Genomic DNA, 72,089 nt, shown 5'->3' on the forward strand with positions numbered 1-72,089 from the left:
AGTAGGACTTTACATTTATGAACATTCTATTCCAAATGCCAGACCATTGCCCACTCACTCAATGTATTAATGTTCCTCTGCAAAGTTTCACAGTCCTCCGCACACTTTGTTCTGCTACTCATCTTAGAGTCATATGCAAACTTTGACACCCTACATGTGGTCGCCAACTCCAAATCATCTGTATCAATTCTAAATAATCGTAGTCCCAACACTGATCCCTGAGGCACACTATTAGTCACTGATTGCCAGCCGGAATAGTACTCATTTATCCCCACACTTTGCTTCCTGTTAGTCAACCAATCTTCTATCTATGCTAATACTCTACTCCTAACACCATGCACCTTTATATTATGCAACAGCCTCTTGCACAGCACCTTGTTGAAGGCCTTTTGGAAATCCGGGTACACCGCATCTAATGGGTCCTTGTTGTCCACCTTGCTCGAAATGTCTTCATAGAATTACAAAAGATTTGTGAAGCATGACCTGCCCTACATGAACCCACGCTCTGTTGTCCAATGGCACAATTTCTATTAAGATTCCCTGCTATTTCTTCCTTGACAATAGACCCAAGCATCTTTCCCACTACAGAGAATAAGCTAACTTGTGTATAATTCCCCACCTTTTGTCCACCTCCTTTTTAAAAACATGGCATCACTTTTGCTGCTTTCCAATCTGCTGGGACTGCCACAGAGTCCAGTGAATTTTGGAAAATTACTGCCAGTGCATTTGCTATTTCTCCTGGCATATCCTTTAGTACCCTGGGATGCATTCCATCAGGGTCAGAAGACTTTTCTGTCATTAGCTCAATTAACTCCAACAGTCCAACACGAGCTGTTCTGTAATAATGACAGTTTCCAAATCCTCACCTATCTTTGTTTATTTGCTAATTATTGGCAAGATATTAGTGTCCTCCACTGTGATATCCCATAATTAAATGTTCCTTCTCATTTTCCAAAGGACCAACATTTACTTTAGCCACTCTTTTCTCATTCAATATAAAATTTTGTTTTCTGTATTTATAGTCTGTGCTAGTTTATTTTTCTCATGTTCCATCTTACTTTTCTTTATAGCTCTTCTGTGGCTTTCTGTTGACCTTTATAGTTTTCCCAGTTCTAGTTTCAGGCTGTTTTTGGCCACTTTGCATGCCTTCTCTTTCAATTTGATTGCTTTCCGTAGATACCCATCGCAGAGTATGCCTTTTCTTACAGTCCTTCCTTTTCACTGAAATATATCATTGCTGAGCACTTTGTAAAGCGCCTCTGAAAATCTTCCACTGCTCATCAACTGTCCCACCATAAAATCTTTGTTTCCAGTCTACTTTATCCAGATTCTCCCTTATTCTATTGTAGTTCCCTGTTTTGAAGCACAGGACCCAGGTATTAGATTTTATCTTCACCCTCTCCATATGAATTCTAAATTCAACCGTACAGTGATCACTTCTTTCAAGAGGATCCCTAACTCTGAGGTCATTAATTATTCCTGTCTCATTGCACAGGGCCAGATGCTGGATAGATTGCTCCCTTGTCAGTTCCATTTCATACTGTTCAAGAAAACTATCATGGATACACTTAATAAACTCAAGGCTACCCTGACTGAGCTGGTTCGACCAAACTACATGTAGATTACAATCACCCATGATAATAACCATACCATTTTTACAGGCATTAGTTATTTCTTTGTTTATTGCCCATCCCAATGTGATGTTATTATTTGGTGGCCTGCACACTACACCTGTCAGTGACTTTCTTGTCGGAATTTGGAATGCATCATTCCTGTTTCTCCTACTGTACAGCAATAACAACAACTACTTGCATTGTATGGAATCTTTTACAATGGCAAATCTCCTAAGGTGCTTCATGGATGATCAAAACGTTGATTAAAGAGAATGATTTTAAAATACATCTTAAAGGAGGATAGAGAAGTTTAGAGAGGGTATTCCACAGACTTCTGCCCTTGACAGCACCATTCGTGGAGTGATGCAGGTGGGGTGGGTTGGAAAGGGAACGTGCAAAGGGGAAATGGAGGAGCACAGGCAGTGCATAAAGTCTTAAGGACAGAGGAGGTTCCAGATTGAGTCTGTCTGTCACAGAGTATGGCTGCCTCATGGAGTTTGAAGCTCTGCAATGGGTCCATGCATGTCACATTAGTCGAGGAGAGTATAACGGTGGCTGAGAGAACTTTTGATGAGGACGAGTCTCCTGAGGTAGTGTGGGCTGAGGTTAGAAACAGAAGAGGAGAGGTCACACTCCTTGGAGTTTTTTTTATAGGCCTCCACAGAGTTCCAGGGAGGTGGAAGGGAGGATTAGCAAAATTATTCTGGATAGGAGTGAAAGTAACAGGGTGGTCATTATGGGGGACTTTAACTTCCCCAAAATTGACTGGAAATGCTATAACTAATACGTTGGATGGATCAGTTTTATCCAATGTGTACAGGATGGTTTCCTGACACAGTATGTTGAAGGGCCGACAAGAGGGGAGGCCACATTGGATCTGGTCCTTGGTAATGAACCAGACTAGGTGTTTGATTTAGTTGTAGGTGAGCACTTTGGAGTGTGACCATAATTCAGTTAAGTTTAGTTTAGCAAGGGAAAGGAATAAGTACATGCCACAGGTCAAGAGTTATTGATGGGCAAGGGCAATTATAATGCTATTAGGCAAGAATTAGATGCACAGAATGGGGAAGCAAAATGCAGGGTATGCAGACAATGGAAATGTGGAGCTGGTTTAAGGAACAGATATTACGTGTCCTTGATATGTATGTCCCTGTCAGGCAGGGAGGAAGTGATAAGGTAAAGGAACCTTGGTTTACTGCGGAAACTGCATCTCTTGTTACGAAGAAGAAGGAGGCTTTGGTGTTGATGAGGCAAGATGGTCCAGATGAGGAGATGGAGAATTAAGATCAGCTGAGAAGGATTTAAAGAGAGAGTTAAAAAGAGCAAAGAGAGGACACGAGCAGTCTTTAACACATAGAATAAAGGAGAACCCTAAAGCTTTCTATAGGTATGTGAGGAATAAAAAGATGATTAGGGTAGGAATAGGGCCAATCACAGACAGAATGGGAAGATGAGTGTTGACCCTGTGGAGATTGGAGAGATGCTAAATGAACATTTCTCATCAGTTTTCACTCAGGAAAAGGAGAATATTGTGTAGGAGGAGAATGAAGTATGAGATATTAGACTAGAAATTATCAAGGTTAGTTACGAACACGTGTTATTAATGCTGGAAGGAGTGAAAATACACAAGTCCCCTGGGCTGGATGGGATTCATCCGAGGATTCTCTGGGAAGCTAGGGAGAAGGTAGCATAGACTTTGGCTTGGATATTTGAGATGCCATTGTCTGCAGATTTGGTACCAGAGCACTGGAAGATTGCAAATGTTGTGCCCTTGTTCAAGAAGGGCAGTAGAGAGCCTTACTTCTGTTGTAGGAAATGTTTAGGAAAGGATTATAAGAGATAAGATTTATAATCATCTGGCAAACATCAATTTGATTTCAGATAGTCAACTTGGCTTTGTCAAGGGCAGGTCATGTCTCACAAACCTCATTGAGTTTTTTGAGAAGGTCACCAAGCATGTAGATGAGGGTAGGCCATTTGACATGGTATACATGGACAAAAATAAAGCCTTTGACAAGGTTCCACATGGTAGGCTGTTGGAAAAAATGCAGAGGCATAGAATTGAGGGTGATTTAGCAGTTTCGATTAGAAACTTGCTTTCTGAAAGAAGGCAGCGAGTGGTGGTTGATGTAAAATATTCAGCCTGGATTCCAGTTACTAGTCACGTGCCACCAGGATCTGTTTTGGAACCACTGCAGGTATAGGTGAATGGATTAGGAAATTTTCAGACGACACTAAAGTCAGTGTAGTAGTGGACAGTGTGGAAGAATGTTACAGGTTGCAAGGGGACTTGGATAAACTGCAGAATTGGGCTGAGAGGTGGCAAATAGAGTTCAATGCAACTAAATGTGAGGTGATGCACTTTGAGAAGAATAACAGGAAGGCTGAATACTGGGTCAATGGAAAAATTCTTGGTAGTGTGGTGGGCAGAGGGATCTTTGAGTCCATGTACATAGATCCCTGAAAGTTGCCACCCAGGTTGATAGTGCTGTTAAGAAGGCAAATGGTGTGTTAGGTTTCATTCGTGGAGGGATTGAGTTCCGAAGTTGAAATACCATACTGCAACTCTACAAAACACTGGTGCAGTCACATTTGGAATATTGTGTTCAATATTCCTCTAGCTTACCTCTCTATGCTTCAGGCTCTCTCCCTTTATACGTGATGAAGGGCTTTTGCCCGAAACGTCGATTTTACTGCTCCTCGGATGCTGCCTGAACTGCGGTGCTCTTCCAGCACCTCTAAACCAGAATCTGTACCCCACCACATCACTTTGCCCCACAATCGTGGTATCTGGTTGTACAGAAGGAGGAGTGGCACAGTCTGTACTGAGATGCACTGGGGCCCTGAAACACATGGTAAAGACTAAAATCACCAGAGCATTGAGAGCCCAACCACATCGTTTGCATGTTCGATTGTTTTTACTCTGTTCCTGCCTTCCCTTGTTTTTTCTTAATCAAGTTGTTGTTACACACACCTGCACAAGCTGTGAAATGAACTCAGCCCTCTCGATCCAAGATTCAGGATATTTTCACCACATCACAAGGCATCGACTCTAACCTCCCCTGTCCCTTAGCCTACTGAGTCGCGCCTGAATCAACTCCGCAATTGGGAGGAAGGGGCGGAACAGGAGGACCGAGCAGCTACCGGTCGTCTAACCAGAGTGAGTGAGGAGCGGGGCCAAAGCATTCTCGGGAGTGAACGCTTCAGGATTGGTCAGAAAGCAAATTATTTTGCAGGATTGATCATTCTCACTACATAGTGGAGCATTAAACCTCTCTCATGAATCAATGTGAGATTTTTACAAAATAGTTGAGATGTAAATCTGATAACGTACATTAGGGAGACTTAAACAATCCTTGGATAAACACATGGGTGATTTTGCAAAAGTTTAGGGGTCGAGCTGAGAATAATTCACAGGTCCGCGTGAATAATTCACAGGTCGGTTTACACAATGCGAGTAAGAAACTTATTTTCAAACTCCCAGAACGATTGGTAATTTACATACCTGGCTAGTATGGTTAAGTTGGACCGAACAATCTATTTGCATACTAATGATCTCGATGACTATAACTCGACAGAGCAATTGTTAATGACTCATATTTTACCCATGATCCTGTGTAGATATGAATATTCTCTATAAACTCACCGATAATCTCAGACGCACGCGCGGTTTGGTTTCTATGTGGAGCATGCGCAGTGTCACATTGATCAGGACACAGAGAGACATGGAGCTGCTTTCTCCGGCAGCGGCTGCGATCGGCTTCAGAGAGCGGCGCTCGGAGTCGGTGTGAGGGAGCCTCGCTGGGAGAAAGGAGCGGAGAGAATTCACAATTCCCGAATGAAGGTTAAAAAAAACTCGAAAAAGACCCTCCAGGCCCGGGTAAGGTTGTGGCGGTCTCAGATCAGGGAAACGGCCCAGGGTTACAGCCGCCATTTGTTTGAGGGAAGAGGGAGCGCGGGCCTGAGGCCGCCATCTTGAGAAGGTCAAGGAGCAGGTGGGCGGGGTTACCGGGGTCTGTGGAACAATCAGAGGAAAGGGAAGCCCCATTGTTATTGATTAATTCCACGAACACAGCTTCACTGGGCGATCCTGCAGGAATATCCTCTCTCAGTCCTGCTGGGATGTTTCACCCAATCAGAACCAGCAGCTCTCCTCCTCTCTCAGCTCCCCTTCTGTCCTTCCTGCAGCATCTGTCCCCTGGAACATTGAGCTGCCTGTCCTGTCCCTCCCTCAGCTGTTGTTTCTGTAATACCTGTGATATCCCAGTCCCACCTTAGATTACTTCACTAAAGACAGGAATGCACCCGATGGATTTTTCTTGACATCAGCAATTGTTTAATACTCATTTACAGGTTTTTAATTACATTGTTTTTGAAGCATTTACTTCACATTCAATCATTTGCAATGGTGGGATTTGAACCTGTGTCCAGAGAACACTTGCTGAGTTTCTGGATAAATTGTCACACAATAATGCCTCTAGGTCATCACTTCGCCTGCTTACAGTTTGTATATCCCAGTGCAACATGAATCAAAACTCTTTCTTCCAGCACAATTGTTCGACCCGGCTCTCTGGTGATGTGACTCGGTACCTCTCCATGTGGTATCCCTCACTGTGTGGGTCTAATTGCTGCCTCTGTCAGTGTCTCTCACTCTTGAAGCTACTCCAGACCATGAGCCAACAGAATTCTCCACTCCAGAGAGATGAGGCAGCACAGGTCAGGAATGGAGACTGGGAATTTTCAGATCTCTGTGGGCTCAGTGCCATTCTACATGTGTAACCCTCAAAGCATTCGTCTAATTGCCCATTCTGCCTATTTCTGTGTCTTCTACAGGTACTCATGGAGTTCCAGACTCAATAGACTTGTCAACTGCTGGTTGGGATAATCGTTGGACAGCCAGAAAGACAAAGTCAGGGAGGTTGGGAGTCTTCAATAAATCCTGCTGCCAGGTAAGATCATTCCAGTGCACAGAGCAGAAAGTAATAAGGGGAATCCAAACATCAGCTAACAAGACATGACATAGAGAAAGTGCTGGAGGGGGAGCACAGTACAGACACACCCCAGGCTCAATCACCACGCCTGCTGCAAGTTTTGTTGTAATGAGACAGCATCGGGAGTTCCCAGTTATCAGTCCAGGCCTGTGCTTTCTTAGGGAGCATCAGAACAACTGAGGGGAAAGCAGGCCTCCCACGAGAGGATGGTAATGCTGCCTGGGATCTTTCTGTTCCCTATTCCCTCTCCAACACTGTATCTATGGCTTGTATTGAGGACCAGTGTCTTCAGTCATTCTAACTCCTATAACAGTTCTTATCTCTGTCATCTCCTCCCCCTCACCAATTATTTCACATATTTGTAACCTCCAGTCCCGATGACCATCCGTATCGCTGTAACTTGCTTCAGTCTCTACAACATGCCTTGTCTCGATAGTCTCCTCCTCCAATAACTGGAGACATCGGGTCCGTTTCTGTGCGGCATGACTCTTCGGCCGAGGTTTCCTGAATGGAATGAGGCAGAATTGCCTCTGTTTGACTCATATCCCTTCAAACCTTCTCCTCTCCATGTACCTGCCCGAGTGTCTTTTCCATGTTGTAATTGTACTTTTTTTTACCATTTCCTCTGGCAGTCCATTCCGTCTATGCACCATCCTCTGTAGATAATGTTGCCCCACAGCTCCCTCTTTAAATCCTTGTTCTCTTACCTCACATTTATGCCTCTAGCTTTGAACTCACCTACCCTTGGCAATTCACCTTACTTAGACCATACATGGTTTCATAAACCTTTATAAGGTCACCTCCTATGCCCAGGAAAAATATTGACGACAGTGTTACCAATATCTCCAACTCATGTACTCAATGCTCTCACCAATGAAAACAAGTGTGCCAATTGCCGCTTTCAACACCCTGTCACCATGTGATGCCAGGGTGTGTAACTGCACTCCTTGGTATCTCTCTTTTCTACAACACTGTTCAGGGCCCAACCATTACCCGTGTTAGTCCTCCTTGGTTTGTCTGAACTAAATCCAACAACTGAATTAAACTCCATCTTTCATTCCTTGGCCCCTTCGTCTATCATTTTGGTCACATCTTGAGCAAACTCCAGTCAAGTTTGTGGGACATGTTTTCCCATGCACAAAGCCATGCTGGCTCTCCGTAATCAGGCCTTATCTTTCCAAATGCATGTAAGTCCTACCTCTCAGATAGACCTCCAACACTGACCCACCCTGATGTCTCGCTCATCAGTCTGTAGTTCCCTGGCTTTCTCTTGCAGCCTTTCTTAATTAATGACACAACATTATAATCATAGTCAGAGAGTCATACTGCACTGTTCGGTTAACGCTAACCATACTCTAAAACAGATCTCATCCCACCTGCCTGTTCCTGGATCATATCCCATCAAACCTTTCCTATTCCTGTACTAATCCAAATGTCTATTAAACATTGTAATTGTCCCCATGTTCTTGGGAAGTTTCACACACAACCCACCCTCTGTGTAACAATGTGCCTCTCAAGTCTTTTTCTCTAAATGTCTCTCCTCTAAACTTAAAAATGTAGTGCCTTGTCTTTAAACTCCCCTGTCCATGGGAAAAGACAATTCCCATTAACTCTATCTATCCCCCTCATGATTTTGTAAACTGCTATGAGGTCATCTGTCAACATTCAGGTTTCAGTGAAAAATACCAACCTATTCAGCCTTTCTTTATACTGAAGCCTTTCGTACCCAGCCACATCCCAGTAAATCTCCTCCCAACCCTTTCCAGCTTAATAATATCCTTCCTATAACTGGGCGACCAGAACTGGACACAGTATTCCAGAAGAGGACTCACCAATGGCCGGTATAATCTCAATGTGACTTCCCAACTCCGATATCCAAAGGACTGAGCAATGAAAGCAAGTGAGGCAAGAACCTTTTTTTAAACTATCCTGTCTCTCCATGTTGCAAACTTCAAAGAATTATATAGCTGAACCCTGAGGTCCCTCTGTTCTACAACACTACCGAAGGTCTTGCTATGAATTGAATAAGCCCTGCCTGTGTTTGTTGTACCAAATGCATTTCCTCGCATTTATTCAGATTGAACTCCATCGGCAGTTTTTCAGCCATTCACACATTTCATCAGGATCCCTTTGTAATCTCAGAAAACCTTCCTCACTGTCCACAATGCCACCCTCCAGTCTACCAGCCTATCACACATAGCACTCAATGGTACAAATATCTCTGCTAGGGGCCCTACAATTTCTTCACCAGCTTCCCACAATGTCCTGAGATCCCTTTGATCAGGTCCTGGGGATTTATCTACCTTTGTGTTTTAAAACCTCCAGCACCTCCTTTTCTATAATGTGGACTCATTTCAAGACGTTGAGTCATAGAGATGTACAGCACGGAAACAGGCCCTTCGGACCAACTCCTGCATGACATTTCTAGTCGCATTTACCACAATTTTCCCAATATCCCTCTAAACCCATCCTATTCAGACACCCATCCACATGCCTTTAAAATGTATTTCTATCAGCCTCCACTATTTGCTCTGGCAGGTTATTCCATCCACTCTGCGGGGGCCAGTTATTCTTGAGGTTCCTTTGAAAAGTTTCCCTCGCCTGGGGAAATGACCTTGTCTATTGACCCTGTCGATGCCCATCATGATTTTAAACACCTTTTATCAGGTAACTCCTCAGCTTCCCATGTTCAAGTGAAAACAGCCCCAGCCTATTCAGGCCTTTCCCTGAAGCACAAACCCTCCAACCCTGGCAACATCTTTAGTCATTTCTTCTGAACCCTTTCATGTTCCACGACATCCTTCCGATGACATTGAGACCAGAATTGCACACAGTATTCCAATAGTGGTCAGGCCAAACACTGTTTAGATTCCTGAGCGCCCCAGTCTTTATCCACAGTAAGTTCCAAAGTGAAATATTTGTTTTGGATCTTGTAGTTTCACACATCGTTGCCTTCATTGATCATTAAGGAGACCGGGTTTGTCCCGAGCTCTTCTTTTGCTCTTAATACACTTGTAGAGTCTCTTTGGATTCTCCTTAACTTTCTCTGCCAAAACTATCTCGTGTCCCCTTTTTACATTCCTGATTTCCACCCTAAGTGTATTTCTACAGTCCCGATGCTCCTGAAGGGATTCCCTTGAGTCAGCCAGTTATATCTGACATGTGACCCCTTTTTTTCTTGACCACAGCCAGTGTTTCCTAATTCAGTCAGCATTGAGCTGCACACTAACAGGAACACGCTGGCGCTGAACGCTCCTTTTATCTCAGTTTTAAAATATTCCTACTTGCCAGACTTCCTTTTATCTGCAAATAGCCTCCCCAGATCTACTTTAAAAATTCATGTCTAATACTATCTTGCTCCATTGAATAACTTTAAATTGTGGACCAGGCCTGTCCTTTTCCATCGCTATTTTCAAACTAATACAATTGTGGTAACTTTCCAAAGTGCTCCTCTATTAATACCTCAGTCCCGTTCCCGACCTTGTTTCCCAAGTGGAGGTCAGGTTTAGCCCCATTCTCCAGTTAGGCCCCTTACATAATGACTGGGAGTTTTCTGAACACACTTAACAAATTCCTTCCATCCAAATGTTTAACTTAGTAGCAATCCCAGTCCAGGTTTGGAATGGTTAAGATCCCCTATCATTACAACCCTATTATTCTAAGAGTTATCTGAAATCTCCTGACATATTTACTCCTTCATCTCCCATTGCCTATCGCTGTAGTACGACCATAGAAAACTAATGGTCAATTTTTATTTCTCGGTTCCACTAATATCGCTTAACTGGGCGATCCTACATGAATCCTCCCTCTAGGTACTGCTGGGATGTTTCCCGCAATCAAACCCACCAGCTCTCCCCCTGATTTCCCTCCTGTTCTATCCTTCCTGTAGTATCTGTCTCCGGATCATTGAGCTGCTCCTGTTGCTCCCTCAGCTGTGCTTCTGTAATATCTATGGGATCCCAATCCCATGTTCCCATCCATGCTCTGGGTTCATCTGCCTTATCTGTCTGGCCTTTTGCATTGAAATAACTGCAGTTTAATCCACCAGTTTTCCCTAATTGTCTGCTATGTTCTTGCCTGCCTTGTCCACTTATATTGCTCTCTTGAACATTTGTACGATCCTCAACTTTCTTTCTGGCCTTACGAATCTTTGGGGTCACACAGCCCTGCCAGACGAGTTTAAATTCTCTCGAGCAGCTCCAGCAACGTTCCCCACCAGGATGTGGGTCCCCCTCGTTCTCCCAGTTCAGGTGTATTCCCCACCCTGTCTACCTGTGCTGACACCTTCAGACATCCAGGGACTTGCCCACCAAGGTCCCTGTATTCCTCAGTACTCCAGGAGTACCGACCATTCATGATGTGTATCATTCATTTATTAGACTTCCCACAGTGCATGACCTCACAGTGATCAGAAGTAAACTCTGTCTGCCATTACTCTGCTCAGTCTATCATCTGATCGATATCAGACTGCAGCCTGAGTCCACCCCCCTCACTGTGGACAACGCCCTCACCTTTCATGTTATCTGCAAACCTACTAATGTTACCTTCTGATTTCACATCCGAGTGATTAATATCCATAATGAACAGCAATGGCTCCTGCACAGATCCCTGTGGTACACCCGCTGGGCAAAGGCTTTCAATCACAAAACCAACCCTCCACCAATTGTGGACCCAATTCACCAACTTACCTTGGATCCCATGGGATCTTCCCTTTTGGAGCAGCCTTCCGTGTGGGACCTTGTCAAAGACCTTAATGAACTCCACATAAACCACATCATCTGCACTGCCCTCATCAATATCAGAGGACAGTCATCTAGCAAATCCATACAGACGATCCCTAATGAAATTGTGGGGGTATCCGTTTTTGGCGAATACATTGTATAGGTGTTCTTCCTCTTTTTGCAGTTCTGGTGTACTGCAGTGTGTTGTGGCCCTTTTGAGCAGTGTGTTGATGCAACTTCTTTTGTGTGTGTTGGGGTGGTTGCTTTCATTTTTCAGGACTTGGTCTGTGTGTGTGGATTTCCTGTAAACCTTTGTGGTGAATTCTCCGTTCGGTGTTCTCTGTACCGTCCCGTCTAGGAATGGGAGTTGGTTGTCCTTTTCTTCCTCTCTAGTGAATCGGATTCCTGTGAGTGTGGCATTGATGATCCGGTGTGTGGTCTCTATTTCTGTGTTTTTAATGATTACAAAGGTGTCATCCACATATCTGACCCCCAGTTTGGGTTGAATTTGCGGTAAGACTGTTTGTTCTAATCTTTGCATTAGCACTTCTGCTATGAGTCCAGAGATGGGTGAGCCCATGGGTGTGCCGTTGATTTGTTCATATATTTGGTTGTTGAATGTGAAGTGTGTTGTGAGGCACAGGTCCAGTAGTTTGTGTATGCCGTCTTTGTTGATAGGTTCCCCGTCTTGTTGTCTGTTCTGTATGTCCAGCAGGTTGGCTATTGTTTCTCTGGCTAGGGTTTTGTCGATAGAGGTGAACAGTGCCGTTACATCGAGTGAGACCATAGTTTCTTCCTTGTCTATGTGTATATTTCTGATGTTGTCCAAGAATTCCTGTGTTGACTGTACAGAGTGTCTGGATCCGCTGATCAGGTGTTTCAGTTTCTGCTGTAGTTCTTTAGCCAGTTTGTGTGATGGTGTCCCTGGTAGTGATACGATGGGTCTGAGTGGGATGTCTGGTTTGTGCACTTTAGGTAGTCCATAGAATTTGGGGATGTTGTTGCTTTCAGTTTTCATTCTCTGGAGGTCTAACCTGGTTATTTGTCCGTTTTTTTTTTGTAGATTTCTCAGTGTGTTGTTTTTCCTGTTGGTGAGCTGCGGGGTGGGGTCAAACTCCACGCAATGTCATCCACAGATGCCTCAGGGAAAGACAACAGAATGAAGACATGCCACAACCCAAAGGACTAGCCACACTACCATGCATCAAGAACATTTCGGAACTGACAGCCAGACTACTGCGATCACTAGGACTCATAACAGCACACAAACCAACAGTCACTCTCCAACAACAACTCATCAGAACGAAGGACCGATATCCAGCATGAGCAAAACCAATGTAGTGTACAAAATCCCATGCAAGGACCGCACAAAACACTACATAGGACAAACAGGAAGACAGCTAACGATCCACATCCATGAACACCACATAGCCATGAAACGACACGACCAGCTATCCTTAGTAGCCACACACGCAGATGACAAGCAACGTGAGTTTGACTGGGACAAATCTACTATTATAGGACAAGCCAAACAGAGAACAGCCAGGGAATTCCTAGAGGCATGGCACTCATCCACAGTTTCAATCAATAAGCACATCGACCTGGACCCAATATACCGACCACTGCAGCGGACAGTTGGAACTGACAACCGGAAGCGGGAGATACAAACCTCTATAAATGCCAGAGGAAACATCACAGAAGCGCTTTACAGGAGGCTTCCAAGCACTGAGGATATCACCTAGACAGGGGACGAAACGTCTGCAACACAAATTCCCAGCTCTGCAAACAGAACCACAATAATGCGCACCCGTGCAACAAATCTTCTCACAAACTTTGAAGCCCTTTAGACTCTACAAAGCTCTGTCATGAACAAGCCACCATCTCTCTATTTCCTTTGCCCTCTTCAGTGTCTGCAACACTCTCTGTATCTTCCAGTAACGTTCTTTAGTTACTGCAGGTCTGCCTCGCTCCCCAGATAACCTGTTTCATCCCCTACAGCTCCCTCAATCACTCTAACACCCTCTGTTCTGTCTAATCCTCCTCTTTCCCACTGTCTTCCAGGCTCAACGGCGATCCTGTAAGAGAGCAGTGCGGAATGAGATGTTATAAATCTCAGCTGAGGCTTGAGTCCTACCATTACCTGGGAGTCACAAGGGGGAGAGAACCTGAGCGAGTGCAGCACAAAGCGGGAGAATATAAATCAGCAGCGAGGGTCAAGGCCGAATGGGACTTGGATTTGGATAAAAAGCAGAGCAGGAGGCTCGAAATCAGCACCGAGTCACAGAGGGAGGGACCATGTGAGTGAGCAACTTGGAGCAGGAGCTTGAGGCTGACTCACACCTGGGAGAATATAAATCCGCACTGAGGATCGAGGCCTAGTTGTACGTGGGAGTCACAGAGACGGTGACCCTGTGAGGGAGCAGACTGGAGTGAGAGCTGGACGATTACACGTTAGAGGAGACACATCACTGTGTGTGCACATGTCCCTCCCTTGTTCTGTGTTTGTGTGTGTGTTTGTGTGTGTGTTTGTATGCGTGTATTTCCCCTTCCCTCACTGTGTGTGTTTAACTCTCCTCACTGTGTGTGTTTGTCCCTCCCTCGCTGTGTGTGAGCATGTCCCTCCCTCACTATGTGTGTGTGCGTGTCCCTCCCTCACTGTGTGTGTTTGTTTGTGAGTGCGTATGTCTGTGTGTCACCATCCCTCACTTTGTGTGTCCCCTCTCGCTTTCTGAGCATATGTCCCACCCTCGCTGTGTCTGCGTGTCCCACCCTCGCTGTGTGTGTGTGTGTGTGTGTGCGCGCGCGCGCATGTCCCTCTCTCATTGTGTGCGCTTTGCTCTTGCTGTGTGTGTGTGTGTGTGTGTGTGTCCCTCCCTCGCTGTGTGTGTGTGTGTCCCTCCCTCGCTGTGTGTGTGTCCCTCCCTCGCTGTGTGTGTGTGTGTGTGTGTGTGTGTGTGTGTGTGTGTGTGTGTGTCCCTCCCTTGCTATGTGTGAGCCTGTACCTCCGTCGCTGTGTGTGTGTGTGTGTGTGTGTGTGTGTGTGTGTGTGTGTGTGTGTCCCTCCCTCGATGTGTGTGTGTGTGTGTCCCTCCCTTGCTGCATGTCCCAGCAAGCCTCTCGCTCGCTCTGTGTGTGTGTGTGTGTGTGTGTGTGTATGCGAGTCACACCATCACAGTATGTGTTTGTGTGTCCCCTTCACTGCATGTCCCTCCCTGTGTGTGTGTGTGTGTGTGTGTGTACCTCCCTCGCTGTGTGTGTGTGTCCCTCCCTCGCTGTGAGTGCGCATGTCCCTCCCTCGCTGTGTGTGCATGTCTCTCACTCTTGCAGTGTGTGCGTGTCCCCCTCATTGTGTGTGCATGTCCCTCCCTCGCTGTGTGTGCGTTACCCTCCCTTGCTGCATGTCCCAGCAAGCCTCTCGCTCGCTCTGTGTGTGTGTGTGTGTGTGTATATATGTACGAGTCACACCGTCACAGTATGTGTTTGTGTGTCCCCCTTCACTGCGTGTCCCTCCCTCGCTGTGTGTGTGTGTGTGTGTCCCTCCCTCGCTGTGTGTGTGTGTGTCCCTCCCTCGCTGTGTGTGTGTGTGTCCCTCCCTCGCTGTGTGTGTGTGTGTCCCTCCCTCGCTGTGTGTGTGTGTGTCCCTCCCTCGCTGTGTGTGTGTGTGTCCCTCCCTCGCTGTGTGTGTGTGCGTGTCCCTCCCTCGCTGTGTGTGTGCGTGTCCCTCCCTCGCTGTGTGTGTGTGTGTCCCTCCCTCGCTGTGTGTGTGCGTGTCCCTCCCTCGCTGTGTGTGTGCGTGTCCCTCCCTCGCTGTGTGTGTGCGTGTCCCTCCCTCGCTGTGTGTGTGCGTGTCCCTCCCTCGCTGTGTGTGTGCGTGTCCCTCCCTCGCTGTGTGTGTGCGTGTCCCTCCCTCGCTGTGTGTGTGCGTGTCCCTCCCTCGCTGTGTGTGTGCGTGTCCCTCCCTCGCTGTGTGTGTGCTTGTCCCTCCCTCGCTGTGTGTGTGCATGTCCCTCCCTCGCTGTGTGTGCGTGTCCCTCCCACGCTGTGTGTGCGCGTGTCCCTCCCACGCTGTGTGTGCGCGTGTCCCTCCCTCGCTGTGTGTGCGCGTGTCCCTCCCTCGCTGTGTGTGCGCGTGTCCCTCCCTCGCTATGCGTGCGCGTGTCCCTCCCTCGCTGTGTGTGTGTGTGTCCCTCCCTCGCTCTGTATTTGTGTCCCTCCCTCGCTCTGTATTTGTGTCCCTCCCTCGCTGAGTGTGCGCGTGTTCCTCCCTCGCTGTGTGTGCGTGTATCCCTCCCTCGCTGTGAGTGTGTGTGTGTGTCCCTCCCTCGCTGTGAGTGTGTGTGTGTCCCTCCCTCGCTGTGAGTGCGCATGTCCCTCCCTCGCTGTGTTTGTAGGTCTCTCACTCTTGCAGTGTATGTGTCCCCCCCTCACTGTGTGTGCGTGTCCCTCCCTTGCTGCACGGAAACAGGCCCTTCGGACCAACTCCTGCATGACATTTCTCGTCGCATTTACCACAATTTTCCCAGTATCCCTCTAAACCCATCCTATTCAGACACCCATCCACATGCCTTTAAAATGTATTTCTATCAGCCTCCACTATTTGCTCTGGCAGGTTATTCCATCCACTCTGCGGGGGCCAGTTATTCTTGAGGTTCCTTTGAAAAGTTTCCCTCGCCTGGGGAAATGACCTTGTCTATTGACCCTGTCGATGCCCATCATGATTTTAAACACCTTTTATCGGTTAACTCCTCAGCTTCCCATGTTCAACTGAAAACAGCCCCAGCCTATTCAGGATTTTCCCTGAAGCACAAACCCTCCAACCCTGGCAACATCTTTAGTCATTTCTTCTGAACCCTTTCATGTTCCACGACATCCTTCCGATGACATTGAGACCAGAATTGTCCCAGCAAGCCTCTGGCTCGCTCTGTGTGTGTGTGTGTGTGTGTGTGTGTGTGTATATGTACGAGTCACACCGTCACAGTATGTGTTTGTGTGTCACCCTTCACTGCGTGTCCCTCCCTCGCTGTGTGTGTGTGCGTGTCCCTCCCTCGCTGTGTGTGTGTGCGTGTCCCTCCCTCGCTGTGTGTGTGCGTGTCCCTCCCTCGCTGTGTGTGTGCGTGTCCCTCCCTCGCTATGCGTGCGTGTGTCCCTCCCTCGCTGTGTGTCCCTCCCTCGCTCTGTATTTGTGTCCCTCCCTCGCTGAGTGTGCGCGTGTTCCTCCCTCGCTGTGTGTGTGCGTGTCCCTCCCTCGCTGTGTGTGCGTGTCCCTCCCTCGCTGTGTGTGCGTGTCCCTCCCTCGCTGTGTGTGCGTGTCCCTCCCTCGCTGTGTGTGCGTGTCCCTCCCTCGCTGTGTGTGCGTGTGTCCCCTCGCTGTGTGTGTGCGTTTCCCTCCCTCGCTCTGTGTGTGCGTGTCCCTACCTCGCTGCTTGTCTCAGCAAGCCTCTCGCTCGCTGTGTGTGTCCCTCGCTCGCTGTGTGTGTGCGCATGTCCCTTCCTCGTTGTGTGTGTACGTGTCACACCATCACAGTATGTATTTGTGTGTCCCCCCTTCACTGCCTGACCCTCACTCGCTGTTTGTGTGTGTGTGTGTGTCACTCCATCGCATTGTGTGTATGTGTCTCTCTCTCTTGCTGTGTGTGTGCATGTCTCACCCTCGCTGTGTGTGTGTGCGTGCATGTCCTTCGCTGTGTATGTGTCAGTTCCCCCACACCCCGTGTGTGTGTGTGTGTGTGTTTGTGTGTGTGTGTGTGTGTCCCTCTTGCTGTGCGTGTGTGAGTGCATGTCTCACCTTGCTGTGTGTGCGTGTCCCTCCCACACTGTGTGTTCATGTCCTTGTCTCCCTTGCTCTGTGTGTGTGCGCGTGTCCCCCTCTTGTTGTGAGTAAGTGTCCCTCTTGATGTGTATGTGAGTGTCCCTCCCTCGCTGTGTGTCTGCGTGTATCCCCTTAACTGTGTGTATGTGTGCGTGTCCCTCTTGCTGCGTGTGTGTGTGCGTGGCCCTCCCTCGCTGTGTGTGCATGTGTCACCCCCTCGCTCTGTGTATGTGTGTGTGTCTCTCCCTCGCTCTCTATATGTGTGTGGTCCCACCCTCGCTGTCTATGTGTGCGCATGTCCCTCCCTTGCCGTGTTTCTGTGTGTCCCTCTCTCGCTGTGTGCCTGTGTTTGTGTGCTCGCGCATGCACATGTCCCTCCCTCGCTGTGTGTGCATGTCCCCCTCTTGCTCTGAGTATGTGTGTCCCTCTGGCAGTGTATGTGAGTGTCCCTCCCTCACTGTGGGTCTGTGTGTTTGTGTGTGTGTGTGTATGTCCCTGCCTCGCTGCGTGTCTGCGTGTATCCCCTTAACTGTGATATGTGTGCATGTCCCTCCCTTGCTTTGTGTGTGTGTGTGTGAGACACATTTGCTGTGTGTCCGCGTCACTCCCTCGCTGTGTGTGTGTGTCCGTCCCTTGGGTGTGTGTGTCCCTCTCTCGCCGTGTCTGTGCATGTCCCCTTTCGCTGTGCGTGTGTGCCCCCTCTCAATTTCTGTGCACATGCCCTCCCCCTCGCCATGTGTGTGCTTGTCCCTCCTTCCCTGTGTGTGTGTGTGCGCCCCACTCCCTCGCCGTGTGTGTTTGTGTATGACCCTCCCTCGCTGTGTGTGTTTGTGTATGACCCTCCCTCGCTGTGTGTGCGTGTGTCCCTCCCTCGCTGTGTGTGCGTGTGTCCCTCCCTCGCTGTGTGTGCGTGTGTCCCTCCCTCGCTGTGTGTGCGCGTGTCCCTCCCTCGCTGTGTGTGCGTGTGTCCCTCCCTCGCTGTGCGTGTGCATGTTCCTCCCTCTCTGTGTGTCTCAGCAATTCCCTCGCTCGCTGTGTGTCCCTCGCTCGCTGTGTGTGTCTCGCTTGCTGTGTGTGTGTGTGTGTGTGTGTGTCACACCCTGACAGTGTGTGTTTGTGTGTGTCCCTTCGCTGCGTGTCCCTCACTCGCTGGTTGCGTGTGTGTCACTCCCTCGCGTTGTGTGTATGTGTCTCTCTCGCTTTGTGTGTGCGTCTCCCTCCCTTGCTGTGAGTGTGCGTGTCCCCCCTTGCTGTGTGTGTGCGTGTGTATTTGTGTGTGTGGATGTGCGCGTGTTCTTCCCTTGCTGTGTATGTGTGTGTCCCTCCCTCGCTGTGTGTGTGTGCATGTCCCTACCTCGCTGTGTATGTGCATGTCCTTCCCTCGCTGTGTGTGCAAGTCCCTCTCTCATTGTGTGTGCACGTGTCACTCCCTTGCTCTGTGTGTGTGTCCCTCCCTTGCTCTTTGTGTATATCCCCCTCAATATATGTGCGCATCTCCCCTTGGTGTGTGAGTGCATGCCCCCCTTGCTGTGTGTGCGTGTGTCCCTCCCTCGCTGTGCCTGTGCATGTCCTCTCTCGCTGTGTGTGCGTGTGTCCCTCTCAATTTCTGTGCACATGCCCTCCCCCTCACCGTGTGTCTGCTTGTCCCTCCCTTGCTGTGTGTGTGCGTGTCCTTTCCTCGCTGTGTGTGTGCGTGTCCCTCCTTCGCTGTGTGTGCGCACGTCCCTCCCTCGCTGCGTGTGTCAGCAAGTCCCTCGCTCTGTGTGTGTGTGTGTGTCTCTTCCTCGCTGTTCGTGTATTTGTGTCACATCCTCACAGTATGTGTTTGTGTGTCTCCCCCTTCACTGCGTGTCCCTCACTCGGTGTTTGTGTGTATGTGTCTCTCTCTCGCTGTGTGTGTGAGTGTCCCTCCCTCTGTATGTGTGTGTGTGTAAGTGTGTCTCCCTCCCACGCTGTGTGTGCAGGTCCCCCTCGCTGTGTGTGTGTGCGTGACCCCCTCACTGTATGTGTGTGTCCGTCCCTCCCTCGCTGTGCGTGTGTGTGTGTGTCCCTCTTGCTGTGCGTATGTGTGTGTGACCCTCCCTCGCTGTGTGTGCATGTGTCTCCCCCTCGCTGTGTGTGCGTGTGTCCCTCTCTTGCTCTGTCTGTGTTTGTGTGTGTGTCCCTCCCTCGCTCTGTGTGTTTGTGTATGTTCCTCCCTTGCTGTGTGTGCATGTCATTCCCTCACTGTGTTTGCGTATCCCTCCCTCGCTCTGAGTGTTTGTATGTGTGTGTGTGTGTGTGTGTGTGTGTGTGTGTGTGTGTCCGTGCGCAAGCACATCCCTCCCTCGGTGTGTGAGTGCGCGTGTCCCTCCCTTGCTGTGTGTGTCTCTCGCTCGCTGCATGTGTGTGTACCCCTTCCTCGCTGTGTGTGCGTGTTCTTCCCTGTGTGTGTGTGTGTGTGTGTGTGCGCCCGCGCGCGCGCGTCCCCTCCTTCGCTGCGTGTATGTCCCTCCTCGCTGTGTGTCTGTGGGTAACCCCCCTCACTGTGTGTGTTTGCGTGTCGTTCCCTCGCTGTGTGTATCCCACACTCGCTGTGTGTGCACATGTCCCCCCTCGATTTGCGTGTGTGTTTCCATCCCGAGTGTGTGTGCGCGTGTGTGTGTGCGTGTCGCTCCCTCGCTTTGTGTGTCCGTCCCTTGTGTGTCTGTGTGTCCCCCCCGCCGTGTCTGTGCGTGTCCCCTCTCGCTGTGTGTGTGTGTGCCCCCTCTCAATTTCTGTGCACATGCCCTCCCCCTTGACGTGCGTGTCCCTTCATTCACTGTATGTGTGTGTGTGTCCCTCCCTTGCTCTGTGTGTGTGTTTGTGTGTGTATCCCTCCCTCGCTGTGTGTTCGCGGGTAAACCCCTCACCGTGTGTGTTTTTTTGTCGGTCCCTCACTGTGTGTGCACGCGTCCATCCCTTGCTTTGTGTGTGTGTGTGTGTGTGTGTGTGTGTGTGTGTGTGTGTGTGTGTGCATGTCACTCCCTCGCTTTGCGTGTATGTGTCCGTCCCTTGTGTGCATGTGTGCGTGTGTGCATGTCCCTCCTTTGCTCTGTGTTTGTGTGTGTGTGTATATGTGTGTGTGTCATTCCCTCGCTTTGCGTGTTTGTCACTGTCCCTTGTGTGTATGTGTGTGTGTGTGACCAGCTTGCTGTGTGCGCGTGTCCCACCCTTGCCATGTCTATGTGTGTCCTCTCTCGCTGTGTCTGTGTGTGCCCCCTCTCAATTTCTGTGCACATGCCCTCCCCCTCGACATGTGTGTGTTTGTCCATCCCTCACGGTGTGTGCGTGTCCCTCCTTCGCTTTGTGTGTGTGTGTGTCCCCGTCCCTTGCAGTGTGTGTGTGTCCCTCCCTCGCCGTGTGTCTGCGTGTATCCCTCTCACTGTGTGTATTTGTGCGTGTCACTCCCTCGCTTTGCGTGTGTGTACACCTTCTCAATTTGTGTGCACATGCACGACCCCTCGCGGTGTGTGTGCTTGTCCCTCCTTCACTGTGTGTCCCTCTCTCGCTGTGTGTTTGCATGTCGCTTCCTCGCTGTGTGTGTCCATGCTCCCTCCCTCGCTGCATGTCTCAGCGTGTCCCTCCCTTGCTCTGTGTGTGTGTGTCCCTCCCTCACTGTGTGTGTGTCCCTCGCTGTCTGTGTATGTGCGCGTGCATGTCCTTTCCTCACTGTGTGTGCATGTCCTTCCCTCGCTGTGTCTGTGTGCGTGTCCCTCCCTCGCTGTGTGCGTGTCCCTCCCTCGCTGTGTCTGTGTTCCTCCCTCGCTGTGTGTGTGCGAGTCCCTCTTGCTGTGCGTGTGTGTGCTTGGCCCTCCCTTGTTGTGTGAGCATGTGTCTCCCCCCTTGCTGTGTGTGCGCGTGTCCCTCTCTTGCTCTGTGTGTGTGTGTGTGTGTGTCCCCTCCCTCGCTGTGTATGCATGTCCCTCTGTGGCTGTGTGTGTGTGCCCCTCTTGCTGTGTGTGGCTCTCCCTCGCTGTGTGTGCATGTGTCCCTCTCTTGCTCTGTGTGTGTATGTGTCTGTCCCTCGGGGTGTGTGTGTGTGTGTGTGTGTGTGTGTTCTCATCCTTGTTGTCTGTGTGTGTGCGTGTTCTTCCCTCGCTGTGTATGTGTGAGTTACCCCCTTGCTCTGTGTGTGTGCATGTGTGTGTGTGTGTGTCCCTCTCTTGCTGTGTGTGTGTGTGTGTGTCGATGTCCCTCTCTCGCTGTGTGTTTGTGTTTGTGTGCTTGGGCATGTGCGTGTTCTTCCCTCGCTGTGTGTACGTGTTCCCCTCTTGCTGTGCGTCTGTGTGTCCCTCTTGCAGTGTTTGTGAGTGTCCTTCCCTCGCTCTGTCTGTGTGTGTGTGTGTGTGTGTGTACACGCGCGCATGTGTGTCCCTCCCTCACTGTTTGCGTGTCAGTTTCCTGCCGTGTGTGTGTGTGTGTCCATGTCCCTCCCTGGCTATGTGTGCGCGTGTCCCTCCTTCACTGTGTGTCCCTCTCTTGCTATGTGTTTGCGTGTCGCTTCCTCGCTGTGTGTGTGTCCCTCCCACGCTGTGTGTGTCCATGCTCCCTCCCTCGCTGCGTGTCTCAGCGTGTCCCTCCCTTGCTCTGTGTGTGTGTGTCCCTCCCTCACTGTGTGTGTGTCCCTTCCTCACACTGTGTGTATGTGTGTGTTCCTCCCTCGCTGTGTGTGTGCGTGTCCCTCCCTTGCTCTGTGTGTGTGTGTGTGTGTGTGTGTGTGTGTGTCCCACTTGCTGTGCGTGTGTGTGCTTGGCCCTCCCTCGTTGTGTGAGCATGTGTCTCCCCCCTCGCTGTGTGTGTGTGTGTGTGTGTGTCCCTCCCTCGCTGTGTATGCATGTCCCTCCCTGGCTCTGTGTGTGTGCGTGTGTATGTGTGTGTGTGTGTCCCTCCCTCGCTCTGTGTGTGTGTGTGCCCCTCTTGCTGTGCATGGCCCTCCCTCACTGTGTATGTGTGAGTTTCCCCCCTTTGCTCTGTGTGTGTGTGTGTGTGTGTGTCCCTCTTGCTGTGCGTGGCTCTCCCTCGCTGTGGGTGCGCGTGTCCCTCTCTTGCTCTGTGTGTGTGTGTGTGTGTGTGTGTGTGTCTCCCTCGCTGTGTGTGTGTGTGTGTGTTCTCATCCTCGCTGTCTGTGTGTGTGCGTGTCCCTCCCTTGCTGTATGTATGTGCGTGTTCTTCCCTCGTTGTGTATGTGTGAGTTACCCCCTTGCTCTGTGTGTGTGTGTGTGTGTCCCTCTTGCTGAGGATGTGTGTGTGTGTCCCTCCCTCGCTGTGTGTGCGTGTGTGTGTGTGTGTGTCTGTCTGTCCATGTCCCTTACTGGCTGTGTGTGTGCATGCCCCTCGCTCGCTGTGTATCTGTGTTTGTGTGCTTGGGCATGTGCGTGTTCTTCCCTTGCTGTGTGTACGTGTTCCCCTCTTGCTGTGAGTATGTGTGTCCCTCTTGCAGTGTATGTGAGTGTCCTTCCCTCACTGTGTGTGTGTGTGTGTGTGTGTGTGTGTGTGTGTGTGTCCATGTCCCTCCCTAGCTATGTGTGTGCGTGCCCCTCTCTCGCTGTGTGTACGTGTCCCCTCTTGCTGTGAGTATGTGTGACCCTTTTACAGTGTATGTGAGTGTCCTTCCCTCGCTGCGCGTGTGTGTATGCGTGTCACTCCCACACTGTGTGTGTGTCCCTCCCTTGCTGTGTGTATGTGCGCATCCCTCCCTCACTGTGTTTGTGTGTTCCCGTCCCTCACAGTATGTGTGTCTGTATTCCCCTCACTGTGTGTCTGTTTGCGTGTCCCTCCCTCGCTTTGCGTGTGTGTGCCCCCTCTCAATTTGTGTGCACATGCCTTCCCCCTCACGGTGTGTGTGTGCGTGTCCCTCCCTTGCTGTGTATTTGCGTCTCGCTCCCTCACTGTATGTGTGCGTGTCCCTCCCACGGTGTGTATGTGCATGTCCCCTCCCTCAGTGCGTGTCTCAGCGTGTCCCTCCCTCACTGTGTATGTGAGTGCGTGTGTGTGTGTGTGTCCCTTAGCTGCATGTCTGTGCGTGTCCCTCCCTCAGTGTGTGCACGTGTCCCTCCCTCGCTGTGTGTGTGTGTGTGTGTGTGTGTGTGTACCTTCCTTGCTGTGTGTGTGTGAGTATGTGTCCTTCACTCGATTTGCATGTGTGTCCCTTCCTCGCTGTGTATCTGCGTGTATCCCCTCACTGTGTGTGTTTGCATGTCCTTCCCTCGCTATGTGTTTCCGTGTATCCCCCTCACTGTGTGTGTGTGCGTGTGCGTGTGTGTGTGTGTCCTTCCCTTACTGTGTGTCTGCGGGTATCTCCCTCACTCTGTGTGTTTGCGTGTCGCTCCCTTGCTCTGTGTGTGTGTGTGTGTGTGTGTGTCCAAAATTTGCACCATCAGTGAATCGGCCATCATAAATTGACTGTGGTATTCAGGAATGTGTGGTTTAAGTAAGTTCACCACGAGAAATGCAGGGTTTAATGTATAGGTAGAGGGGTGGGTCTGGGTAGGATGCTCTTCAGAGTTTTGGAATGGACTGGTTGGGCCGAATGGCGTGGTTGCACACGATGGCGATTCTATTCAGGTTATTGTCCAGCCCTGTCAACCATCCCCATCTCTTACACCTTGCCTTATCCCCAATATTCTCCTTAACACTGTAATCTCCTCCAGACTCTAAAACACTCCTTGCCTATGTAACCTTCTCCAGTCCTTACAAAGATCGATATGTCTGACATCTCTTCCTGCTTTTAGAACCCTCCCTATAACTATTACCATTTGGTACAGCACTCCCAAACATTGTTCCCCTTGAAACTCCCAGAAACATTTGTATCTCTGAAAACTCATCTGGACTGTCTCAACTTCCCTTTGACAGTTACATGCTGAGACCTGCTCTATATCAGTGAAGTAATTAAGTCTTGGCAACACTCACTGTTATAATCTCCCTCCAGCCTTACAGCACTGAGGATCTGTAGAAGGTCTTTTCAAACTGACAGCCATCTCTGTGTCTGTAATCTCCTCCACTCCCCATAATACATTCTCTCTGAGCTCCTCTGTAGTCGACTAAACACTCCCTAACACTGTCTGTATCATTATAACCTTCTCCAGAAACACAACCTTCCCTATCTTTGTAAATCCCTACACCAGTCCCTATCCCTCTCAGCTCCGTCTAATAATGCAACCCTCCATGTCTGAGTATTCACCTTCAGTCCCTACTCACCTCCCTATCTGTGTAACCTTCTCCATTCATTTTTGCTTCAGTCTCTTCAACTGTCCCTGTCAGTGTAACCCCTTCCAGAAGTGAAAACTCTCCTCTTTTTGACTTACTCAGACCACACAACCCTCCATATCTATAACCTACTCCGATCAGAGAAACATACCTCTGCAAACTGCTCCAACTCTTCCACTCTCCATAAGCTCCTGCAGCTCTTACATCCCTCCCTATCGACCAAATCTCTTCCAGTCCCTAAACACCAACAGTCTGTGGAGACCCGACCACCATCCCTATCAGTGTAATACTCTCAGGTCTCTGCAGGAATCATGATCTGTTGAACTCACTCTATGCCTGTGCCTCTCCCAATCCAGTCCCTATAAAACCTACTATCTATTTAACACCCTCCTGTCACTCTCACCCCCATGTCAATGTAAGCTCCTCCTGTGTCTCCACCATCTACCCATCTCCATAATCTTGTCCAGATCTTACACCACTATCTGTTTAAACGTCACCCTCCTCTACAACTTCCTCCTGTTTGTGCTATGCTCCCTTATCTGTGAAACTGTTTCTGACCAAAATTGTTATCGCAGTCTCTGAAAAGAAATCCAGATTCCACAGCCTCCATAACCCCCAGAACCTAAGCCTTCCTATGTCTATAAACATCTTCAGTCACGATCACCCTGCATATCTCTGTTTGTTCTTCCAGTCGATACAAACATCTTTATCTCTGTAATCTGCTCAGTTCCTTAAAACAGTCCCTGTCTGTGATCCAGCCCTGTCCTACAAACATCCTTTTCCCTGTAAACTTCTCTATCCCTCCCAACATTCCCATCTCTATGAACCTCTGTCAGCCCGACAGCTCTCCACATTTCTGTAACCTCCTGTGGGTCTATGGTCCTCCTTCCCTGTGAAACCACCTCCAGTCCCCATATCCCTCCCAGTCTGGGTCCTCTGCTCCAGATCAGACCATTGCTGTCTCTGTAAACACCTCCACTCCTGACAACTCTTCCCATTTGTGTAACCTCGTTCAGACCCCATATTCTCCAGCTTCCTGAATCCTCTTCCTGCATTGCAACCAAAACCACATGTTTCTGTAATATCCACCAGTGCTTACACCCTCCCCAAATCTGTAACCACTTGCAGTCCTAACAAAGCACCTAAACTGTGAAACCTCTCATTTCCCTACAATCCTCCCTCCCTCCCTCCTCAAATGCCTTCATCACCATGAAACCTCACAATTACTGAAACTTCCTAATGTCTGCACAATCCTCGTGCTCTGATATCCCTCCCTATCTCTGTAACCCCCACCACCCTCCAGTGCCCTTCCGGGGAACATGGCAGAGGAGGGAAGATTTGTAGCGTCTGGACCATATTACGGAGGTAGAATTCTGGGAATTACCGATTTAGTCTTATGTCTGTGGTGTGCAGATTATTGGCGAGGACTCTAAAGACAGGATTTATGACTACTTGGAAAACCATAGTTAAATTAGAGACAGTCAGCATGACTATGAGGGGTACGTCATGCCTCACAAACCTTTTTGAATTCTTTGAGGATATGACAGAATACTTTGATGGTTCATTCAGAAAAGAAGGATGATTGGGATACAGGGAAATCTGTCTGTCTGCATAGAGGATCGGATGGCCCAGAGAAGACAGAGTATGGCAGCAGTCGGAGAGTATTGAGCCTGGAGCTCAGTGACCAGTGGGGTTCTGTATCAATCAGCTCCGGGACCCTGCTCTTTTTGATTTTTGTAAATGACTTAGATGTGGATGTTGGAGAGTGGGTTAGTAAGTTTGCCATTCATGCGAAGGTTGCTTGAGTGATGGGGAATGTGGAGGCCTGTTGGAGGTTGCAATGGAACATTGACAGGACGCAGAGCTGGGCTGGAAGTGGCAGATGGAGTTCAATCTGGAAAAGTGTGAAGTGATTCATTCTGGAATGCCGACCTTGAATACAGAATACAGGGTGAAAGGCAGAATACTTGGCAGTGCGGAGGAACAGAGAGATCATGGGGTCCATGCCCATAGATCCCTCAAGTTGCCACGCACGTTGGTAGGGTTGTTAAAAAGGCATATGTTGTGTTGGCTTTTCTTAACAAGGGGATTGATTTTAAGAGCCGTGAGGTTTTACTGCATCTTTATAGTGACCTGTTGAGACCACACTTGGAATATTGTGTTCAGTTCTGGTCCCATTTTTACAGCAAGGATGTGCAAGTTTTAGAGAGCGTACATAGGAGATTTACCAGGATGCTGCCTGGAAAGGAGGGCATTTCTTATGGAGAATGTTTCAGGGAGCTAAGGCTTTTCTCATTGGAGTGAAGAAGGGGGCGGGGTGACTTGATAGAGGTGAACATGATGATGAGAATCACACAGAGAGAGTGAATAGTCAGAGACTTTTCCTCCTGTGGAATAAATGGCTATTACAAGGCGGCATAATTTTAAGGTGATTGGAGGATGGATAAGAGGATAGAGAATGGTAGGTGGTTGGATGGACTGCCAATGGTGGTAGTAAAATTAGATACATCCGGGACATTTAATAGACCCTTGGACAGACACATGGGTAGTAGTAAAATGAAGGGTATGTAGATTAGTTTGATCTTACAGTCGGATAAAAAGTTGTCATAGCATCATGGCCGAAGGGTCTTGTCCTGCACTGTTCTGTGTTCTACGTTCTGTGTGGTAAAGTGGGTAATAAGCTCAGATCAGTGTAAAAGGATATGGCATTCAGGAGGAGCTAGTCAACTGGATACAAAGACTACTTGATGGTAGGAGACAGAGAGTGATGGGAGACATTTTTCTTCTGACCGGAGACATGTGACCAGCGGTGAAGTGGGTCCACTCTTGTTTGTCATTTGGACAAATGGTTTGGATGGGACTATTGGTTTCCTGGTAACTAAGCTTCTTGGGTGACACTGACACTGGTAGTAAAGTGGTTAGTGGAGAAGATTATATGATACAACAAAATTAACAGTACTGCTGGGATAGTGAGCTGAAGAATAGCAGATGAATTTTAATTAGATAAATGTGAAGTGTTTCATTTTGGTGAAACAAACCAGGGTGGGACTTGTACAGTTAATGTTCGGGCCCTGGTTAGTGTTGTCAGTCAGAGACCCCAGGGAGACAGGCTGATGAAGCAGGAGTTTGGGACGGTTATCTTCATTAGGAGAGCATTGAGAGTAGGAAAGACATTGGTGGGGCTATCATAAAAAACATTGTTGTTCATTATGAAGAACACACGTGGTTCACTTGCCTCATTTAGTAAAGGACATCTGACATTCTAACCTGGTCTGGTCGACATGTGACTCCGGATCCACAGCAATATGGCTGAATCTGAGCTGCGCTCTGGATAATTAGCAGTGGGGTCAAAAAATATTGTTCAGGCAGTGACACCCACATCCCATGAATGAATAAATAAAAATACATATGTCCCTCCCTATCTCTGCAAACCCCTGCAGATGCAGCAATCCGTACTGGCTTTGTAACACCGTTCAGGCCCTGACCACTCTCTGTATCACTCTCACCACCTCCAGCCCCTTCACCTCTCCCTGTTCCCATTGTGTCATTAAACCCTGACAATGATTCCCCTTCCCACAGCCCTCCTCCTGCGAGCAGACCCTTTGCAATCCATTTAACATTTACTCCTAAAACTCTCTCTCACTTCAGGATTTAAGTATTTTGTGGTGATCTTCTCAGCCTCATAATCAAGTATGATCCCTTTTGTCCTGAGTGAGGGACCAGTGGGGATTTCTTGCTGAGGTTTTTACTGTTTCAATGGAATGTCCTTTTGTTGAGTGTTTTATACTGTTCCTTTAAATGTTTTCCACTGTCCATTTACAGACACATGTTTCAATCTGTTTAGCGTGTTCACCTTGGTCAGTTCTCCTCTCAAACTCATATAATTGACTATTTTTGTTTCTAGTTGTAGCTGGTCCTTTCTGTGATTCACTTTAAAACTTTATATTTCTTTAAACTGCACTTTCTCACAATTTCCCAGAGGATCTCTCCAGGTGACATTCCTCATTCACTAAGTTACATCACACAACAGTCGCTCTGAAATAGTTACGTCCCTAGTCAGTTGCACAATGTGTTATTCAAAGAAACACTGAAAGAAAATTCTCTGAACTCCTCTTCCAATATCACTCTTGTCTGTGTGGATGTCCTAGATTTTGGGAATATTGATGTTTCCCAAAGTTATCACAATGCTTTTATTAAAAATTCTAATTGATTCCTGTTTATTGCAGTGATGAACAATGAAATGCTGTTCGGTGGCTAAAACTGTTCTGCTGCTTGTGTCCTTTGCAAGTTGTAGCCAGAATTTACATTCAAACTTACTCCACTTCATGATCTGATGCCAAATGCTTTCTCCGTAATGCCTTTGGTATCCATTATCGTTAGTGTTACCCATTTTGCCTGGGTTTCCGCAAGGTTGTGAACCATCGAATATTTATGATCCACCTTTTGTTCGCCCTGTAACCAAGTCTCATTGCTGTCTAAATCTCTTTTATCTCTGTGTCACAAATCCATCTACCTTATTGCAGAGACTTTGTCCATTCCAAACAAATCATAATTTACTCTTTCTCACAATTTCCTGTCACAACCCGATTCACTGATGTACAGTTTTAACTAAACTTTCCTGTTCCTTTCTGCTTGTCTTCAGTCACATTCCCATGCTGTTCGGATGCTTCACCTTTTCTATTTGGATTTGGAAAGTTCCTTTCACCTGAACCCTTTCCCTGCATCCTCTCTGTCAGTTTACAGCCCTGTCCATAAACCTACTGACATGATTGGCCCGGACACTGGTCCCATCATGGTTCCAGTGGGGCCCAGTGTAACGGGATTGCTTTTATTAACTCGTGGGATTTTAGTGTCTCTGGCTGACCAGCCTCTCTTGCCCAGTCCTAGTTGCCCTTGAGCTGAGTAACTTGCTTGGCCATTTTAGAGGGAATTAAGAGGCAATCGCTTTGCTGTGGGTATGTCGTGCAGACCACGTGAGAATAGCAGATGTCCTTCTCGAAATGACAAGTGTTTGGATTTTTTGTTCATTGGCAATTGTCTCATAGTTATTTATGGATTATTAATTATTATCTTTAAATTTATTGATTTCAAATTCCCCCATTTCTGATGGTGTGATTCAAACTTGTCTCCCGTGAACATTAGCTGAGGTTTTGGATACATGCTCTAGCAATAATGCCACTAGTCCATCACTTCACCTGCTCACTGGTTGCTCATTCCTGACCAGTTTTTCCATCATGAAGCAGAACCCCTTCTTCCTACACAATTGTTTGATTCTAAAACCTTCTGACATGATTGTTTGAGCCTGATACCCTTCCAGCACTCTGGTGATATCACTGAGTATCTCCCCATATGGTATCCCTCACTGTGTGGGGCTAATTGCTGCATCTGTCAATGCCCCTCGCTCTTACAGCCACTCCAGATCCTGAATCAGCAGAATTCTCCACCCCAGAGAGATGCAGCAGCACAGGCCAGGGACGGAATCTGGGATTTTACAGATCTCTGTTTTACTCAGGACCATTCTCCATGTGTAACTCTCACTACATCAGTATAAATTCCCATTCTGTCTATTTGTCTGTCTCCTGTAGGTGCTCAGGAAGGTCCTGACTCAATAGACTTCACAGCTGCTGGGTGTCTCGTCCATCATCACATTGAAGATGGTTGGTCTGCCAGAGAGACAAAGGGCAGGGAGATCTGGAGCCTTCAATAAATCCTGCAGTGAGGTAAGATCACTCACAGTGCACAGAGCAGAGAGCAATGAGAGGGCTCCATATATCGGCTAACAAGACATGACATAGATACAGTGCTGGAGGGGGAGCAGAGTACAGACACACCTCAGTCTCAATCACCACCCCTGCTGTAAGTTTTGTTGTACAGAGACAGCATCGGGGTATCACAGTTATCAATCCAGGCCTATGCTGTCTCAGTGAGCATCAGTACAACAGAGGGGAAAGCAGGCTTCCCAAGAGAGAGTGGGAATGCTACCTGGGATCTTTCTGTTCTGTATTTCCCTCTCCAACACTGTATCTATGGCATGGTGAAGACCGATGTCTCCAATAATTTTTAACTCCTGTAACAGTTCCTGTCTCTGTAACCTCCTCTCTTCCCTATAGTCCCTCCACAGATTTGAAATGTATTGCATTCCAGACTATCATCCCTATTACTGTAATTTGCTTCAGTGTCTACAGTGTGCCTTATCTCTGTAGTCTCCCCCTCCAATGACAGAGTCATGCAGAACAGAAACAGAACCTTTACTTTGATCCAACTAGTCGATGCTGAAGATGGTTCCTGAACGGGTCACGTTTCCCTGCAATTGGCTCATATCCCTTCAAGCCTTCTCCTCTCCATGTATCTACCTAAAATGTCTTTTCCATGTTGTCATTGTGCTTCTCTCCATCACTTCCCCTGGCAACTTATTCAATATGTGCACCATGCTCTCTGTGAAAAATGTCCTTCTTTGATCCCTTTTAAGTCTTCCCTCTCCCACCTCATATTTCTGCCCTCTAGTTATGGACTCCCCTACCCTGGGATAGAGACCTTCACGATTCACGTTACCTGTACCCCTCATGGTTTATAAAGCTTTATAAGGTCACCCCCTAGCCACCTATGCCAAATGGAAATACGCAGGACAATGATATAAATATTTCTGCTCGTGTCCCTGCCACTACTTTGCTACAATGTTCTGGGATACAGTTGTTCAGGACCTTAGGGCTTTTTCTACATTTGAGTTCTTAGACATCCAACACCACCTCTCCTGTAATGGGGACTCTTTACAAGACATCACTGTTTCTCTCCCTTTGTTTCCTAGTCTTTGACCACAGTATGTTCTGACATGATATATTTATTAGGGTCTTGCCCATCTCCTGTGGTTCCATACCTGAGGGGCCTTATTGTCTCTCTAGTTGCTTTTTTGTACTTGTATGCTGTAGAATTTCCTTGCATTCTCCTTAACTTTATCTGCCAAAGCTATCTCATTCCCACTGTTGTGCTTTCCAGCTTATCCACCCTGTCCTTGGAAGTCAAACCCTTCAGTATCAATAATATCTTCGTCAATCTTTGCTCCGTGTACAATTTCAGAAAATGCTTCCTAAATCGGGATGATCAGAATTCGACACAATACTCCAACTGGGGACCCAGCAATGTCTTGTCCAGCCGTATCATGATGGACCAACTCAGGTATTCAATGCTCTGACCCATGATGGCAAGTGTGCCTCATCCACTTTCACTACCCTGTCCACCCGTGACACCGCTTACAAGGAACAATGTCACTGCACCCCTTGGTCTCACTGTCTGTTCGACAGCATTGAACAGGGCCCTACCATTAACAGTGTTAGTCATCGCTGTTTTGTCTTAACAAAATCCATTAATTAAAATCCATCTTTCATTCCTTGACCCACTTGTCCAGTTGATCAAGAGCCTCTTCGATAACTGTCTTCACTCCCCACTGTAACACTTATTTAGCTTAATAACAATGATTCCTATATTCTCGTTTATGTCAATAATGCACATGTGGCCCCAGCACCAATCCTTATGGCACACCGCTGGTCAGAGCCTCCAGTCCACACAACAAACCTCTCCTACTGTCAAACCCATTTTGTGTCCGTTTGTCTCGCTCTCCCTGATCCCATGTGATCTACCCTTACTAACCAGTGCACCACGATAAACCCTGTCAAAGGCCTTGCTGAAGTCAGGATAGACAATGTCTACTGCTCTGTCTTCGTCTATCTTCTTAATCACCTCTTCGACAAACTCACTCAACTTTGTGAGACACTATCTTGTAAGCACAAAGCTGTGCTGACGATCCATAATCAATCATTGCCTTTCCAAATGCATGTAACTGCTGTCCCGCAGAATCGCTTCCAACAACATTCGCACAACTTACACCAAGCTAATTGGTCTTTAGGTCCCTGGCTTTCCCTCGCAGCCTTTCTTAAATACTGGCACAGCATTAGTCACTCTCCACACTCCCAGCTCATTACCTGTAGCTGTATTTGATAGAAATATCTCTCTAAGGTACCCCGCAATTTCTTCCCTAACTCTTCCCTCCCACCCCCTTCCCCCCCCCCCCCCCCCCCAGAATGCCATGGTATCCACCTGATTACTTCCGAGAGAGTTGTCTACTTTTTATGCGATTTAAAACCTTCAGCACCTCCTGTTCGCCAATGGGGTGTCTTGTGAAGACATCACTGTTTATTTCCCTGACTTCCCTGGAGTTTCTCCACAGTAAGTTCTGACATGACATTTATGTTCAAACGAATAGAAGTATGGTGATTTTGCCAAAGTGCTCCCCTACAAACACTTCAGTCCCTTTCCCTACTTTTGTTTCCGAAGGGGAGGTCGGGTTTTATCCCTTTCTGCAGTCAGGCCATTTCCATATTGACTGAGACAGTTTTCTTGAACATATTGAATGAATTCCTCCCATCCAAGCTGTATACATTATGGCAGTCCCAGTCTGGGTATGGAAAGTTAAAATCTCCAACCATTAAATCTCTATTATTGTTAGATATCTGAGATCTCCTGATATATTTACTGCTCTATTTCCCGTTGACTATTGGGGGCCTGTAATACAGTCATATCAAAGTGATGACTCATTCTTTTTTCTCAGTTCCACTAAGAGAATTTCACTGGGCGATCCCCAGGCATATCCTCTCTAAGTGCTGCAGTGATTTTTTTTCACTAATTAAGAACTCCACTCTCCCTCCACTTTTGCTTCCTGTTCTGTCCTTCCTGCAGCATCTGTCCCTGGAACATTGAGCTGCCGGTCCTGTCCCTCCCTCAGCTGTTGTTCTGTAATACCTGTGATATTTCAGTCCCATGTTCCCATCCTATGCCATGCACTCATCTGCCTTATCTGTCAGGCCTTTTACATCAAAGTAAGTGCAGTTTAATTGATCGGTTTTCCCTCATTGCCTGCTCTGCTCTTGTCTGCCTTATCGATTGAAATAACTCTTTGAAATTCAGTCCCAACTTCAACCTTCAGGCTGTAGCCTGAGAACATCCACATCACTGTGGATAACACCCTCACCCTTCAGGTACACAGTTCATGTTGTCTGAACAAGACATTGGTGAGGCCACCATAAAAGCATTGTTGATCAGTTGGAAGAACTCACCCGGTTCACTTACCTCCTTTAGTGAAGGACATCTGACATTCTAACTTGGTCTAGCCTCCACGTGACACCAGACCCACAGCAATATAACTGACTCTGATCTGCCCTCTGGGCAATTAGCAGTGGGGGCAAAGAATACTGGTCCAATCAGTGACCCCCACATCCCATGCATGAATAAATAAAAATGCAGATGTCCCTCCCTACCTCTGCAAACCCCTCCAGCTGCAGCAATTCGTACTGGCTTTGTAATACCCTTCAGGCCCTGACCACTCTCTGTAACACTCTCACCACCTCCAGCACCGTCACCTCTCCCTGTTCATATCGCTGACAATGATTCCCCTTCCCACTGCCTTCTTCCTGCGAGCAGACCCTTCGCAATCCCTCTAATACTTACTGGTTAAACTCTCTCATTTCAGGATTTTAAGTACTTTGTAGTGATCTTCTAAGCCTCATAATCTAATATGATCCATTTTGTCCTTAATGAGGGATGGGAGGGAATTTCTTGCTGAGGTTTTGTCTGTTTCAATGGAATGTCCTTTTGTTGAATATTTTACACTGTTCCTTCAAATGTTTTCCTCTGTTCATTGACAGACACATGTTTCAGTATGTTTCGCCTGTTTACCTTGGTCAGTTCTCCTCTCAACCTCATGTAATTGGCTGTTTTTGTTTCTAGTTGTACCTTGTCCTTTCTGTGATTCACTTTAAAACTTTATATTTCTTTAAACTGCACTTTATCACAATTTCCCTGAGGATCTCTCCAGGTGACACTACTCATTCACTAAGTTTCATCACGCAACGATCGCTCTGAGATAGTTATGTCCCTTGCCAGTTGCACAATTTGTTATTCAAAGAAACACTGAAATAAAATTCTATAATATCACTCTTGTCAGTATGATTGTCAAGCTTATATGAATATTGAAGTTTCACTAAATTATCATAATACCTTTATTAAAAGTTCCAATGAGTTCCTGTTTAATGCAATGATGAGCAGTGAAATGCTGTTAGGTGACTAAATCTCTTCTGCTCCTTGTGTCCTTGGCAAGTAATAGCCAGAATTTACATTCAGACTGACTCTACTTCATGATCTGAGACCAAATGCTTTCTCTGTAATGCCTTTGTTATCCATTATTGTTGGCTTTGCCCATTTTGCCTGAGTTTCTGCACGCTTGTGAAATATTGAGTATTTATTTCCACCTTTAGTTCGCACTGTAACCACATGTCTCTGGTGTTGAAATCTCTTTCACCTCTGTGTCACAAATCCATCCACCTTATTGAAGAGACTTTGTCCATTCAAAAAAAAAGATAACTTACTCTTTCCCACAATTTCCTGGCACAAATCGATTCGCTGATATATAGTTTTAGTTAAACTCTGTCCCATCCTGTTCCTTTCTGCTTCTCTCCTGCCACATTCCCATGCTGTTCTGATGCGTCACCTTTTCTCTTTGGATTGGGACAGCTCATTTCACCTGAATCCTGTCCCTGCATCTTCTCTGTCAGTTTAAAAACCTGTCCATAAACTAACCGACATGATTGGCCAGGACACTGGCCCCAGCACAGCTCCAGTGGGACCATCGGAATGGATTTTTAAAAAATATCAAGTATGGGTTATGGGTGTCACTGGCTGACCAAACTTTCTTGCCCAGCCCTAGCTGCCCCTGAGCTGAGTAACTTGCTCGACCATTTCAGAGGGTTATTGAGAGGCAAACACTTTGCTGTGGGGATGTCGTGCAGACCACATGAGGAAGGGCAGATGTCTTTCTTGAAAGGCGAAGTTTTTGGATTTATTGAACATCAGTAATGGTATTGATGGATTGACAATTACTATTTTTAAAATAATCTATTTCAAATTCCACCATTTCAGTTGGTGGTGTTCAAACCTTCCTCCCACGAACATTAGCTGAGGTTGTGGATACATGCTCTAACAATAACACCACTAGGCTATCACATCCCTGAACACTGATACCAGTGCATCCTGGAGACAAACCTGTTTCTATTTCATGATTGTTTGATCCTGATACCTTCCTGCACTCTGGTGATATCACTCAGTATCTCTCCATGTGGTATTCCTCATTGTAGTGGTCCAATTCATGCCTCTATCAGTGTCTCCCGCTCTTACAGCTGCTCCAGATCCTGAACCAACAGAGTTCTCCACTCCACAGAGAAACACCAGCACAGGCCAAGAATGGAGACTGGAATTTTCCAGATCTCTGTGGGAATTACTGCCATTCTCCATGTGAAATCCTCACTACATCAGTCTAATTTCCCATCCTGTTTATTTCTCTGTCTCCTGCAGGGAATCAGGAGGTTCCTGACTCAATAGACTTCCCAATTACAGGATGTCTCGTCCATCACCACACTGAAGGTGGTCGGTCAGCCAGACAGACAAAGGGCAGGGAAATCTGGAATCTTCAGTAAATCCTGCAGTGAGGTAAGATCACTCACAGTGAACAGAGCAGAGAGCAATGAGAGGGCTCCAAACATCGGCTAACAAGACATCACTTAGATACAGTTCTGGAGGGGGAGCACAGTACAGACACACCCCAGGTCAATCACCAGCCCTACTGTAAGTTTTGTTGCATTGAGATAGCATCGGGAGTGTCACAAGTATCAATCCAGACCTGTGATGTCTTCGCGATCATCAGTGTGACAGAAGGGAAAGCAGGTTTCTCATCAGTGTGTGGGAATGCTGCCTGGGATCTTTCTGCTCTGTGTTCCCCAACAGTACATATACAATGTCTCGTGGACCAGTGTCTTCAATAATTTGTAACTCCTATAACAGTTCCTGTCCCTGTAACCTCCTCACTTCCTGATAGTCCCTCCATCGATTTGAAATATACTGCATTCCAGACTACCATATCCATCGCTGTAACTTGCTTCAATGCCGAAAACGTGCCTTATCTCAGTAGTCTCCTCCTCCAATAACTGGAGAAAGAGCCATGCTGAACAGAAACGGTTCCTTCGATCCAACTAGTCCATGCTGACCATGGTTCCTGAACGAGTCACCTTTGCCTGCGTTTAGTCCCGGTCTCGTCAAACCTTCTCCTCTCCATGTACCTGCCCAAATGTCTTTTCCATGATGGAATTGTACTTTTCTCTACCACTTCAGCGGCAGCTCATTCAATATGTGCACCATTCTCTGTGTGGAAATGTTCTCCTCTGGTTGCTTTTAAGTATTTCCTCTCCCACCTCATATTTTTGCCCTCTAGTTATGGATTCCCCTACCCTGGGGTAGAGAACTTCACTGTTAAACCTATGTATACCTATCATGTTTTTATAAACCTTTATAAAGTTAGCCCTCAGCCACCTACACCCAATGGAAATACGAAGGATATTGATACAAATATCTCTGCCACGGTCCCCACTGCGACTTTGCCACAATGTTCTGGGATACACTTGTTCAGGACCTAGGGTTTTCTCTACCTTTGTGTGCTAAGACCTCCAGCACCACCTCTTCTGTAATGGGGACTCTTTTCAAGACATCACTATTTATTTCCTTTTGTTTCCTAGTCTTTGTCCATAGTACGTTCTGACATGTAAAATTGATTTCAGGTCGCTCCCATTTCCTGTGGTTCCAGGCATGGATGGCCTTATTGATCTTTGAGGGGCCCCATTATCTCTCTAGTAGCTTTTTTGTACTTGTATGCTGTAGAATCTCTTTGGATTCTCCTTAACCTTATCTGCCAAATCTATCTCATTCCACCCATGTTGCTTTCCAGCTTATCCAGCCTCTCTGTTTCTGTCAAACGCTCCAGTATCAGTAACATCTTCGTCAATCTTTGCTCCATTTACAGTTTCAGAATATGCTTCCTGAAGCAGGAGGATCAGAATTCTACACAGTACTCCAACTGGAGACCCAGCAATGTCTGATACAGCCGTATCATGATGGACCAACTCATGTACTCAATGCTGTGACCCATGAGGGCCAGTGTGCCAAATGTTGTTTTCCCCATCCTGTCCACCTGTGACACCACTTCCAAGGAACAATGTAAATGCAGCCCTTGGTCTCTCTCTGTTAGACAACACTGTCTAGACCTCTGCCATTAATTGTGTTAGTCGTCCCTGGTTTATCTTAACAAAATCCAATACCTGCATTCTGCTCCATCTTTAATTTCTTGACCCACTGGCTCAGTTGGTTAAGAGCACCTTTGATAACTGTATTCACTGCCCAATATAACACTTATTTTACTATATACAAACTTACTAACAATAATTTATATATTCTTGTTTATGTCAATAATGCACATGCGTGACTCCAGCACCAATGCTTACGGCACACCGCTGGTCAGAGCCCACCAGTCTGCACAACAACTCTCTCCCACGATCCTCTGTCTCCTACTGTCAAGCCACTTTTGTGTCCTTTTGTCTTGCTCTCCCTGATCCCATGTGATCTAACCTTACTAACCAGTGCACCACGCTAAACCCTGTCTAAGGCCTTGCTGAAGTCAGGATAGACAACGTCGACCGCTCTGCCTTCATCCATCTCCTTGGTCACCTCTTCAACAAACTCTATCAAGTTTGAGAGACACGACTTTGTATGCACAAAGCTGTACTGACTCTCCCTATTCAAGTGTTGCCTTTCCAAATGCATGCAAGTCCTGTCCTGCGGAATTGCTTCCAACAACATTTGCACCACTGACATCAAGCTAATTGGTGTTTATGTCCCTAGCTTTCCGTCACAGCCATTCCTAAATACTGGCACAACATTCGGCAACCTCCAGGCTCCAAGCTCACCACCCGTGGCTGTCAGTGATAGAAATATCATTGTAAGTTTCTTCCCTAACTTACCCCAATGTCCTGCGATATACTTGATTAGTTCCCAGGGACTTGTCTAATTTTAATGTGTTTGAAAGCCGTCAGCACCTCCTGTTCTCCAATGTGGACTCGTTTGAAAATATCACTGTTTATTTCCCTGCTTCCCCAGTGTGTTTTCCACAGTAAGTTCTGACGTGAAGTGTTTGTTTTGAATCTCACCCATTTCCTGTGGGTTCACACATAGATGACTTTAAGGGCTCACATTGTATCCCGAGTTAATCTTCTGTTGTTAATATATTTTTAGAATCTCTCTGGATTTTCCTGAACCTTCTATGCCAAAGCTCTGTCAGTTCCCCTTTAGACCCTCATGGTTTCCCTCTTAAGAGTATTACTACACCCACAATGTTCTTCAAGGGATTAACTTAATCCAGCTGGCTATATAGGACATGTGCCCCCTTTGGTCTTGACCAGAACCTCAATATTCCCGGTCATCCAGTGTATCCCAATTGTGTCAGCATTGTTCTTCACACTAACAGGAATATGCTGGCCCTGAAATATTAATTTATCTCTCTTTTGAAAGAGTCCCCCTTCCCCAACATTCATTTACTTGCAAATAGCCTCCACGAATCAACTTTTGGACAGTGTTGCCTAATACCTTCTGGACGGGGCAAGGCCAGTTTTGATCTTTAACATGTGGACCAGGCCTGTCCTTTTCCATCGCTATTTTCAAACTAATAGAATTGTGGTGACTTTGCAAAAGTGCTCCCCCACAAACAATTCAGCCACTTTCACTACCTTGTTTCCCAAGGGGAGGTCAGGTTTTATCCTTTTCTGCTGTCGGGCCAGTTACACACTGATTGAGACAGTTTTCTTGAACACACTGAACAAATCCCTCCCATCCAAGCTGTGAACATTATGGCAGTCCCAGTCTAGGTTTGGAAAGTTTAAATCCCCGACCATTAACATCCCTATACTTCTTACAGATATCTGAGATCTCCGACATATTTGCTGCTCAATCTCCCGCTGACTACTGTGGGCCTGTAGTACCGTCATATCAAACTGATTATTCATTCTTATTTCTCAATTCCATAACAGCTTCACTGGGCGATCCCCAGGAATATCCTCTCTCAGTGCTGCAGTGATGTTTTCACTGATCAAAAACTCCACTCCCCCTCCTCCCTTGCCTCCCCATCTATCCTCCCTGTTGAATCTGTCCTCTGGAACAATGATCTGCGAGCTCTGTCCCTCCCTCAGCTGTGTTTCTGTAATTCCTGTCATTTCCCAGTCCCATGTTCCCATCAATGCCGTGTGTTCATCTGCCTGACCTGTCAGGCATTTTACATCAAAGTAATTGCAATTTAATTCATCAGTTTTCCCTCATTGCCTGCTGTGCTCTAGCCTGGTTATCAATTGAAATGACTCTGTTGAAATTCTGTCCCAGCCTCAACCTTGAGACTGTAGCCTGAGACCATCGCCCTCACTGTGGACAACACCTTCACCTTTCATGTCATCTGCAAACCTAATAATGATACGTTCTGTTTCATATCCGAGTGATTAATGCCCCTAAGGAACAGCAAAGCCTCCTGCACAGGACTCTGTGGTACACTCGCTGAGCAAAGGATTTCAATCACAAAACCAACCCTCCAGCAATTGCGGATTCAAATTGCCAACTTACCATGGATCCCATGGGCTCTTCCCTTTTGGACCAGTCTTCCATGTGGGACCTTGTCAAAGGCCTTAATGAACTCCATGGAACCCACCTCATCTGCACTGCCCTCATCAATATTTTCAGACACCATTTCAAAAAACTGAACTGATTTCACCAGATAAATCTTCCTGTATCAAATCCGTGCTGACTAACCCTAATCAATCCCTGCCTTTCCAGTTATGAATTCAAACTGTCCCTCAGAATTGTTTCCAATAATTTCCCTCCCCCTGCTGTCAGACTATCTGCTCTGTAATAACCTGGCCTATCCCTGCTGCCCTTCTTGAACAAAGGACCCACATTAGATATCCTCCAGTCATGCAGCACTTCACCTGTGGCCAGCAAAGTATTAAATATATCCACCAGGGCCCCAGCAACCTCCTCCCTTACCTCCCATAGCTGCGTGGGTTACATTTCAGTGGGCACTGGGGATTTCTCCACATATTTATGCTTGTGAAAGCATTTAATACCCCCTCCTTATTGATCTTACCATGTTCTAGCACTTCACCATCACGACTGAAATCCCCGGCTACAATGCCTTTCTCCTGTGTGAATACAGATGGGACATATTCATTGAAGACCTCACCTACTTCCTCTAGCTCCATGCACAGATTGTCCCTTTGGTTTCTAACAGACCTCACTCTTTCGCTGGGAAGCCTCTTATGCTAACGATGGTGATGAAACACCTTGTGGTTTTTCCTCAGTTGTATCTGCCAAATGTACTTCATGACCATTGTTTGTCCCTCATTTTCTACAATCCTCTTGCACTCTCTATACTTGTGAATGGCTTCTCCCGATTTTATTGAACTGGATTTTCTTTATCAAACTCATGATATTGCTTGATCAGTATTCCCTGGACTTGCTGCCTTTACTATTCACTCTTCAAGGAGCACACTGGCCCCGAGTGTTCACAGCATCACTTTTAAATACTCCACCTTCCTAATATCAACCCAACTGCAGGGAGTTCCTCCTGTCTCTGTTTGCCAGATCCTCTCTCCTGATCGCAATACTGATCAGAGACTCAGTTGTGAGGGGGACAGACATGAGACTGTGTGGCTGCAGAAGAGACCCCAGGATGGTGTGCTGCCTCCCAGGTACCAGGGTCAAGGATGTCTCTGAGTGGTTACTGAACATTCTGAAGAAGAGGGTGAACATCCAGAGGTCATTGTGTACATCGGCCTACGTGACAGAGGTAGACAAAGGGATAGGCCCCTGTGAAATAAGTACAGGGAGTTAGGTAAGAAGTTAAAAAACAGGATATTGAGGTTAATGATCTCCAGATTACTCCCATGCCACGTGCCAGTGAGGATAGAATTAGAAAGATCGGCCAGATGGATGTGTGGCTGAGGCGCTGGTATGGGGGTAGGGTTTTCAGTTCTTAGGTCATTGGGATCTCTTCTAGGGTAGAGGTGACGTGTACCAGGGGGATGGGTTGCACTGGAAGCAGAGAGGCACCAGTATCACTGGGAAGAGATTTGCTAGTGTTACCCAGCAGGATTTAAACGAGCTTGGCAGGGAGTTGAGACTCTGAATAAGACAGCGGCCATCAACTAGTCAGGGGAAAATACATGAGCCATCGAGAGCAAATTTCCTATCCAGGATATCCGGGGCACAGTATAGGGAGGAAAAAGACTTCTGGTTTAAAAGGCATTAATTTCAGTGCACGAGGTCTGACTGGTAAGGCAGAGAAGTTCAGACCATGGATTAGCTCTGGGGAGTGGGATATTATAGCCATAACAGAAACATGGCTGAGAGAAGGGCAGGACTGGCAGCTCAGTGTTCCAGGATACAGAAGCTACAAGTGTGACAGAAGGACAAGTAATTTAAGAGGGGAAGTTGTCCCTTTGATTAGGGAGGACAGAAAAACAGTGCTGAGAGACAATATTGTTAAGTGGTCATCAAATGAGGCCGTATTTTTAAAATTTAGAAACAAAAAGGGGGTGGTCAGTCTGCTGGGATGGTGTTCTAGTCCCCCAAATAGCCAGCGGTTACAAAAGGAGAAAATGTGTAGTCAGATTGCAGGTACCTATAAAAATAATAGAGTAGTATTGGATGGAGATTTTCGCTTCCCATGGATTGACTGGGTGACCCAGAGGATAAAAGGACCGTACGGGGTGGAATTTGTCAAATATGTCTAAGAATGTTTCCTAAATCAAGATGTAGATGGCTCTATGCTACTCAGGTGGATGCAACACTGGACCTCCCCTCAGAACCCGAGGTCAGGCAAGTGACTGAAGTATCAGTCAGAGAGCACTTTGGATCCAGTCACCACAACTGTCTTATTTTTAACATAGTTATGGAAAAAGACCAGACAGGTCCATAGATTCAGGTCTTAAACTGGAACAGAGCCAACATTGGGGCCATTCAGAAGGATTGAGCAGGGGTTGATTGGGTGAAGGTAAAAATCACACACCAGGTTAATATCCAGCTGTTTACACAGGAACCTTGATTATCTGAACAAGATGGGTGGGCAATAGTACATTCAGATAATTGGTTATTCGATTAATTGATTCCATGCCTTTCCCCTGGGGCTCGGAATTTTTGGTAATGTTTAGTCCCCGTTGAGGTGACGAGGCAGCAACAAACCATGTGTGAGCCCTCATGCCCCGCCAACCCCCGAAAACACCCCGCTGCTCAGCCCCAAACCCTTCCAACACCGCCCCCACCCACACCTCAACATCGCCTCCCACCCGTTCTCAAACCCTTCCAACACCAACCCACGCCAGCCCTCCGCCACAAAAACCGCCCACCGCCACCCTCCACTTGCCACCCAACCCGACCCCAAACCCATCCAACATCACCCTCTGCCCGCCTCCAACAGTTCACCCCAACCCCAAACCAATCCGACACCGACCCACGCCGCCCCCCGCCTCCAAAACCATCCAACGCCACCCTCCACTTGCCAGTCACCCCACCCCTAAACCCATCCACCATCACCGTCTGCCCGCCTCCAACAGAGCACCCCCCCCGCCCCAAACCCATCCAACATCACCCTCCGCCCGCCTCCAACAGAGCACCCCCCCGCCCCAAATCCATCCAACACTACCCTCTGCCACCTCCAACAGAGCACCCCGCCCACCTCAAACCCATCCAACATCACCCTCCGCCCACCTCCAACAGAGCACCCCGCCAACCTCAAACCCATCCAACATCACCCTCCGCCCACCTCCAACAGAGCACCCTGCCTGCTCCCAAACCCATCCGACATCACCCTCCGCCCGCCTCCAACAGAGCACCCCCCCGCCCCAAACCCATCCAACACTACCCTCTGCCACCTCCAACAGAGCACCACGCCCACCTCAAACCCATCCAACATCACCCTCCGCCCACCTCCAACAGAGCACCCCGTCCACCCCAAACCCATCCAACATCACCCTCCGCCCACCTCCAACAGAGCACCCCGCCCACCTCAAACCCATCCAACATCACCCTCCGCCCACCTCCAACAGAGCACCCCCCCACCCCAAACCCATCCAACACTACCCTCTGCCACCTCCAACAGAGCACCCCGCCCACCTCAAACCCATCCAACATCACCCTCCGCCCACCTCCAACAGAGCACCCCCCCACCCCAAACCCATCCAACACTACCCTCTGCCACCTCCAACAGAGCACCTCGCCCGCCCCAAACCCATCCAATTTCACCCTACGCCCGACTCCAACAGTTCACCCCCAACCCCAAATCCATCCAACACCGACCCACACCGCCCCGCCTCCAAAACCGTCCAACGCAACCCTCCACTTGCCACCCCACCCACCCCAAAACCCATCCAACATCACCCTCCGCCCGCTTCTAACAGAGCACCCTGTCCACCCCCAAACTCATCCAACATCAAACCACGGTTAGGAAGAATGTGCACTGGGAGCAGTACTCAGGGATGAGGGAGCTATCAGTGGGCTAGGCAATGGCCTAGTGTTACTCTCACTCGCCTCTTCATCCAGAATTTAATGCCTGTAGCAGGGATACCCATCTGACTGCTTAATACCTTTTAAGTAAGGAAATCTGTTATGTGCTGCCGGTCTGGGCTACGTATGAATCCAGACCCAGAGCAAGGAGGTTGACACTCAACTGCCCACTGGAATGATTTGCAAGCCACTAAGCTCAAGGGAAGCTCGGGGTAGACATGAAATGCTGGCCAGCCAGAGATAGCAACATCCCACGAGTGAAATAATAACAACACTGCAGGGAGCAGTGTCCTGGCCAAACATGTCAGTAGGTTTATGGACAGGGCTTTAAACTGACAGAGAGGATGCAGGGACAGGGTTCAGGTGAAAGGAGCTTTCCAAATCCAAATAGAAAGGTGAAGCAGCAGAACAGCATAAGGATGTGACTGAATACAAGCAGAAGGGAACGGGAAAGGGTCAAAGTTTAACTAAAACTGCAAACTAGCGAATTAGGCTGTGACAGCAATTTCTGGGAAAAAGTCCATTACAGTTTTTTTTGGAATTGTCAAAGTATCAGCAATAACTTGTGACACAGGGATAAATAAGATTTGGTCACCAGAAAGATGTGTTTACAAGAGAAACTGTGCTGTGTTCTAAACAGGGAGGGTTACAATGGCAGGAAGCAGTTTCAGGAGGCTGAAGAGGATGTGATCTGAACGAATAGACACAATTAGGAAGATTTGCTCGAAGTGCCAGAGGTAACAGAAACACCAATGTCCTGATCTGAAACAGATGGCCCAGACTGGGATGGGTGTGGGGATTGGAGATGGTTTCACAGGGAGGGTTTGGGGGTGGGCGGGGTGCTCTGTTGGAGGCGGGCAGAGGGTGATGTTCTGGTGATATCACGCAGTCTCTCTCCATGTGATATCTGTCATCGTGAGGGTCTAATTGCTGCCGGTGACCGTACCTTTTGCAGCTACTCCAGATCCTGAGGCAACAGAATTCTCCACTCCAGGGAGACGGGTAGCACAAGCCACGGATGGAGACTAGAATATTCCAGATCTCTGTGGTACTCAGTGCCATTTTCCATGTGTAATCCTGACTGCATCAGTCTAATTTCCCATTCTGTTCATTTCTCTGTATCCTGTAGGTACTCAGGATGCTCCTCACTCAGCAGAACTCCCCATTCGTGTTTCCTTCATCACCACATTGAAGACAGTCAGACAGCCAGAGAGATTGAGAGAGAGATCTGAAGCCTTCAATAAACCCTGCAGTGAGGTAAGATCACTCACAGTGAACAGAGCAGAGTGTATTTAAGGGATCGAACTTTGGTCTAGAAGACATGACATAGATACAGCGTTGAAGAACGAACACAGTGCACGATGGTCCCAGGCTCAAACCCCACCGTCTTGTTAATTTTCATCTCTGCTGTACTGAGCCTTCCTCTGACAATATAGGAAGTTGAAAGTTATCAATCCAGGCCTGTGCTGTCTTAGTGAGGATCAGTTCAACAGGGGAAAGCAGGTTTCCCTCAATGAGATGGGATTGAAACATGGGATCTTTCTGTTCTATATTCCCTCTCTCACACTGTCTCTTGTCATGTGATGCAGTTATACAGCATGGAAAAATGCCTTTTGGTCTAACTTGTTGTTTTGAATGCTTGTTATTCCCAGAAATTTTCGTATTTCTGTAACCTCCGCCTCTCCCATATTCCCGCTGTATATTTGAAACCTACTCCAATGCTGACGACTCTCCCTATGTGTAAATTGCTCCAGTGTCGATAACATGCCCAATCTCACTAATCTCTGTATAATAATCCCAATTTCTGTAATCTTGCACAATACTTACAGTGCCCCCGTCACTGTAAAATCCTCCAGCCTGGAGCAAAATACCCACCTGTGTACCTTCCTAATCCCCACGAAAACATGATATCACTGTAACATTCTGCAGGCCCAAAAGCACTCCTGGCCCATAGCACCACACGACCTCAGTAAACTTCTCCCATCCCTACCGACCTCCTTATCTGTATTAACACCTCCAGACCCTTTTCAAGCCGCAACAACTTTCCACATCTCTGTTCACTCCTCCACTCCCGACAGCCCTCCCAGCACCTCAAACAATATCTCTTCATATAATTCTGCAATTTGGGGGAGCACGGTGGCTCAGTGGTGAGCAATGGTGCCTTACACGCCAGGGAACCCAGGTTCGATTCCAGAATTGGGTGACTGACTGTGTGGAGTTTGCACATTCTCCCCGTGACTGCGTGGGTTTTCTCCGGGTGCTCCGGTTTTTCCCACAGTCCAAAGATGTGCAGGTCAGGTGGATTGGTTATTCTAAATTGCCCGTAGTGTTAGGTGCATTGTCAGCGAGAAGTGGGTCTGGGTGTGTTACCCTTTGGAGGGTTGGTATGGCCTTGTTGGGCCGAAGTACCTGTTCCCATGCTGTAAGGAATCTAATCTAAACTCTCCCTCTGAGTTCCATTTTACTGTCCCTAAATATATCCCTCTATCCATTAACAGCCCCAAACCCTTAAAACCTCCAAGTCTCTGTGAACTCCCACAGCTCCAACATCCCTCCTTAACCGTGTAACCTTTTCCAGTCCTGAAACACTCTGAAAAGGTGGGCATCCTACAATCCTCCCTAACTGCGTAATCCTCTCAGGTCCCTGCAACACCCCGATCTGTGGAACCAGCTCCAATGCTTGTGACTCTCCCGATCAGTTTCTACAAGACTTACTATCTATGTAACATTCTGCCGTCGCTATCACCAGCCCTGTCAACGTAAGCTCCTCTAGTCTCTCCATCAATCTAATCATCGCCATAACCTTCTCCAGCTCTTACACCCCTATCTGTGTAAACGTTACACTCCCTTACTACCATCCCTAAAGCAGTGATTGCAATGCTCCCTATCTGTGTTAGTGTCTCCGGGCTGTATTGCTGTTCCTGTCTCTGTAAGCTCTGACAGATTGTCCAGCTTTTCGGTACATATAATTTCCAGAACCTCAGCATCTGATATCAGCAAATGTTTTAATTAACTACAGCCTTCCATATCTGTTTGTTCCTCATACAACTTCATAATCTCTGTAAATAGCAACATTCCATAAAATACTCCCTGTCTGTGTAAACTACCCCAATCCTACACTGTGAAGCCTCACTGTCCTTTTAGATTAGATTAGATTACTTACAGTGTGGAAACAGGCCCTTCGGCCCAACAAGTCCACACCGCCCCGCCGAAGCGTAACCCACCCATACCCCTACATCTACATTTACCCCTTACCTAACACTATGGGCAATTTAGCAATGCCAATTCACCTGACCTGCACATCTTTGGACTGTGGGAGGAAACCGGAGCACCCGGAGGAAACCCACGCAGACACGGGGAGAACGTGCAAACTCCACACAGTCAGTCGCCTGAGGCGGGAATTGAACCCGGGTTTCAGGCGCTGTGAGGCAGCAGTGCTAACCACTGTGCCACCGTGCCGCCCACGGTGATCACCTGCAGTCTCTTCAGATCTCCCTGTATCTTTCCTGACTCCATTGAATACAGCTCATCTCATGTTATAACTCCTCTAACTCATATTTCACTCCCCATCTCTGTGATATTCTTCAGTTACTGCAGTTCTCATTCTGTATCTCCAGAGCTTCCAATCCCCCTGATCGATGTAAGGTTATTTATCCCTTGCAGCATGTTTAACACCTGTAACAGCCTCCAACTCCTCAATATTTCCTGTTGCTGTAAACTCCTCAAATACTACAGCTCACTGTCTTTGTAATATCTTCCAGTAACTGCAACCCTGTCGATTTCAGCAGCACTCCACATCTCTGTGTAACTGATGGGAATGCTGAAAACCTGCCTTGACAGTCCTCTCTAGCTCTCTGATCTACTGCAGCCCGAGAACCCTCAGCATCTCTGGCTCCTCCAATCCCTACACTTCTCCCTGGCTGTGTGAACTGAACCAACTCCTTCAACCCTCCCTATCTTACTGCTGAAGCTCCAACTATTGTCCATGTCAGTGTAATTCCCAGCACCAACAATCCTCCCGGTCTCTATAAACTCCTGCAGCTCCAACGACCACTCAAATCTGTGTAATCTCCAGTCCGTCCAATCCTCCCAGTCTCTATAAACTCCTGTAGCTCCAACTACCACCAATATCTCTGTAATCTCCAGACCTGATAATCCCACCTCTCTGTATCTCCTGTAGCTCCAATGACCATCCCATCTGTGTAATCTCTAGTCCCTATATTCCTCCTGATCTCTGTAACTCCTTCAGGACTGATAACCCTGTAACTCTCCCTGACATCTTTCAGCATGACAACCTACCTGACCTTTAACCACCAACAGTGATGTCAAACCACCCAAACTCTGTAACATCCTCCAGTCTCTACAGCCCAGCTTTTCTCTGTTAGCTTCTCTGGTGTCTGTATTCCCCTTTATCTCCAGTTACAGAGAGGCTCAGGAGAAAATGTCTCAGTACCTAATCTGTAAGAATACAAAAATCTTTGGTGTATAAATATATTTGCGTCATTTTCTAAAATTTAACAACTGCAAGTTCAACCTTCTCCACCTCTTCTCATCAATATCCCTCTATTTTGAAGACCAGCCTGGTGAACTTTCTCTGGACAGAAGGACATTTTCCCTCCAGGTAGGGGACCAAACCTCTTCACAGTATTCTCAGTGTGAGCTGATTGGAGTCCTCTATAGTTGTTACAAGCCTTTCTAATTTATTTCTCCATTCCCTTTGGAATCAATGCCAGCATTCCATTTACCTTCTCTATGTCCTGCTGGCCCTGTTTGCCACCTTTCTGAGATTTATGCACCAGGATTCCCACGTTACTCCATGGTGTAGCTTTCTGCAGTTGATCTGAAACCAAGAGGTGACAGCAATAATCAGAAAAGTGTTGCAATGTGTGGTAAACGATCTGCCAGAAATGATAACTGGACAGTTAAAAACCTATGGAAAAAGCGAAGTCCATTTATAGGAGTAGAATTAGGCCATTCGGTCCATCGGGTCTATTCCACTATTTGATTATGGCTGAATTGTTTCACAACCCCATTCTCTCACTTACTCCCTGTAACCATTGATGTCCTTACTCATCAAGATCCTGGCTATCTCTGAGTTAGATATGTTCAATCACTTAGCACCCACAGCACCATGAGGTAGTGAGTTCAACGGATCCATCACCCTCTGGCTGAATAAATTCCTCCACATCTCTATTCTAAAGGGTATTCCCTTCACTCTGAAGCTGTGCCCTTGGCAACTAGTCTCTCTTGCTCGTGGAAACATCTTGCCCACACCATCCAGGCCCCTCAGTATTCTATAAGTTTGAATGATATTCTGCCTCTGTCTCTGAAACTTCATCAAGTGCAGACCCAGAGACTTCACCTGCTCCTCATATTACACGAATTTCATCCCTGAGATCTTTCTTGGAAACCCATTTCTCGTACCCCTTCACAACCTTTGTCCAGACTCTGAATGAATAACGTGTAGAGTGTAGTCCCAACACTGACCCCTGCGGAGCTCCCCCCATCACCAGTTCCCATCGTGAAAAAGGCCCCTTTCTTCACACTCTCTGCCTTGTGCCAATCAGACAAATCATGTTGTTGTGACAGGGAAATTTCATTTCACACCCACTGCTGGATTTATTTTTCTGTCTGGCTGTAAACAGCAGAGTTTCACCATTCCCTTCCCATCTGTAATTCCCTGGAGAAGGTGGTGGTGAGCTGCCTTCCTGACCCATTGCAGTCCTTTGGGTGTAGGGACAGACACAGTGCTGGGAGGATGGAGCGTGGCTTGGACGGCACCTTGGAAATGCTGGTGTTCCCGTGCACCTGGAGCTCCTGTCCTTCCAGGATATAGTGGTTCCGGGTTTGTGAAGTACTGTTGAAAGGGTCTGCCTGAGTGACCTCAGTGCTACTTGTAGACCTTTTATTCCTTCATTCATTCACGGACATGAACTTTGATGGCTGAGTCAGCAGTTCTTGTTGATTTTGTGTTGTTCCTGAGAAGGTGGTGAGCTGCCTTCCTGAGCCACTTCACCAGTCGTTGGAAATTCTGATCACCTAAAATCTCTCCCTTTTAAAATGTGTCACCCCTTCAGCTTCTGGAACACTCCATATAACTGTAATCAATGACAGCACAGATTCCCTGCCTAAATCTCTATAATTACAATGGTAGCGTGTGGTAAATTGGCACTTTTCGTCCTCTTTATCCATCTCATGACTTCCAGCCCCTACAATCCCATATTTGGAATGCTTCCATTCTCTGCACCTCCTCATGTCCTGAGGGACCTTGAACACCACCAGTGCTTGAAAGTTTATATTCCGCACGGTTACTGCGGGTCTTCTAACTCTGTAACATCCAACAGTCTCCAGTACCATACAACACTTGCTGGCTCTCAATTTGTATTTGTTGAAGTCTACACATCTCTGTAAGCAGCTCAGAAAAAGCCCTTTAGACTCTACAAAGCTCCATCATGAACAAGCCACTATCTTTCTATTACCTTTGCCGCCTTCTGTGTCTTCAACTCTCACACTATATTCCAGTAAACCTCTTTATTTGCTGCAGGTCTCCCTCGCTCCCCGATAACCTGTTCCATCCCATACAGCTTGCTCAATCACTGTAACACCCTCTGCTCTGTCTAATCCTCCTTTTTTCCACTGTCTTCCAGGCACAACAGCGATCCTGTAAGACAGCAGTGTGGAACGGGCTGTTATAAATCTCAGCTGAGGCTTGAGGCCTACCATGACCTCGGAGTCACAAGGGGAGAGAGCCTGAGAGCGAGCAGTAGAATATTAACCAGCAGTGAGGATCAAGGCCGACTGGGACTTGGAGTTGGAGAAACAGCAGAGCAGGAGGCTTGAAATCAACACCGAGTCACAGAGGGAGTGACCATGTGAGGGAACAACATGGAGCCGGAGCTTGAGGCTCACTCAGGTCTAGGAGGTGAATGCACCAACATGGGACGATATAAATCAGCACTGAGGATCGAGGCCTAGTCATGCCTGGGATTCACAGAGAAGGTGACCCAGTGAGGGAGCAGAGTGTCGTGGGAGCGGAAGGATTACACATCCCTGGGAGTCACAGAGATGGTGACCCTGTGAGGGAGCAGAGTGTAGTGGGAGCGGGAGGATTACACATCCCTGGGAGTCACAGAGACGGTGACCCTGTGAGGGAGCAAACTAGAGTTGGAGCTGGAGGATTGCACGCCCCTGTTGGTCACAGAGACGGTGACCCTGTGAGGGAGCAGAGTGTAGTGGGAGCGGGAGGATTACACGTCCCTGAGAGTCACAGAGACGGTGACCCTGTGAGGGAGCAGACTGGAGGGGGAGCTGGAGGATTGCACGCCCTAGTTAGTCACAGAGACGGTGACCCTGTGAGGGAGCAGACTGGAGGGGGAGCTGGAGGATTGCACGTCCCTGTGAGTCACAGAGATGGTGACCCTGTGAGGGAGCACACTGGAGGGGGAGCTGGAGGATTGCACATCCCTGTGAGTCACAGAGACGGTGACCCTGTGAGGGAGCAGAGTGGAGGGGGAGCTGGAGGATTGCACGTCCCTGTGAGTCACAGAGACGGTGACCCTGTGAGGGAGCACACTGGAGGGGGAGCTGGAGGATTGCACGCCCCTGTTAGTCACAGAGATGGTGACCCTTTGAGGGAGCACACTGGAGGGGGAGCTGGAGGATTACACGTCCCTGTGAGTCACAGAGACGGTGACCCTGTGAGGGAGCAGAGTGGAGGGGGAGCTGGAGGATTGCACGCCCCTGGCAGTCACAGAGATGGTGACCCTGTGAGGGAGCAGACTGGAGGGGGAGCTGGAGGTTTACACATCCGTGGGAGTCACAGAGATGGTGACCCTGTGAGGGAGCAGAGTGTAGTGGGAGCTGGAGGATTACACATCCCTGGGAGTCACAGAAACAGTGACCCTGTGAGGGAGCAGACTGGAGGGGGAGCTGGAGGATTGCACGTATCTGGGAGTCATGGAGAAAACCTTCTGCTGCTGGGACCTGCCTGCACCGAGTTTGAATGAAGTGCAAGAGCTATCACAGAAAAGGCTGTATGTTCATTGGCTAATAAATACACCATTATTACTGACTGTCAGTTAATTGCTGTAAGTCAGCAAATTTATTTTTTAACTTCTGAAGTTAAGATTGATCTCAGATATATGAGGGGGATGTGAAATTCTGAGCCAGTATAATAAATTACGCTCAGTAAGCCACAGTGTAATAAGGGACTTAACATATTATGATGTCCCTGATGTTAACTTAATTCTAAGTAATTAAGTAAGTTACTCTAGACATGTTGCATTTTAAGACATGGCAAGGCATGTTTGTCAAATGGAAAATGTGTTCTGTTACATTGGGAAGTCAGAGCACCTGCTCATGTCCTCGATGAACACTGGGTCGTGGAGCTCAGACAGTGACGAGAGACTCTGTCATGCTGAGAGTTATGGGGATTGCACACACACAGAACAGATCACCCTGCAGACATGACAGCCTGGTATAAGTAAGGGATAAGGTCTAGGCAATCGAAGAGAAACAGCCAGGGAATCCAGGTATAGCCTGACGTCTCCCTCCCAATTCAGTTTCCCCTTTCAGAAGCTGATGAAGGTGCAGTCAGAGCCATGTCTGTGGCCCCACAAGCAGCCTGACTGTATAGGATTGGAGGGAGAAGGAAGGAGGAGCAATAGTCACAGAGGTGTCAGGAAAGTGAAGAAGGTGTAAGTATGTCTGTAATTCCAGGATAGTGGGGTTAAGAATGTTACTGTGTCTGTACGACAATCGTCTGGTGGCCAATGAGCAGTCAAAGGTCATGTCCACGTCAGTAGGGATGGCATGGGTAGGAAAAGTGAAGTGGTCTGGGAATCAGAATTTAGGGAGCTAGGTGAATGGTTAGCAAATGGGAACTCAAATGTATCAATGCCTGGAATAGTCCCAGGGCCGTGTCCAAGTGAGAACAGAACTCGGAGTTTTAGGTAGATGAGAGTGTGACTGGAACGATTGTGCAGCAGGAAAGGCTTCAGATTCCTGGGTTATTGGGACTGATTCGGGGGAAGGCAGCAACTCTACAAACTGGATGGGCTAACGTGACAGAGCTGGGACTGAATTCCTTCTGGAATGTGTGGGTGGAATTGAAAATAACTTGGCGTGTGTATGGGATCCAAAAAGGAATAGTGGAGGAGATTACCAGGATTCCCAAAATAATGGGAGATACAGTTGGTACTAATTTACAACAACAAGTTTATCAGTGGAAGATGGAGTGAGAAAGAAAGCCTTAATCTGAGGTATTCTGCATGGACATGAATACTCAGTGTGGGGAGTTCCAGATGCAGTTTGGTGTGTGGATATCTGATGTACTGATCACCGAGAGCTGGCTCAAGGAATAGCAGGACTGGATGTTAAATATTGCAGGGGATAAAGGATTCCAAAATGATAGAAGGGAAGAGAAAGGATGAAGGTAGAAGAATTGGTTGAGATTAGTGTTTGTTAAGGAGTCCAAAAGAAAGAGGATCCATCCAAGGACAGTATGAATTTGGTTGGAGCTACAGAACAAAAAGTGTACAATTAAACTGTGAGGTACAGTCTATCAGCCAGCAACCATTGGAAAGAGTGGAGAGAATAAATATGCAGGGGCATTTGAGAGTGATGATCATACTACCGATTAGTTATACTGAGAAACTTAATTTATCCAGATATTGACTGGGTTATTGGTGGTGCAGGGTCATGAGGGGCCAGTATCCCTGGATTATATGGAGGAGAGCACACTTCAAGAGTATGTGTCCAGCCCAAGAGAGCATGTACTGTTGGACCTGGTCCTTGGAAAAGAGGTGGGACAAGTTGATCCAGTGTCTGTAGGGAACGTTTTGGGGTGCAGCGATCATTTTTTTTTTGAAAACTTCAGAATGATGGTAGAGAATGGTATGCAATAATTGACAGTGAGAAACATTAGTTGACTGAGAGCAGCCTTCAATAAGGCAAGAATGAAGCTGGGAACTTGTCAACAAGGTCAGTGAAATTGTAGCTTTAAATGGCTAGATCAGATGGAGCTGGGATTGTGGAGATGTGGCTGCAGTGTGACCACGACTGAGAAATGGATAATCAAAGGTTTTCCCCATTTCTACAGGAAGGATAAGTAGGCCAACACAGTGAAGTAGTATTATGTATAAAGGATGGGATCAGTATTATTGTGATGCTAATCAATTCACACACTGCTCCTCCCTGTCCTCATCCCTCATCACTGCGTATTGATCCTATCAGATATTTGTAATCTTTGAAAACTTCAGAAAATAGCACAGCATAGAGGAGATGAATCTGTCCACTGTCTGCATTGGACAAGATGTAATGTTTTTTAAAGCCCTAGTTCTGTCTCCCCAGACAGTGTAGGACTTCAGGTGCAGATCCCGGCACCTTTTTAAAATGGTTTGAGAATTTCTGCATCTACTCCGCTTCCATGTGTGACTCCCAGGTCCCTACCATGCTCTGGGTGAAATAACAACTTTCCTCACCAATTCTCTAATATTTCATCCAATTACATTAAAGATTCATCGCTGGTAATTGAGCTCTCTAACAGCAACAAGATGTTGTCTCCCTTTCTACCCATGTCCCTGACAATATGTGCACCCCAATTAAATCTCCTCTCAGCATCCTCCGTTCCAATCTTACCTCATAACTGCACTTCCACTGTCACAGGGTGGAGAATCTCCTCTGTACCCTCTCCAGTCCAATCCCATCCTTCCATGTGATAGAGTGACTAGAACTGCACACAGTCCCCAAGCTGTGACTGAGCTCATTACTTATACAGTTCCTGCATAAGCTTCCTGCTCTGAAGTTCATTATTTTGTCTGATAGAGAAAATAATGTCATTTCCTACATTAACAATATTATTGATGTTTCAGCTACCTTCGTTCACCTGCCCACACTGACCATATTCTAATTTTATTATACATTCCTCTCTATTGTTGATGTCTCCAAATGCCTTGCCTTGCTCTTCTCTGGGTTGTTTGCTCCATTCACCTGGACCCCATACTTTCTGTTTTTAAGCAGCCTGCCATGGGCTCTCTCGTTAAATCCAAGTCAATCACATGCAGTTACAGGTTAGTGCCTCAAACCGACACAGTCAGATTAATTACACACGATCTTCCTTAAATAAATCCAGATCGACTGTCCTGGAGTCCCTGGGACTTCCTCAGTGACTATTTATCCACTGTCTCAGAATTCCAGCCTCAATATTTTCAGTCAGTCCCTTGCTCCACATTAAACAAAGCTGAGGTGTTAGCCGTTCTCCAGTCCTCCGGCACCATCCCTTCATCCAGTGAGGATTGGATAATGTGGGTAACTATAAGGAAGCAAATTTTTCCGGCTTCTTTTCACAGTCTGGAACATGGTGTTACCCCATTTTAAGGATTTGAATCTCCTGTAAAATTCTCCGCTCCAAGTTTGTCGCTCCCAATATTTCACACTGCATCCCTATTTTGTTTCAGACAGACAGAGGCCTGAACCATTTTATGATTTGGTCAAGTCTCATTTTAGTCCAGTTTCATGGAGGGTTTCTCTCCACAAGGTGAAGTGCATTTTCTCATGATACCATCCCCAATCTGCCTCATTAATTACCCTCACTGCACACGTGGTTATCTTCTCAACTGACACGAACACGATGATTTTCCCCTTCATCATAACAACTGCGCACTGCCTGGATATCCCAGAATGCACCGGCCTTCCTGCTCCAGGGGCCATTATTAAAATGACAGTACAATCTTAGATTGGCAAGCCAAAACTGGCCTGGACATGGCAGATATGGTAAACCTGGGGCACCACTTTGTTGCCAAGCCCCTGAGGTTCTGGTGCGTTGCATGGTGCAGGAGAGGGACATTATCTTCCTCCAGGACTGGCAGGGGAGGCCACGACACCACACCCTGCCTGCTTGGTCCGAAGCTGACCCCTGGGTCAGTGAGGTGCCAGCCTTCTGGGTGAATGCCCAGCAGTGTAGGAAGGAGGTCAGTGACCTTCTCCCCTCCACCAGGGTAAGTGCAACCATCTGCACTTCGTGCCCTCTCCCTCACTCTCTCTCTCTGTTACTGCACCCACCTCCCACCAAGGTGCATGTTCTCCACTCTCCCTAAATGCAGTACTTTCTCTCGGTCTCTCTCATACCTCTTGCTAATTTTCACATTCCAGATGGAACCATCCCACAATAGGAGAGAAAGAGCCAAGAGGATTAAGGGTCTCTCCAACATTCAGCTCCTCACCCCATCACAGGGGAAGGATCCTGACCCTAACAACCACGAGAGGCTGACTGACCGTGTCCAAGCTCCCGCACTGGGATCTGAGACTTCCTCTGACACACTGTGCTGGGCACCGTTACTGACTGTGGACAATGATATCAAGCTTCCTGGTTTGTGTCTGTGCTACACACCATGACAATACAGCAGGCGTTTGAGCCTGGTAGCTCTGGCTGAGGAGAAACACTGCTGAGGGCAGGGTAAGGCAAGGCAATAATTCTTTGAGCATTCAAGTCAGCTCAAAGTGAATGTGTACGAACAAGAACTGAGCAGCCCATGAGCTGGGGGTGTGTCCCTGAGCACAGTGTCATTGCAGCAGCATTGACTGTGTACAAACACGGAGTGAGCAGGCCCAGAGGGGCAGCCCATGAGCTGGGGGTGTGTCCCTGAGCACAGTGTCCTTGCAGCAGCAATGACTGTGTACAAACACGGAGTGAGCAGGCCCAGAGGGGCAGGCCATGAGCTGGGTGTGTGTCCATGAGCACAGTGTCCTTGCAGCAGCATTGCAATGAGAGTTGTCAGTGCACCATGAACTGCAGCATTGAAGTACACGTGTACTATCAGTGGGTCAGAGATGTGCTGAGATGGCATGGTGAGGCTGGCATGTGACAGATGCCAACGACGGGGATGTGGCATAAGTGCAGCTTCTGTTAGTGCAGTGTCCCCTGAGACATTGGTGTCCAAGATAGAAGGCCGTAGGAGCGAGGGGCGAGATGGAGTTACCAGTTACCAGCTCAGACTTTCACGTCAAATTCTCCGTATTGAGTTTCCCGACAGTGGAAGGGAGGACATGAACCTGCAAATTGATGACGAGAGATCAACAATAGTGTGGTTATTGATCATCAGTAATCATTCACTGAGCATCTCGCCACTGCTGCATACAAATCTTGACTCAACGAACAGTCCAGCACAGGAACAGGCCCTTCAGCCCAGCAAGCCCGCACTGACACATGATGCCCTTCTAAAGTTAAAACGTAGGTTTTTGCTTCTACACATTCTATGTAATTCTATTTGTTGCTGTCTCTTCTCTATGACAAGATGCCTCTTAAACTTTGCTATGTTAGCTTCTTCCCCTCTTATCAGTGTATTCCAGTCACTTTCACATTCGATCTGGAAAAGCAAAAAAAAAACTTGCCGAGTATATCTCCTGAACTTTCTCCTTTACCTAAAACCTACGGTCCTGAGTAATTGATATTTCTACTCTGGGAAAGTCTTTAACTGTCCTTCTCTCTATGTCTCTGATAATTGTGTAAATATCTATCACGTAGCCCCATAGCCAATGATGTCCAGCTGCACTCAAACCATGTTTGTTCAATTTCTCCTTCTGGCTAATACCCTCCAAACCAGACAACATCCTGGTAAACCTTTTCCATACCCTCTCCAACACTTCCACATCGTTCTGCTGGTGTACCAACCAGTACTGTACACAATATTCTAAATGTGCCTGAACTAAGTTTCTCTACAGCTGCAATATGACCTGCTAATTTTCATACTGCATACTCCGATGCCTGTCTGCAAGTTTACCGTCAGTCTTCTTGATCACCCTCTCCACCCGTGTTACCACTTTCCGGGAACTGTGGAGCTGTACACCTAGATCCTTTCGGATGTTGATGCAATCACTAGTTTTTCGTTCCACTTTATACTTCTCTCCTGCATTAGACCTTCTAAAACGCATCACGTTGCAACTGTCCAGATAAAATGATATCTGTGTTTTCTCTATCCAAGTCTGCAGCTGACCTATATCCTGCTGTATTCTCTGGCAATCATCCTCACAATCTGCAACTCCACCAATCTATTTACAGATCTCCAGTCAGAAAAACACTGTTCCATCACAACTCTGTCTTCTATGACCAAGCGGTTCTCTATCCATCTTACTAACTGACCGCTGATCCCATTTCACTTCACCTTCTGTATGAGCCTGCCATAAGGAACCATATCAAAGGCCTTGCTACGGTCCAGACGGCCAACATCCAGCCCCATGCCCTCATCAATCAATTGTCTCACTTCCCCAAAATAATCAAGTTTGTAAGACAGGATATTCCTCACAAAACTGTGTTGCCTGTTGCAAGTAAGTCCATACTAGAATACTGTTGAAGCTGCATTCATTCAGACAACTGCTAATTCCATCACATTCCTGACTTGAACCTTGGAGATTAGATTAGATTCCCTACAGTGTGGAAATAGGCCCTTCAGCCCAAACAGTCTACATCAACCCTCAGAAGAGGAACCCACCCAGACCCATTCCCCTGCACGATATTGAACCCTGACTAATGCATGAAACACAATGGGCAGTTTAGAATGGCCAATTCAGCTGACCTGCACATCTTTGGACTGTGTCTGGAGGAAACAGGAGCACCCGGATGAAATCCACGCAGACACAGGGTAAATGTGAAAACTCCACAAAGACAGTCACCCAAGGCCAGAATGGAACCTAGGGCTTAGGTGAGAAAGCAGTGCAAAGCACTGAGTTCTTGATGGTGACTGTACCTTGGGGGGTATTCTGGGCCATGATGGTTACTGTACAGTGGGAGGTATGACAGACCGTGATGGTTACTGTACAGTGGGAGGTATGTCGGACCGTGATGGTTACTGTACAGTGGGAGGTATGTCGGGCCGGGATGGTTACTGTACAGTGGGAGGTATGTCGGGGTGTGATGGTTACTGTACAGTGGGAGGTATGTCGGGCCGTGATGGTTACTGTACAGTGGGAGGTATGTCGGGCCGTGATGGTTACTGTACAGTGGGAGGTATGTCAGACCGTGATGGTTACTGTACAGTGGGAGGTATGTCGGGGTGTGATGGTTACTGTACAGTGGGAGGTATGTCCGGCCGTGATGGTTACTGTACAGTGTGAGGTATGTCTGGCTGGGATGGTTACAGTACAGTGGGAGGTATGTCGGGCGTGATGGTTACTGTACAGTGGGAGGTATGTCGGGGTGTGATGGTTAATGTACAGTGGGAGATATGTCGGGCCTTGGTGGTTACTGTACAGTGGGAGGTAAGTCTGACCGTGATGGATATTGTACAGTGAGAGGTATTTCAAGCCGTGATGGTTACTGTATAGTGGAGGGTATGTCAGACTGTGATGGTTACTGTACAGTGTGAGGAAGTTTTGGCCGTGATGGTTATTATATGCTGGGATCTATGTCAGACCTTGATGGTTACTCTACAGTGGGAGGTATGTCGGTCCGTGATGGTTACTGTACAGTGGGAGTTATGTCAGGCCGTGATGGTAACTGTAGAGTGGGAGGTATGTCGGTCCATGATGGTTACTCTACAGTGGGAGGAATGTCGGTCCGTGATGGTTACAGTACAGTGGAAGGTATGTCAGGCCGTGATGGTTACTGTACAGTGGGAGGTATATTGGGCAGTGATGGTTACTGTACAGTGGGAGGTATATCGGGCCGTGATGGTTACTGTACAGTGGAGGGAATTTCAGGCCCTGATGGTTACTGCACAGTGGGAGGTATGTAATGTCGTGATGTTTACTGTACAATGGGAGGTATGTCGGGGTGTGATGGTTAGTGTACAGTGGTAGGTATGTCGGGCCGTGATGGTTACTGTACAATACGAGGTATGTCAGGCCGTGATGGTTACTGTACAGTGGGAGGTATATCGGGCCGTGATGGTTACTGTACAGTGGGAGGTATATCGTGCCGTGATGGTTACTGTACAGTGGAGGGTAGGTCAGGCCGTGATGGTTACTGCACAGTGGGAGGTAGTACGGGCCGTCATGGTTACTGTACAGTGGGAGGTATGTCGGGCCGTGATGGTTACTGTACAGTGGGAGGTATGTCGGACCGTGATGGTTACTGTACAGTGGGAGGTATGTCGGGGTGTGATGGTTACTGTACAGTGGGAGGTATGTCCGGCCGTGATGGTTACTGTACATTGGGAGGTATGTCGGGCCGTGATGGTTACTGTACAGTGGGAGGTATGTCGGGGTGTGATGGTTACTGTACAGTGGAGGGTATGTCAGGCCCTGATGGTTACTGCACAGTGGGAGGTATGTAAGGTCGTGATGTTTACTGTACAATGGGAGGTATGTCGGGGTGTGATGATTAGTGTACATTGGGAGGTATGTCGGGCCGTGATGGTTACTGTACAGTGGTAGGTATGTCGGGCCGTGATGGTTACTGTACAGTGGAGGGTAGGTCAGGCCGTGATGGTTACTGCACATTGGGAGGTAGAACGGGCCGTGATGGTTACTGTACAGTGGGAGGTATGTCGGGCCGTGATGGTTACTGTACAGTGGGAGGTATGTCGGGCCGTGATGGTTACTGTACAGTGGGAGGTATGTCGGACCGTGATGGTTACTGTAAAGTGGGAGGTATGTCGGGGTGTGATAGTTACTGTACAGTGGGAGGTATGTCCGGCCGTGATGGTTAATGTACAGTGGGAGGTATGTCGGGCCGTGATGGTAACTGTACAGTGTGAGGAATGTCGGGCCGTGATGGTTACTGTACAGTGGGAGGTATGCCCGGCCGTGATGGTTACTGTACAGTGGGAGGTATGTCGGGCCGTGATGGTAACTGTACAGTGTGAGGAATGTCGGGCCGTGATGGTTACTGTACAATGGGAAGTAATTCAGGTCGGGATGGTTACTGTGCAGTGGGAGGTATGTCAGGCCGTGACGGTTACTGTACAGTGGGAGGTATGTCAGGGTGTGATGGTTATTGTACAGTGAGAGATATTTGGCGCTGTGATGGTTACTGTACAGTGTGAGGAATTTCGGGCCGTGATGGTGATTGTATAGTGGGATCTATGTCAGACCGTGATGGTTACTGCAATGTGGGAGGTATGTCGGGACGTGATGGTTACTCTACAGTGGGAGGTATGTCAGAGTGTGATGGTTACTGTACAATGGGAGGTATGTCGGGCCATGATGGTTACTGTACAGTGTGAGGAATGTCGGGGTGTGATGGTTACTGTACAATGGGAGGTATGTCGGGGTGTGATGGTTACTGTACAGTGGGAGGTATGCCGGGCTTTGCAGTTACTGTGCAGGGGAGGTATGTCAAGCCGTAATCGTTACTGAACAATGCGAGGTATGTCGGGCCTTGGTGGTTACTGTACAGTGGGAGGTATGTAGGGCCATGATGGTTACGGTACAATGGGAGGTATGTCAGGGTGTGATGGTTACTGTACACTGGGAGGAATGTCAGGGTGTGATGTTAATGTACAGTGTGAGGAATTTCGGGCCTTGATGGTTATTGTATAGTGGGATTTATGTCAGACAGTGATGGTTACTGTACAGTGGGAGGTATGCCGGGGTGTGATGGTTACTGTACAGTTGGAGGTATGTCGGGCCGTGATTGTTACTGTACAGTGGGAGGTATGTCGGGCCATGATGTTTACTGTATAGTGGGAGGTATGTCGGGCCGTGATGGTTACTGTACAGTGGAGGGTATGTCAGGCCATGATGGTTCTTGGACAGTGATAGATATTTGGGTCTGTGATGGTTATTGTACAGTGGGAGATATGTCAGACTGTGATGATTACTGTACAGTGAGAGGTATGACGGGCCGTGATGGTTACTGTTCAGTGGGAGGTATGTCAGGCCGTGATGGTTGCTGTACAGTGGGAGGTATGTCGGGGTGTGATTGATACTGTACAGTGGGAGGTATGTCGGGCGTGATGGTTGTTGTACAATGAGTGGTATGTCAGGCCGTGATGTTTACGTTACAGTGGGAGGTATTTCGGGGTGTGATGGTTACTGTACAGTGGTAGGTTATTCGGGCCGTGATGGTTACTGTACAGTGGTAGGTATGTCAGGCCGTGATGGTTACTGTACAGTGTGTGGAATGTCGGGGTGCGATGGTTACTGTACAATGGGAGGTATGTCGGGCCGTGATGGTTACTGTACAGTGGGAGGTATGTTGGGCCATGATGGTTACTGTACAGTGGGAGGTATGTCGGGGTGTGATGGTTACTGTACAGTGGGACGTATGTCGGGCCGTGATTGTTACTGTACAGTGGGAGGTATGTCGGGGTGTGATGGTTACTGTACAGTGGGAGGTATGTCGGGGTGTGATGGTTACTGTACAGTGGGAGGTATGTCGGGCCGTGATGGTTACTGTACAGTGGGAGTTATATCGGGCTGTAATGGTTACTGTACAGTGGGAGGTATGTCAAGCCGTGATGGTTACTGTACAGTGGGAGTTATGTCAGGCCATGTTGGTTAATGTACAGTGGGAGGTTTGTCAAGCCGTGATGGTTACTGTACAGTGCTAGGCATGTCGGGCCTTGGTGGTTCATGTAAAGTGGGAGGTATGTCTGGCCATGATGGTTTCTGTACAGTGGGAGGAATATCAAGCCGTGATGGTTATGGTACAATGCGAGGTATGTCGGGCCGTGATGGTTACGGTACAGTTGGAGGTATGTCGGGGTGTGATGGTTACTGTACAGTGGGACGTATGTCGGGCCGTGATTGTTACTGTACAGTGGGAGGTATGTCGGGGTGTGATGGTTACTGTACAGTGGGAGGTATGTCGGGGTGTGATGGTTACTGTACAGTGGGAGGTATGTCGGGCCGTGATGGTTACTGTACAGTGGGAGTTATATCGGGCTGTAATGGTTACTGTACAGTGGGAGGTATGTCAAGCCGTGATGGTTACTGTACAGTGGGAGTTATGTCAGGCCATGTTGGTTAATGTACAGTGGGAGGTTTGTCAAGCCGTGATGGTTACTGTACAGTGCTAGGCATGTCGGGCCTTGGTGGTTCATGTAAAGTGGGAGGTATGTCTGGCCATGATGGTTTCTGTACAGTGGGAGGAATATCAAGCCGTGATGGTTATGGTACAATGCGAGGTATGTCGGGCCGTGATGGTTACGGTACAGTTGGAGGTATGACGGGGTGTGATTGATACTGTACAGTGGTAGGTATGTCGGGCCCTGATGGTTGTTGTACAATGGGAGGAATGTCAGGCCGTGATGTTTACTGTACAGTGGGAGGTATGTCGGGGTGTGATGGTTACTGTACAGTGGTAGGTATTTCGGGTTGTGATGGTTACTGTACAGTGGGAGGTATGTCAGGCCGTGATGGTGACTATACAGTGTGAGGAATTTCGGGCCTTGATGGTTATTGTATAGTGCGATCTATGTCACACCGTGATGGTTACTGTACAGTGGGAGGTATGTCGGCGTGTGATGGTTACTGTACAGTTGGAGGTATGTCGGGCCGTGATTGTTACTGTACAGTGGGAGGTATGTCGGGCCATGATGGTTTCTGTATAGTGGGAGGTATGTCGGGCCGTGATGGTTACTGTACAGTGGGAGGTATATCGAGCCGCGATAGTTACTGTACAGTGGAGGGTATGTCAGGCCGTGATGGTTACTGCACCGTGGGAGGTATTTCGGGCCGTGATGGTTACTGTACAGTGTGAGGAATGTCGGGGTGTGATGGTTACTGTACAATGGGAGGTATGTCGGGGTGTGATGTTTACTCTACAGTGGGACGTATGCCGGGCTTTGCAGTTACTGTGCAGGGGGAGGTATGTCAAGCCGTGATCGTTACTGAACAATGCGAGGTATGTCGGGCCTTGGTGGTTACTGTACAGTGGGAGGTATGTCGGGCCATGATGGTTATGGTACAATGGGAGGTATGTCAGGGTGTGATGGTTACTGTACACTGGGAGGAATGTCAGGGTGTCATGGTTACTGTACAGTGTGAGGAATTTCGGGCCTTGATGGTTATTGTATAGTGGGATTTATGTCAGACCGTGATGGTTACTGTACAGTGGGAGGTATGTCGGGGTGTGATGGTTACTGTACAGTTGGAGGTATGTCGGGCCGTGATTGTTACTGTACAGTGGGAGGTATGTCGGGCCATGATGTTTACTGTATAGTGGGAGGTATGTCGGGCCGTGATGGTTACTGTACAGTGGAGGGTATGTCAGGCCATGATGGTTCTTGGACAGTGAGAGATATTTGGGTCTGTGATGGTTATTGTACAGTGGGAGATATGTCAGACTGTGATGATTACTGTACAGTGAGAGGTATGACGGGCCGTGATGGTTACTGTTCAGTGGGAGGTATGTCAGGCCGTGATGGTTGCTGTACAATGGGAGGGATGTCGGGGTGTGATTGATACTGTACAGTGGGAGGTATGTCGGGCGTGATGGTTGTTGTACAATGAGTTTACGGTACAGTGGGAGGTATTTCGGGGTGTGATGGTTACTGTACAGTGGTAGGTTACTCGTGCCGTGATGGTTACTTTACAGAGGGAGGTTTGTCAGGCCGTGATGGTTACTGTACAGTGGGAGGTATATCGGGCCGCGATGGTTACTGTACAGTGTGTGGAATGTCGGGGTGTGATGGTTACTGTACAGTTGGAGGTATGTCGGGCCGTGATGGTTACTGTACAGTGGGAGGTATGAGGGGCCATGATGGTTACTGTACAGTGGGAGGTATGTCGGGGTGTGATGGTTCCTGTACAGTGGGACATATGTCGGGCCGTGATTGTTACTGTACAGTGGGAGGTATGTCGGGGTGTGATGGTTACTGTACAGTGGGAGGTATGTCAAGCCGTGATGGTTACTGTACAGTGGGAGGTATGTCAGGCCGTGATGGTTACTGTACAGTGTGAGGTTTGTCAAGCCGTGATGGTTACTGTACAGTGCTAGGCATGTCGGGCCTTGGTGGTTAATGTTAAGTGTGAGGTACGTCTGGCCATGATGGTTTCTGGACAGTGGGAGGAATATCAAGCCGTGATGGTTATGGTACAGTGCGAGGTATGTCGGGCCGTGATGGTTACGGTACCGTGGGAGGTATTTCGGGGTGTGATGATTACTGTACATTGGTAGGTATGTCGGGCCGTGATGGTTACTGTACAGTGGGAGGTATGTCAGGCCGTGATGGTTACTGTACAGTGGGAGGTTTGTCAAGCCGTGATGGTTACTGTACAGTGCTAGGCATGTCGGGCCTTGGTGGTTCATGTAAAGTGGGAGGTATGTCTGGCCATGATGGTTTCTGTACAGTGGGAGGAATATCAAGCCGTGATGGTTATGGTACAGTGCGAGGTATGTCGGGCCGTGATGGTTACGGTACAGTTGGAGGTATGACGGGTTGTGATAGTTACTGTACAGTGGTTGGTATGTGTGGCCGTGATGATTACTGTGCAGTGAGAGGTATGTCGGGCCTTGATAGTTTCTGTACAGTAGGAGTTATGTCGGGCCGTGATGGTTACTGTACAGTGGGAGGTATGCCGGGCTTTGCAGTTACTGTGCAGGGGGAGGTATGTCAAGCCGTGATCGTTACTGAACAATGGGAGGTCAGTCTGGCCTTGGTGGTTACTGTACAGTGGGAGGTATGTCAGGCCAGGATGTTTACTGTACAGTGTGAGGTATGTCGGGCCGTGATGGTTACTGTACAGTGGAGGAATATCAGGCCGTGATGGTGACTGTACAGTGCGAGGTATGTCAGGCCGGGATGGTTACTGTACCATGTGAGGTATGCCGGGCTTTGACGGTTACTGTGCAGTGGGTGGTATGTCAAACCGTGATGGTTACTGTAAAGTGGGAGGTATGTCGGGGTGTTGTGGTTACTGTACTGTGGGAGGTAGGTCTAGCCATGACAGTTACTGTACAGTGGGCGGTATGCCGGGATTTGACTGTTACTGTGCAGTGGGATGTTTGTCAAGCCGTGATGGTTAATGTACAGTGGGAGATATGTCAGGGTGTGATGGTTACTGTACAGTGGGAGGTATGTCGGGCCGTGATGGTTACTGTACTGTGGGAGTTATATCGGGCCGCGATGGTTACTGTACAGTGGAGGGTATGTCGGGCCGTAATGGTTACTGTACAGTGGGAGGTATGTTGGGCCATGATGGTTACTGTACAGTGTGAGGTATGTCGGGGTGTGATGGTTACTGTACAGTGGGACGTATGTCGGGCCGTGATGATTACTGTACAGTGGGAGATATGTCGGGGTGTGATGGTTACTGTACAGTGGGAGGTATGTCAGGCCGGGATGGTTACTGTACCGTGTGAGGTATGCCGGGCTTTGACGGTTACTGTACAGTGGGTGGTATGTCAAACCGTGATGGTTACTGTAAAGTGGGAGGTATGTCGGGGTGTTGTGGTTACTGTACTGTGGGAGGTAAGTCTAGCCATGACGGTTACTGTACAGTGGGAGGTATGGCGGAATTTGATTGTTACTGTGCAGTGGGATGTTTGTCAAGCCGTGATGTTTAATGTACAGTGGGAGGTATGTCAGGCCGTGATGGTTACTGTACAGTGGGAGGTATATCGGGCCATGATGGTTACTGTACAGTGGGAGGTATATCGTGCCGTGATGGTTACTGTACAGTGGAGGGTAGGTCAGGCCGTGATGGTTACTGCACAGTGGGAGGTAGTACGGGCCGTCATGGTTACTGTACAGTGGGAGGTATGTCGGGCCGTGATGGTTACTGTACAGTGGGAGGTATGTCGGACCGTGATGGTTACTGTATAGTGGGAGGTATGTCGGGGTGTGATGGTTATTGTACAGTGGGAGGTATGCCCGGCCGTGATGGTTAATGTACAGTGGGATGTATGTCGGGCCGTGATGGTAACTGTACAGTGTGAGGAATGTCGGGCCGTGATGGTTACAGTACAGTGGGAGATATGTCGGGGTATGATGGTTACTGTACAGTGGGAGGTATGTCGGTCCGTGATGGTAACTGTACAGTGTGAGGTATGTCGGGGCGTGATGGTTACTGTTCAGTGTGAGGTCATTCAGGGCGGGATGGTTACTGTGCAGTGGGAGGTATGTCAGGCAGTGATGGTTACTGTACAGTGGGAGGTATGTCGGGGTGTGATGGCTACTGTACAATCGGAGGAATGTCGGGCTGTGATGGTTACTGTACAGTGGGAGGTATGTCCGGCCGTGATGGTTAATGTACAGTGTGAGGAATGTCGGGCGTGATGGTTACTGTACAATGGGAGGTAATTCAGGCCGGGATGGTTACTGTGCAGTGGGAGGTATGTCAGGTCGTGACGGTTACTGTACAGTGGGAGGTATGTCAGGGTGTGATGGTCATTGTACAGTGAGAGATATTTGGGGCTGTGATGGTTACTGTACAGTGTGAGGAATTTCGGGCCGTGATGGTTATTGTATAGTGGGATCTATGTCAGACCGTGATGGTTACAGTAATGTGGGAGGTATGTCGGGACGTGATGGTTACTCTACAGTGGGAGGTATGTCAGAGTGTGATGGTTACTGTACAATGGGAGCTATGTCGGGCCGTGATGGTTACTGCACACTGGAGGGTATGTCAGGCCATGATGGTAATTGTACAGTGAGAGATATTTGGGGCTGTGATGGTTATTGTACAGTGGGAGGTATGTCAGAATGTGGTGGTTACTGTAGAGTGAGAGGTATGTCGGGCCGTGATGGTTACTGTTCAGTGGGAGGTATGTCGGGGTGTGATTGATACTGTACAGTGGGAGGTATATCGGGCCGTGATGGTTACTGTACAGTGGACGGTATGTCAGGCCCTGATGGTTACTGCACAGTGGGAGGTATGTAAGGTCGTGATGTTTACTGTACAATGGGAGGTAGTACGGGCCGTGATGGTTACTGTACAGTGGGAGGTATGTCGGGCCGTGATGGTTACTGTACAGTGGGAGGTTTGTCGGGGTGTGATGGTTACTGTACAGTGGGAGGTATATCGGGCCGTGATTGTTACTGTACAGTGGAGGGTATGTCAGGCCCTGATGGTTACTGCACAGTGGGTGGTATGTAAGGTCGTGATGTTTACTGTACAATGGGAGGTATGTCGGGGTGTGATGGTTAGTGTACAGTTGTAGGTATGTCGGGCCATGATGGTTACTGTACAATAGGAGGTATGTCAGGCCGTGATGGTTACTGTACAGTGGGAGGTATATCGGGCCGTGATGGTTACTGTACAGTGGAGGGTAGGTCAGGCCGTGATGGTTACTGCACAGTGTGAGGTAGAACGGGCCGTGATGGTTACTGTACGGTGGGAGGTATGTCGGGCCGTGATGGTTACTGTACAGTGGGAGGTTTGTCGGGCCGTGATGGTTACTGTACAGTGGGAGGTATGTCGGACCGTGATGGTTATTGTACAGTGAGAGATATTTGGGGCTGTGATGGTTAATGTACAGTATAAGGTATGTCCGGCCGTGATGGTTAATATACAGTGGGAGGTATGTCGGGCCGTGATGGTAACTGTACAGTGTGAGAAATGTCGGGCCGTGATGGTTACTGTACAGTGGGAGATATGTCGGTCCCTGATGGTAACTGTACAGTGTGAGGTATGTCGGGCCGTGATGGTTACTGTACAGTGTGAGGTAATTCAGGCCGGGATGGTTACTGTGCAGTGGGAGGTATGTCAGGCCGTGATGGTTACTGTACAGTGGGAGGTATGTCGGGGTGTGATGGCTACTGTACATTGGGAGGTATGCCCGGCCGTGATGGTTACTGTACAGTGGGAGGTATGTCGGGCCGTGATGGTAACTGTACAGTGTGAGGAATGTCGGGCGTGATGGTTACTGTACAATGGGAGGTAATTCAGGCCGGGATGGTTACTGTGCAGTGGGAGGTATGTCAGGCCGTGACGGTTACTGTACAGCGGGAGGTATGTCAGGGTGTGATGGTCATTGTACAGTGAGAGATATTTGGGGCTGTGATGGTTACTGTACAGTGTGAGATATTTGGGGCTGTGATGGTTACTGTACAGTATAAGGTATGTCCGGCCGTGATGGTTAATATACAGTGGGAGGTATGTCGGGCCGTGATGGTTACTGTACAGTGGGAGATATGTCGGTCCGTGATGGTAACTGTATAGTGTGAGGTATGTCGGGCCGTGATGGTTACTGTACAGTGTGAGGTAATTCAGGCCGGCATGGTTACTGTGCAGTGGGAGGTATGTCAGGCCGTGATGGTTACTGTACAGTGGGAGGAATGTCGGGGTGTGATGGTTACTGTACAGTGGGAGGTATGTCGGGCCGTGATGGTTACTGTACAATGGGAGTTAATTCAGGCCGGGGTGGTTACTGTGCAGTGGGAGGTATGTCAGGCCGTGACGGTTACGGTACAGTGGGAGGTATGTCAGGGTGTGATGTTCATTGTACAGTGAGAGATATTTGGGACTGTGATGGTTACTGTACAGTGTGAGGAATTTCGGGCCGTGATGGTTATTGTATAGTTGGATCTATGTCAGACCGTGATGGTTACTGTAATGTGGGAGGTATGTCGGGACGTGATGGTTACTCTACAGTGGGAGGTATGTCAGAGTGTGATGGTTACTGTACAATGGGAGGTATGTCAGGCCATGATGGTTATTGTACAGTGAGAGATATTTGGGGCTGTGATGGTTATTGTACAGTGGGAGGTATGTCAGAATGTGGTGGTTTCTGTACAGTGAGAGGTATGTCGGGGTGTGATTGATACTGTACAGTGGTAGGTATGTCGGGCCCTGATGGTTTTTGTACAATGGGAGGAATGTCAGGCCGTGATGGTTACTGTACAGTGGTAGGTATTTCGGGTCGTGATGGTTACTGTACAGTGGGAGGTACGTCAGGCCGTGATGGTGACTATACAGTGGGAGGTATATCGTGCCGCGATAGTTACTATTCAGTGGAGGGTATGTCAGGCCGTGATGGTTACTGAACAGTGGGAGGTATGTCGGGCCATGATGGTTACTGTACAATAGGAGGTATGTCAGGGTGTGATGGTTACTGTACACTGGGAGGAATGTCAGGGTGTCATGGTTACTGTACAGTGTGTGGAATTTCGGGCCTTGATGGTTATTGTATAGTGGGATCTATGTCAGACCGTGATGGTTACTGTACAGTGGGAGGTATGTCGGGGTGTGATGGTTACTGTACAGTTGGAGGTATGTCGGGCCGTGATTGTTACAGTATAGTGGGAGGTATGTCGGGCCGTGATGGTTACTGTACAGTGGTAGGTATTTCGGGTCGTGATGGTTACTGTACAGTGGGAGGTATATCAGGCCGTGATGGTTACTATACAGTGGGAGGTATATCGGGCCGCGATAGTTACTGTACAGTGGAGGGTATGTCAGGCCGTGATGGTTACTGCACCGTGGGAGGTATGTCGGGCCGTGATGGTTACTGTACAGTGTGAGGAATGTCGGGGCGTGATGGTTACTGTACAATGGGAGGTATGTCGGGGTGTGATGGTTACTGTACAATCGGAGGAATGTCGGGGTGTGATGGTTACTGTACAGTGGGAGGTATGTCGGGCCGTGATGGTAACTGTACAGTGTGAGGAATGTCGGGCGTGATGGTTACTGTACAATGGGAGTTAATTCAGGCCGGGGTGGTTACTGTGCAGTGGGAGGTATGTCAGGCCGTGACGGTTACGGTACAGTGGGAGGTATGTCAGGGTGTGATGTTCATTGTACAGTGAGAGATATTTGGGACTGTGATGGTTACTGTACAGTGTGAGGAATTTCGGGCCGTGATGGTTATTGTATAGTTGGATCTATGTCAGACCGTGATGGTTACTGTAATGTGGGAGGTATGTCGGGACGTGATGGTTACTCTACAGTGGGAGGTATGTCAGAGTGTGATGGTTACTGTACAATGGGAGGTATGTCAGGCCATGATGGTTATTGTACAGTGAGAGATATTTGGGGCTGTGATGGTTATTGTACAGTGGGAGGTATGTCAGAATGTGGTGGTTTCTGTACAGTGAGAGGTATGTCGGGGTGTGATTGATACTGTACAGTGGTAGGTATGTCGGGCCCTGATGGTTTTTGTACAATGGGAGGAATGTCAGGCCGTGATGGTTACTGTACAGTGGTAGGTATTTCGGGTCGTGATGGTTACTGTACAGTGGGAGGTACGTCAGGCCGTGATGGTGACTATACAGTGGGAGGTATATCGTGCCGCGATAGTTACTATTCAGTGGAGGGTATGTCAGGCCGTGATGGTTACTGAACAGTGGGAGGTATGTCGGGCCATGATGGTTACTGTACAATAGGAGGTATGTCAGGGTGTGATGGTTACTGTACACTGGGAGGAATGTCAGGGTGTCATGGTTACTGTACAGTGTGTGGAATTTCGGGCCTTGATGGTTATTGTATAGTGGGATCTATGTCAGACCGTGATGGTTACTGTACAGTGGGAGGTATGTCGGGGTGTGATGGTTACTGTACAGTTGGAGGTATGTCGGGCCGTGATTGTTACAGTATAGTGGGAGGTATGTCGGGCCGTGATGGTTACTGTACAGTGGTAGGTATTTCGGGTCGTGATGGTTACTGTACAGTGGGAGGTATATCAGACCGTGATGGTTACTATACAGTGGGAGGTATATCGGGCCGCGATAGTTACTGTACAGTGGAGGGTATGTCAGGCCGTGATGGTTACTGCACCGTGGGAGGTATGTCGGGCCGTGATGGTTACTGTACAGTGTGAGGAATGTCGGGGCGTGATGGTTACTGTACAATGGGAGGTATGTCGGGGTGTGATGGTTACTGTACAGTGGGAGGTATGCCCGGCTTTGCAGTTACTGTGCAGGGGGAGGTATGTCAAGCCGTGATCGTTACTGAACAATGCGAGGTATGTCGGGCCTTGGTGGTTACTGTACAGTGGGAGGTATGTCGGGCCATGATGGTTACGGTACAATGGGAGGTATGTCAGGGTGTGATGGTTACTGTACACTGGGAGGAATGTCAGGGTGTCATGGTTACTGTACAGTGTGAGGAATTTCGGGCCTTGATGGTTATTGTATAGTGGGATTTATGTCAGACCGTGATGGTTTCTGTACAGTGGGATGTATGTCGGGGTATGATGGTTACTGTACAGTTGGAGGTATGTCGCGCCGTGATTGTTACTGTACAGTGGGAGGTATGTCGGGCCGTGATGGTTACTGTACAGTGGAGGGTATGTCAGGCCGTGATGGTTCTTGTACAGTGAGAGATATTTGGGTCTGTGATGCTTATTGTACAGTGGGAGATATGTCAGACTGTGATGATTACTGTACAGTGAGAGGTATGACGGGCCGTGATGGTTACTGTTCAGTGGGAGGTATGTCAG

At 48.1% G+C, this 72,089-nt stretch overlaps 1 protein-coding gene across 4 annotated transcripts; it reads left to right on the plus strand.

The window, feature by feature from the left end:
* Positions 1 to 13,495: 13,495 nt before the first annotated feature.
* On the plus strand, positions 13,496 to 51,879 carry LOC140494044 (uncharacterized). Of its 4 annotated transcripts, none has more exons than XM_072592960.1 (5): positions 13,496 to 13,795; positions 29,947 to 30,081; positions 35,759 to 35,893; positions 44,958 to 45,085; positions 50,476 to 51,879. In XM_072592960.1, the coding sequence occupies exon 5, from the start codon at positions 50,806 to 50,808 to the stop codon at positions 51,832 to 51,834; it is 1,029 nt and encodes a 342-aa protein (XP_072449061.1). In that variant the 5' UTR covers positions 13,496 to 13,795; positions 29,947 to 30,081; positions 35,759 to 35,893; positions 44,958 to 45,085; positions 50,476 to 50,805; the 3' UTR covers positions 51,835 to 51,879. The 4 variants fall into 4 exon arrangements, with proteins under 4 accessions (XP_072449061.1, XP_072449063.1, XP_072449064.1 ...); XM_072592962.1 differs by having other exon boundaries at positions 13,496 to 13,706; XM_072592961.1 differs by lacking the exon at positions 13,496 to 13,795 and adding an exon at positions 23,481 to 23,585.
* The last annotated feature ends 20,210 nt before the right edge of the window (positions 51,880 to 72,089 follow it).

The sequence above is a fragment of the Chiloscyllium punctatum genome, chromosome 23 (assembly GCF_047496795.1).
Source record: "Chiloscyllium punctatum isolate Juve2018m chromosome 23, sChiPun1.3, whole genome shotgun sequence".
Lineage (NCBI taxonomy): Eukaryota > Metazoa > Chordata > Chondrichthyes > Orectolobiformes > Hemiscylliidae > Chiloscyllium > Chiloscyllium punctatum.

Coding starts and splice junctions, on each gene's coding strand:
- LOC140494044 (XM_072592960.1), top strand. CDS start 50,806: ATGCCTGGGATTCACAGAGAAGGTGACCCAGTGAGGGAGCAGAGTGTC.